Source organism: Rutidosis leptorrhynchoides, chromosome 11, assembly GCF_046630445.1.
Source record: "Rutidosis leptorrhynchoides isolate AG116_Rl617_1_P2 chromosome 11, CSIRO_AGI_Rlap_v1, whole genome shotgun sequence".
Taxonomy (NCBI): domain Eukaryota; kingdom Viridiplantae; phylum Streptophyta; class Magnoliopsida; order Asterales; family Asteraceae; genus Rutidosis; species Rutidosis leptorrhynchoides.
In genome coordinates this window covers 366,376,261-366,448,349 of record NC_092343.1, presented here as the reverse complement: position 1 = coordinate 366,448,349, position 72,089 = coordinate 366,376,261, and the positions used below count along the sequence as shown (strand labels likewise).

The 72,089-nt window shown below is 32.9% G+C and overlaps 1 protein-coding gene and 1 long non-coding RNA gene across 2 annotated transcripts; one reads left to right on the top strand and one right to left on the bottom strand.

Moving 5' to 3' along the window:
* Positions 1-15,905: 15,905 nt before the first annotated feature.
* Positions 15,906-17,155, top strand: LOC139877083 (uncharacterized). Its single transcript, XR_011768459.1, has 3 exons — positions 15,906-16,026; positions 16,481-16,605; positions 16,685-17,155. It is a non-coding gene; the product is annotated as an uncharacterized lncRNA (long non-coding RNA).
* A 3,855-nt stretch (positions 17,156-21,010) lies between these two features.
* On the bottom strand, positions 21,011-26,785 carry LOC139877759 (digalactosyldiacylglycerol synthase 1, chloroplastic). Its single transcript, XM_071865183.1, has 7 exons — positions 25,997-26,785; positions 25,571-25,603; positions 25,367-25,454; positions 24,126-24,610; positions 23,434-23,700; positions 22,724-23,073; positions 21,011-21,803 (listed from the first exon to the last, which is right to left on the bottom strand). Exons 1-7 carry the CDS (start codon positions 26,648-26,650, stop codon positions 21,281-21,283), a joined length of 2,400 nt encoding a protein of 799 aa, XP_071721284.1. The 5' UTR covers positions 26,651-26,785; the 3' UTR covers positions 21,011-21,280.
* Between the last annotated feature and the right edge of the window lie 45,304 nt (positions 26,786-72,089).

The following is a 72,089-nucleotide window of genomic DNA, read 5'->3' as shown; positions in this document are numbered from 1 at the left end:
ATAAATATTGTAAAACAGTTATTAAAACAGTGCTCGAGACTAATATGCAAAAGTCAACAAAAGTAAATTTGACTCAAAATAATTTCCAAAAATCTATACATGATTAATATATAGTTTAAATATCGCCGTTTTATATTTTTAAATATTTTTAAAAGATTTATTAGAGTAATAATATAATTTATTTATTTATTAATAAATAAAATTTTATATTAAATTTATGTAATAAAATATACTTTTATATATATTAAGTAATAAAATTTATAGGGTTCATTTAATATCATAAAGATAATATGATAGGTATTATTAAAGTAAGTTATTACACGTAGTAAAATATGTTTGTATCACATATTTATTTGATAAAATAATATCTATAATGATAGTAAGTAAAAGTTGTATTATTTTGTAATAATAATTATTATTATAAAAATATCAATATTTATAATTACTAAGATGACATTATGATAAAACGATAATTCTAATTATGATAACTTTAATATTTACGATAATTTTTAATATTATCTTTAAAATAATAATTCTATTTAAAATAATAATAATAATAATAATAATAATGATATTTTATAGTAACAATGACATTTCTATTAAAATGATAATTTTGGTTAAAATGATAGTTTTAATACTAACGATACTTTTAATAATAATAGTAATGATAAAAATAATAAGAACGATAATTTTATCTAAATCAATATCTTATAATATTTTAATTTCATCATCATACTCTTACTCATTATTTCCTAATCGTTTCGTTTAATAGCTTTTAATCGTCTTTTATATCGTGTTGATAATAATGATAATAATAGTAATCAAAATAATTAGGTGTTACAAATATTTGTTTTAATTACACTAATATTAATAATGATAGTTACTATAACATTATTAACGATAATACTAATAATTATCTTAATGATAATATAGTAATAATAATAATAATAATAATAATAACAATAACAATAACCATTTTTAAATAATGATATATATATTAATAATGATAATAATAATAATAATAATAATACTAATAATAATAATAATAATAATAATAATAATAATAATAATAATAATAATAATAATAATAATAATTGGATAATAATAATAATACTAATTATAACTTTAACGATAATAACGATAGTAATAATAATAAAAAATAATAATTTTTAATGATAAATCCCTTTTATTGATAAAGATAATAATAATGATAATAAGAAGATAAAACTAGAACGACGATAAAAACGACGATAATAATAATCATTTTTAATAAAAATATCGAAAATTCAATTGATTATAACTTCTAATCCGTTCATCGAAACCATTCGATATCTAAAGGAAAAGTTCTTAATTTTTCGCTAGCTTTCCAAGGACATGCATATTTTATACCTTATCTCAACCGCAAGTGTAACTAATTCAATATTCAACCTAACCTGTCTAAGGGCAATATCAAAAGTACAAGCATGCGTAATCCTAAATACTCGAGCACTAGTCGGGGATACACTATTAGTATGTAAAAGTTAAATTATGAGTACTCACGTATCAATATTAGATTCAATATTGCAGGAAAGGTATGTAGACGCAACGAAAATGATAAACACTATATTGACCTCACGAGCATACCCATGAACCATACTCAATCACCTCCATAGCTATAACCTATAATTTCCTTAATCCTATCCTACTTGAAAAACAATTTCGAAATCACTCGGACAGCACTCCGTCGTAATATTTTATGTATACTAATAATATCTTGAAATAATACGGAGTAAATATATATATGTAAATCGATTGAGAGAGTTTAGAGAAAAATATTTTCAAGTTTCTATGAAATAATGAAACCTATTGAATTCTATTTATAATAGATTTTTGAATTATTAAAGTGAATTATTAAAGTATGAATTATTAAAGTGAATTATTAAAGTATGAATTATTAAAGTAAATTATTAAAGTATGAATTATTAAAGTGAATTATTAAAGTATGAATTATTAAAGTGAATTATTAAAGTATGAATTATTAAAGTTAAAGTAAAGTAAAAATAAAGTAAAGGTAAAGTTTAAGTATAGTAAAAGTATAAAACTATGTACGTATAATACGCGTATAAATATATATAATATTAATTTAAATCGTTATATATATTTAATAAAATTAAATATAAATATCGTTATCTTTATCATACTTGTTAAGTAATGAGTTGTCAAAAGTGGTTCTAGATATTTATAAAAGTTATATACGTTTTAATAATAAAGTTCTTTTTAAACTGAAAACGTTTTTGTACGTTTGAAACTAAATAGATCAATCGAGTCTTTATGAGATTCAATCTTCTACTATCCTTTGTCTAGTTCTCAATGATTGACAATTTGTTCTTATTTATAAATCACTTTACCATTTTCCGAATATTGTTAAAATGGAAAGATTTCTCAAATCAACGTGGGCCTTTCAACAGAGACTTGTAATCATAATTTAATATATCTGATAATTCAATCATTTGATCTTATCTTCTAATTTCATTGATAAACATTTTGAAACAGATACAATCATATAAAGTATTTAATCTAATATTTTGTTTACGTTTCAAGTTATAATATATATACATATATATATATATATATATATATATATATATATATATATATATATATATATATATATATATATATATATATATATATATATATATATATATATATATATATATATATATATATATATAATCATATTCGTTTAATGGTTCGTGAATCGTTGGAACTTGGTCGAGGTTGAATGAATGTATGAACATAGTTTAAAATTCTTGCAATTTAACTTAACAAATATTGCTTATCGTGTCAGAAACATATAAAGATTAAAGTTTAAATTTGGTTGGAAATTTCCGGGTTGTCACACATTCGTTTTTAAAAGACAACTTTCTTTACATCGAAAATTGACAGGCATGCATACCATTTCATAATATCCACTATCCAACTATAAATTGACTTAATAATAATCTTTGATGAACTCAATGACTCGAATGCAACGTTCTTCGAAATATGCCATGAAAGACTCCAAGTAATATCTTTAAAAATGAGCAAATGCACAGCGGAATATTTCTTTAATACCTGAGAATAAACATGCTTTAAAGTGTCAAGCAAAAGGTTGGTGAGTTCATTAGTTTATCATAATCGATCATTTTCATCATTTTAATAGACCACAAGAATTTCATTTCCAATTCTCATAAATATACGTCTCATGCATAGAGACAAAAATCATTCATATGGTGAACACCTGGTAACCGACATTAACAAGATGCATATAAGAATATCCCCTATCATTCCGGGAAATCCTTCGGACATGATAAAACAACATCGAAGTACTAAAGCATCTGGTACTTTGGATGGGGTTCGTTAGGCCCAATAGATCTATCTTTAGAATTCGCGTCAATTAGTAGATCAGTTTACTAATTCTTAGGTTACCAAGCAAAAAGGGCATATTCGGCTTCGATCATTCACCCATATAATGTAGTTTCAATTACTTGTGTCTATTTCGTAAAAACATTTATAAAAATTGCGCATGTATTCTCAGCCCAAAAATATAAAGGGTAAAAAGGCAAATGAAACTCACCATACTGTATTTTGTAGTAAAAATACATAGGACGACATCGAACAAGTATAGGGTTGGCTTCGAATTCACGAACCTAAATTAAGTATATATATTTATATGTTGGTCAATATTTGTCTAACAAATTAGGTTATGTCATAGTGTACCACAATCCTAATGCTCGAGACTAATATACAAAAGGTCAACAAAAGTCAATTAGACTCAAAATAATTTCTAAAATCTATACATGATTAATATATAGTTTAAATATCGTCATTTTATATTTTTAAATATTTTTAAAAGATTTATTAAAGTAAATTATATAAATCATTTATTAATAAATAAAATTTTATATTAAAATTTATATAATAAAATATACTTTTATATATATTAAGTAATAAAATTTATAGAGTTCATTTAATATCATAAAGATAATATGATAGGTATTATTAAAGTAATTTTATTACACGTAGTAAAATATATTTGTATCACATATTTATTTGATAAAATAATATCTATGATAATAGTAAGTAAAAGTTGTATTATTTTGTAATAGTAATAATTATTATTTTATTAATAAAAATATCAATATTTATAATTACTAAGATGACATTATGATAAAATGATAATTCTAATTAGGAAAACTTTAATATTTACAACACTTTTTAATATTATCTTTAAAATAATAATTCTATTTAAAATGATAATAATTGTGATATTTTATAATAATAATGACATTTCTATTAAAATAATAATTTTTGTTAAAATGATAGTTTTAATACTAACGATATTTTTAATAATAATAGTAAAATAATAAGAACGATAATTTTATCAAAATCATTATCTTATAATATTTTAATTTCATCAAGATACTCTTATTCATTATTTCCTAATTGATTCATTTGATAGCTTTTAATTGTCTTTTATATCGCGTTCATTTTAATAATAGTAATCATAATAAGTAAGTGTTACTAATATTAGTTTTAATTATAATAATACTAATAATAATAAATATTATGATAATATTAATACTAATAACTATTTTAATGATAATAATAATAATATTAATTATAACTTTAACGATAATAACGGTAGTAATAATAATAAAATAACAATTTTTAATGATAATACTTTCTATGGATAATGATAATAATAATGATCATAATAATAATGATATTAGTAATAATAATAATAATAATAATAATAATAATAATAATAATAATAATAATAATAATAATAATAATAATAATAATAATAATAATAATAATCATAGTTAGATAAAAACTATAACGACGATAATAACGATGATAATAATAATCATTTTTAATAATAATACAAAAATTCAATTGATTATAACTTCTAATCCGTTCATCGAAATCATTCAATATCCAAATGAAAAGTTCTTAATTTTTCGCTAGCTTTCCAACGACATGCATATCTTATACCTTATCTCAATCGCATGTGTAACTAATTCAGGATTCAACATAACCTATCTAATGGCAATATCAAAAGTACAAGCATGCATAATCCTATATACTCGAGCACTAGTCAGGGATACACTATTAGTAAAAAAAATTAAGTTATGAGTGCTCACGTATCAATATTGAGATTCAATATTGCAGGAAAGTACGTAGACGCAGCAGAGATGATAAACACTAGGTTTGACTCACGAGCATACCCCCGATCCATACCCATAACCTCCTTAGCTATAACTCATAATTTTCTTAGCTCTATTCCGCTCATAAAGCTCGTTTTGAAAACACTCAAGCAGAACCTCGTCGTAGTATTTTATGTATATTTAATAATAATACTAATACTAATAATAATAATAATAATAATAATAATAATAATAATAATAATAATAATAATAATAATAATAATAATAATAATAATAATAATAAGATTAGTAATAATAATAATAATCTTAATAATAATAATAATAATAATAATAATAATAATAATAATAATAATAATAATAATAATAATAATAATAATAATAAATAAATAAATAAATAAATAAGTATGTATATGTATATCAGAGAGGGTGAGATCGAGAGTTGTGATGAATGAAAATAGCTCGACCAAAAAAACGCGTTTTAAAGGAATTGGAGCTCACCAACCACCCCATGCGATCGCATGGGGTTTCTACAATGTTTTCATGCGATCGAATGAATGATAATTCTAGCTCATAATTCACTTTGTGCACTGCCGACACTTCATAAGATTATATAATATATATTTTTAATAAATAATATATTAAATCTATAGAATTAATTAAATATTATATTATATTCTCGTGCATAGTTGATTTGAAATTTTTACACTGACGTGTTGTACGTTGACCCTCGACTCATGTACCACTTTCAGTTTTTCGAGCGCACTTTCGTACGTTTAGAAAACTAGCCTTTTACGTTACGCGACATGTACCTTTATTAATAATTTTGACTTACTCACCAATAAATTACCTTATTAAAAATATAACTTATAAAATTGAGCGTTGTGGTCATTTGCTTCTATAAATCAGTGACTCGTTGTTTATTAAAATATATTATTTTAAATCAAGACGTTTTATGACTAAGTTAATATATATATATATATATATATATATATATTTATTTATTTATTTATTTAGAATTGTAAATTTGTACAATATATATATATATGTTTGAAATATTTATCTAATGATATAATATTTAGTCTTTCAAAACCAATTATATTTCAAAGTTCGTTTTATATAATTTAACTCTTTTTAAATATTAGTAGTTATTCTACCAAACAATGTTTTTAATATGAAAAACTAAATGGTTGATTTATCAAAAGACACTAGCTAATCAAAGTAAAGTACACTTTTGAAATTTAAACGGAAATGATTACTAACTTTTGACTAACTCTCGTTAATGACACTTTTGTAAATCACTTTTACCAAATATTCCGGATACCGTTAAAAAGAAAAGGTTTTCTAATTCAAAGTGGACCTCTTAACAGAGACTCGTAATCGTAATTCAATGTATCTAATAATTCAATCATTTAATATTATCTTTTAATTCCGTCGATAATTATTTTAAATATATTTTAAAACAACAACATTCATGTAAAGTATTATACGTCTAATACTTGTTAATGTTTTTAAGTTATAATATATACACATATACATATATAATCAGATTTGTTCGTATAATGGTTCGTGAATCATTGAAACTTGGTCGAGGTTTAAATGAATGTATGAACACAATTTTTTTAAAAAAAAATAAATCTTTGAGATTCAACTTACAACTTTGCTTATCGTGTCAGGAATATATAAAGATTAAAGTTTAAATTTGGTCAGAAATTTCCGGGTTGTCACAGTTTTAGCTCGTGTTGTTGAAGTCGCGTATCGTTTAGAATTACCCGAAGAGCTTGCGGGGATCCATAATACATTCCATGTTTTCCATCTCCGTAAGTGTCTTGCGGATGATTCATCATGGGTACCATTAGACGAGATTGAGCTAAACAATAAGCTAGAGTATATTGAGGAGCCGATTGCTATACTCGATGAGAAGGTCAAAAGATTGAGAAATAAAGAGATGAGAACTTTTAAAGTTCAATGGCGTCGTAGTAAAGGTTCCGAGTTTACTTGGGAGCCCGAAGAGTTTGTGTTAGTTTATCTTCCCTCTTGTCATGCGGCTTGGATCGCGAGGACGCACTCCGATTCTAGTGGGGGAGAGTTGTAAGACCCTAATATTTATTGTACAGAGCTGTAAATAGAGTACATGAAGTGTGGGTGACGTTGTGTAATTAAACTGAGGTCAGAAGCTGAACTGGGCAAGGTGCGCTCAGCGCACACTTAATGGTGCGCGTGGTGCACTGTTCACTGTAGTCGGGTTCTGCTTGTTTTAATCAGATATTTTGATGGGATTTTTGGTAATTTCACTTGGGGACGAGTTAAAGGCTACCAGATCAGTTTGGGGAGAGTCATAACTCCATTATCAACAACCTTATCCTTTTCCACTTCAATTTTAGAGAGAGAGTGAGATTCTTGAGTGAGAAAGTTCAAGCAAGGGAAGAAGGAGCTAGTTTTGGGTCTTAGCTCAGGTTATAAAGTTGTTCATCTCCTCTCTAGCTACTTTTTGGTTGTAGTGGTATGTTCTAACTTTGATTTCCTTACTTTGATTTTGTGTGAGGGTTAGGGTTTGGGTAAATGAAGAACACAAAACCCATATTTGTTGATCTTGGGTGTTCTTGGGTAAGATTGAGTCATGAGGATTCAAGAATGACTAACCTAGGGTTTCAAAGTGTTAATTGGTGTTCATGAGCCTTAATTGGTTAGTTAATTACTAGCACACCTAGTTAATTGGTAAACGGGTGTTAGTTGGGTTAGAGGATGACCCGAAATGGGTGTGTTGACTTTAAATTAGTCAAAGGGTTAATGATTGACCTAGTTGGGAAATATGGGTATGAAATACCCTAATTGTGTAATAGTTTGTGTGTTGATCGAGTACTTATTGCATTAGGTACTTGACTTTGAAGCTTGCGAAAGGATAAAACCGTCACCAAAGCGTTAAGGTGAGTGGAATGATTATATGCGTATGTATATAATGTATTTATTTGTATGCTATGGTATGAACCAAAGAGCTGGTAGTGCCATAGTATGTGCGATTGTGCTATGATGTGAACCAAAGAGCCGGTAGCGTCATAGTACATGTGTTGTAGTGTGAACCAAAGAGCCGGTAGCACTAAGGCACGAGTTGTTAGAGTGTGAACCAAAGAGCCGGTAGCACTTTAACGCGAGTATGATTCGGGTTGTGATGTGAACCAAAGAGCCGGTAGCATCATAACCGATGCGTATGGTCTGAACCAAAGAGCCGGTAGCACCATGACGCGAGGATGGTTAACCATGGTTGTGTACTATTTTGTAGCATATTGTATTATGTCGATTATATGTTATTGATTACGCTAGTTGCGATTTGTTGGAGATTATTAGCTTTGTACATGAGATGGTATGCTAATTGTATTGCTAGCGTGTATGCGGTATATGTGTAAGTGATTACAAGTAGGTATATTATATATATATGGGTATAATTATTGCATTCACTAAGCTTTGCTTACCCTCTCGTTGTTTATCTTTTTATAGGCTCCGGCGGAGACAAGGGTAAGGGCGTTCGTTTGGACTAGAGATCCCGCTTTGTTTGATAGGGGACGCTTTTGGGATGATAGCTTTTGGAGTTTGACCGAGAATTGGGTAGTTTAACCCCCAAACACCATGCTCATGTTGTCGTTTGGAATTTAAACTAATGTGGTCGAAACTCATATTTTGTATGAAACTCGTAAAACGGCTGATGTGGGTCCCGTTTTTTAAAACTCGGTTAATGATTGAATCGTATGAGTTTTTCATATTAGAACATGCTGTGAAAAGCGTTTCGTCTAAAAATATTGGGAAGTGGGTGATCTTTTTATGGAAAATGGAAAAAGTGGACAGCGGGCTGCCAGGCCCTGTGCGCGCCGCGTACAGGTGGGGCTGCGCGCCGCGCACCCCATCTGGACAACCCTGTTCAAAATAATTTTTTTTATTTCGCATTTTTGGTTGGTTAACAGGTTGGGTTGTTACATTTCACTAGTGACCAAGTCTTGTTCTTCTCAAGTGACCCCATCTCTTCTTTCATAGCAAGCTCCCATTGTATGGATTCTTTGGACTTTCTTGCTTCAAAGTAACTTTCGGGTTCACCATTCTCGGTATAAAGCAAGTAGTTTGTTGATGGAGAATACCTAGGATTAGGTTTGGGCACTCTAGTCGAGCATCTAAGTATAGGAGCAACCGGTATGGTTGGACTGGTTTCATTAGCCTCCTCATTACTAGAACTCGCACTATGTTCGGAATTATCACCGCTATCCGAACCATCCCCATCATTGTCAAGATCTGACCCATCACCATTAATCGGAAATTCATTGTTCCCCGAACTCCCACTAGAACCCGCAAGATCATGAAGAGAAATATCATCAAGAATAACATGATCCGGTTTTTGACTCCCCGTTTCCGGTTTGCCATAGACCGAATCTTCATCAAAGGTAACATCACGCGATCGAATAACCTTTCTAGCTTCATTATCCTAACAACGATAGCCCATCTCATCCGAACCGTAACCAATGAACGTACACTTCTTTGACTTAGCTTCAAGTTTATCTTTATCAATATCTTTTGTCTTCACATAAACATTACACCCAAAGATTCTAAGATGATCATAACTAACCTTTTTACCTAGCCATTCTTCTTCGAGAATTTGGAAACCCAATGGTGTTGAGGGTCCCCTATTAATCAAATAAGCCACCGTATTAACTGCATCCGCCCAAAACATCTTAGGCAAACCGGCATGTAGTCTCATACTCCTAGCCCTTTCATTCAACGTACGATTCATACGTTCTGCGACCCCATTGTGTTGCGGTGTTTCCGGTACCGTTTTCAACATTCTAATACTGGACTTTGTACAATGGTATTTAAACTCAAGACTACCATATTCTCCTCCATTGTCCGACCTTAAGCACTTGACCTTTAAATTGGTCTCATTCTCAACCATAGCTTTCCACTTCACAAAAGTACTAAAAACTTCGGATTTAGCTCTAAGAAAATAAACCCATACCTTTCGAGTGGCGTCGTCAATGAAGGTGACATAATAACGAGAACCTCTATGTGATTCTACATTTGTTGGCCCAAAAACGTCCGTATGAACTAGCTCCAATTTCTTCAACTTTGGTGAATTCCCCGATTTAACAAAAGGTACCTTCTTTTGCTTCCCATAAGTACATGGTTCGCAAAACCTGAGCTTTATCTTTTTCAAATCCTGGGATTCTCCCACTCGAACTAAGAACCTTCATACCCTTTTCACCCATATGCCCGAGTCTTCGGTGCCATAGAGTAGAACTAGCCCCAACGTCAACCGTAGCAATCACCGTGTCTTCTTTAAACACCTCAACCATATAAAGAGTTCCCTTTTTATGTCCACGAACTGCGATATTACTACCCTTAATCACCTCCCATTGGCGATTCTTGAAAGTAACCTCATTACCTTCTTCATCTAATTGACCAACCGAGATTAACTTCCTCTTTAACTTAGGAATAAACCTCACATTCTTCAAAGTCCAATTAGAACCAAGAGTAGTCTTCAATACAGCATCTCCTATACCTTTAATCTCGATACTTTTGTTGTTTGCCAATCTAAATTTACCTTAATACGCCCGAAAATTCCTCATTACACTCTTAGTGGGTGTAGCGTGAAACGAAGCTCCCGAATCCAAGACCCAAGACTCCACCGAACTTTCAATACTACATAGTAGTGCATCCTCCGTATCTTCCGCGGTCAAGTTAACATCTTTAACCGGAGCATTCTTACAATATCTTTGATAATGCCCCTTTTGATTGCAACCCCAACAAATAACGTCACTTCGGTCTTTCGATGGATACCTCTTCTTGAACTTCCCTTTACTCTTCTTCACACCGCGATCAACTTTCCTACCACGGTTGTCGGTACTTAACAAAGAACCGGATAACAATTCCCCCGAACTTCTCCTACGAGTGTCTTCACCGAGAGTTAAATCCCTAATTCCTTCATATGCAAGCTTAGTAGTACCAGTCGAGCTACTAACCGCGGTAACCGTACCCGACCAACTTTCTGGTAATGATGAAAGCAAGATTAGTGCTTTTAGTTCATCATCAAATTTGATTTCAACTGACTCTAATCTTGAAACAAGATTGTTGAATTCGTTGATATGATCTGTTGCACTCATACCTTCCTTCATCTTCGTGTTGAACAATTGTCACATGAGAAAAACCTTATTCGCCGCCGTAGGTTTCTCATACATGTTGGAGAGTGCCTTCAAACAATTAAACGTTGTCTTTTCGTTCATAATATTACCAACAACGTTCTTGGTGAGTGCAAGACGAACCACACCCAAAGCTTGACGATCCAAGAGCATCCAATCGGCATCATTCACGCCTTCGGGTTTGGTCTCCAACAAAGGTTGGTGAAGTTTCTTTTGATACAAGTAGTCTTCTATTTGCATCTTCCAAAAGGCGAAGTCTTTACCATCAAACTGCTCGATCTTTAATTTACCGTCTTCCGCCATCATTCCCAACTCGAACCTTGAGCTCTAGATACCAATTGTAAGGATTATAGGACCCAAAAAATAGAGTAATTCCAGAGAATTACCCTTCCACAATCGACAAACGAAAGAACAATAATTAAAAGAATTAAAAACGCGAGATTTAATGTGGTTATATGTAATCGAATGTCGATTACTTTAATCCACGGACCAACTAGAGAGATTTTATTGATAAAATTTGTAGATACAACTGAGGGTTACATTAGGATGCTTATATAGGACAAAAACACCTTGGAGAACAAGAAAAACATAAATTTGAAAACTTCTCGTCAAACGAAGCCGCGCCGCGCCATGTGAGGCCTCGCCGCGCCTCCAAGGCTAAACTCCAGACAGTCGTTTTCCAAAACTGATGCTCTGTTTCAAGTGCTAGGCCGCGTCGCGCCTTCCAAGGCCGCGGCGCTCCTCCCCTGTTCGTCCGAATCCTTTTGTTTTGATAACCTTCACATCCAACAACTTTTGGTCAGGTTTGTAGGTCGTAAGCGTGCTCATTAGTTTATTTTTCGATGTCTTTAATTTATTCGATTCGATTTGTTCTATTTTTATAATTTTTAAGATAAAACCAAACACCTAATCAAATTCAAAAACGAAACCAAATCGAAAATTCAATTAGAATTCGATTCAAATTTTAAAATTTTAATTTTAAAATTTTCGATTAAAATCAAAAATTTTAAAAAATTGCCGTACGTATAATTTTACCGAGGTAATCATAACAGATGAATTTTAAATTCGACTTAAAAAACAAGTTTTCGTCTATAATATATTGAAAATTTAATATATTCTTTGTTAAACTAGTTTTAGAATTTGGCTTTTCTTCAAAAAAGTAAAATCCAAAAACCAAATTTAAGTTTAAAAATCGAACCGAAACTAAACTGAATTTAAAGTCGATTTAGTTTTTCCAGATTTTTATTCGATACAATTTTGGGGTTAATCATTTGAACACCCTTAATATTGAGTATGATAAATCTAATATCAGGTGCTCCTATTTTATTTAATTTTTTAAAATATTATAGTTAAATTCCTCATTGTTATTGGAATGTGATTTTAAAAAAAAAAAACATACAATAACATTAAAATTGATCTAAAAATCAACAACTACATCTGATACAGAAAAATCCAAAACGAACTCTAGCCAAACTATAAAAACCTAAATACATGACCTCGCCAACAAGGTGTAAGCACGTTTAATCTAAAAAAAACAAAGTAACGCTAAAAACTATAACAAAAGAAAACAACATTGCTGGATACACTAAACGATTACAACATACAAATATGAACACACATAACAAACAGCGATGGTGAACGGGAGAACGTCTATCATCACCGCAACTAAACAACATCCCGGACGTTGCAATCTTCAAAGTCGCACAAAAATAGAAACCAAACGCAAAAAACCGACCCGCCCAAGCATGAAAACCAAATCTCTAACATGAAGATCGTCGCCCGGTCCAAATCCTGAAGGCAAAACCGAAACAAGGAAGGTCCCAACAAGACAACCAGCGACAACAAAATCCGACCCAAGTCAAACAAACAATAAAACTACCACCTCCACCGCCCACAAACCATGGTGATCCACACTAACAGGGTGGTGGTCCACCACAGCGCCACCACAAACAACTAAAAACCCGGTGGTCACCACCACTGAGGTGGTGAACCACCAGAGGAGCCTGTAAACAAGTGAGGAAAGTAGAAGAAAGAGGTAGACCACCAAAGGACAATAGCTACATGTGGCCTCTACCAGTAGGGTGGAGAGCCACCAGCCATCGTTGTCCATGGTGGTTCCAGTAAGCTCGTTTGAACACCAGGCTTAGACAGATCCAGCCGGAAAAAAATCCAGGCCACCACAGCCAAGACATCACGAGAACGGTGGTGGCGAGTCTATGATGTCTAGATTCGCCCTAAAAACTGAAGAAAAATAAGAAAACCACAGCGGCCAGAGTAAATCTACTGGTAACCGAAAAACGTGGAACACACCAACGAAGAGAGGATCCAAGCGCCCAAAACTACTCACACCACTAGAATGGTGGTGGGGAGTAGCCATGTTCACCAAAGAACCCATATAACTGCCGGAATGTTACAACCACAAGGTAATCGGAAGAAAAAAGGCAGTCGCCAAGGAAACCACCCAACACCCCCAATTTCATCGCGAGAACGGCGGCAAATAAAGGGTGGTTAGAGGAAAACTCACCACCTAATCGGAAAATATGAAAAAAGGAAACTCAAGCCACTAGCGAGATGTCGATGGTCGAAAAAGAGAAATGAAATGGAGACTTACAAACTTACATGAAGATCAGGAGGAGATGAGGAAGTGAAACTGAAAAATGATGGTGGCAGCGACCAATGTAAAGCAGGGTTACACCTGAAAAAAGAACGATGGAAAAATGGAGTGAGATGAATATGAGCGTAATTGAAATATAAGTATTTCACATTGGAATGTAAAATATATTGCATTATTGACATTCCTTAATATCAAATGATAGTACCATCCCAAATATATAGATACAAGCATGGAAACTTAAAATAACATAATACGAGTACAATAAATAGGCTACAAGAGCATACCTAGTAAAGCTAGGCTTGAGACAGATTATCAGTCAACATCACTCCGCAGTTGGAACGAGAACATTGTGGATAACTCGTCAAATAATGCAGTCGGAAGACCTTTAGTGAAGATATCTGCGTACTGATATTGAGACGGAAGATGAAGAGCGTGAACCTGTCCTTTAGTAATCAAATCCCGAACAAAGTGAATGTCAATCTCTATGTGTTTGGTTCGTTGAAGTTGAATGGGTTTGCATGAGAGATAAGAGTTCACTCACGTTGTCACAATAGACAAGCGTAGCCGAGAAGAGATGGTAGTGAAGCTCTTTAAGTAATTTATGTATCTAACAAGCATCTGCAATGGCATTTGCAATGCCACAATACTCTACTTCGGTACTGAAACGATAAGGAATAAGCTTGCGCTTAGAAGACCATGACAAGAGTTTATTGCCTAGATATACACAATAAACTAACATGGATATTCGAGTAGTGGGTAAGTCTGCCCAATCATCATCAGAGTATGCAAACAAAGTCGTAATGGTGGAGACAAAAAACTGTAGTCCAAGATCGATAGTACCTTGTACATACCTAAGAATTTGTGAGAGAGCCGATAAGTGATACTCCAACAGATCATGCATAATAGACAAACCTACTGCACAACATGAGAATTATATGGAAGTGTAAAGGTGACATACTGAAGGGAACCATCCAAACTGCAATACATAGTGGGGTTCGAAAAGGTAGGTTCATTAGCAGTTAGCTTGGTGCCAGTGCCAACAGGGTTTCGGCAAGGGTTACACTTAACCATAGGAGAATGCTCTCAAGTATCTCAGTGTCGTACTTCTTTTGAGAAAGAAACATTTGTGAAGGTGTACGAGTGGCAGAAATGCCAAGTAAGTAGTTCAACGGGTGAAGGTTAGTCATTGAGAACTCCTTATGAAGAGATGCAAGCCGTTGAAGAAAATTAGTGGATGAAACTATCAGAGTGATATCATCCACATATAATAACAGATCATCGAACCTGATATATGCGATCTTATTAATATTCCCTTATTACAAATTGTCGTACCATCACAATATATAGATACAAGCATTGAAACCTAGAATTACCAAATACAATAAATGCGCTACACAAGCATAGTCAATAGAGTTGGGCTTGAGACAAATAATCGCCTAATAATTATTTCTACTTTATGTTTTATATCATGAGCACCCATCATTTAACGGGTAGGTAGACATCGGGTGTTCAATATTTGGTTTCAAACCGATTAACCCTAAAATTGAATTGAAAGAAAACAGAAAAAAATTAAATCGAATTTGCATTCGATTTTCAATTTGAAATTGATATTGTATTTGGTTCAGTTTTCGGTTAACAAGGTGTGATTCACATCGAAGAAGACAAAAAGAAAATAAATGGTAAAATTATAAAAATGGTCATGATGAACACTAACTTCCAAACTAAAACACTAGGTGACGACTATGTATCTTCTGTATTATCTGTATTACTAATCCGGTAACTTAAATCCGCGTGGCGCATCCAGATTCATCCTCAACAAATCCTTTTTTCTCCTAATTTTGAATTAAAAAATTCACTAATTATGTGAGTCTGACACCTGTCCTATTAATCCCTTAAATTGATCTATGTTCTCCCAAACTGATCCGTCCCTTTTCTAATCTTTCATGTACACCCAATTTTTCTCTCTCTTCAAAAAAAAAAAAAAAAAAACCCTAAACACTCTATGATCTATTGATACATATCTTATCAGGAGATTTTAGTCACAGCGGTATATGTTTAAACAAATTTATGTTAACAATTATTTATCTTTTTATTTGTTATTTCGGATTCTATTAATTTTCGTTTTCGTTCTGATAATCCTGTGATAGTTTTTCAAGTTCTCCAATTTTTTATAGAATTTTTTTATTTGAAAAAATAGCAGGAAATTGGGAGGGAATTGATCAGTATGAGGCATAATTAAATTATGTCATAATTAAATTCTCACTATCATATAATTTCATCCTAATTTTATGATGCTACTCATGACATTCAGGCAATGAAATCGTGAATAAGTTTTGAAATTATGTATCAGCTTCGATTTTAGGTTAATGTGGAAATATTTGTAATTTCGTTCTAATTTCTAGGGTTTTATTAAATGTTAGCTTTAGTTATTTCTGTCAGAATTAAATTCTCACTATCGTATTATTTTACCCTAATTTTATGATGCTACTCATGATTATCAGGCAATAAGCCGTGAATAAGTTTTGCCGTGTATTCCTTGTCGTGTGGTGCCGTAGATTATTGAACTGAAGTACTTAAGGCACATCAAGTAATTTCCAACGGGTAGCTAATATAGTTCTAATTTCAGGTTATATCTATAATCTATCGCAATCAAAATTTTCTACGAGTTTATGATTTGTGATAAGTCTTTGTGATGATGGAATCAGATTGCTATTAGTTGTAGTGGATTCAATGACTCGGGTTTTTTCGAAGTTAAAATAACAAGAGGCGGTCATTATTCTGGGATCATAATATATTATATTCAAAGGGAGAGCGGTTTGCTGGTTCCAGGATCTTGATTTCATCTACGGCTAATCATAGGCAACTTTGTGGTTATGATGGTCAACGCTCTTTAATTTATGGTGATTTCAGGTTTCAGTATTATCTACATGGTCTGTGAAGACATTACAAATGCATTTGCCAATGATATTCTTTCATCTAAAGTTTCATATCTGAATTTGAAGGTATGCAATTTAATCTTTATGATATAAGATGTTTTGAATTTAGATATCTTTACTTTAAACGGTGGCACAATTGCATAAGAGTGTTCTTGACTCTCTCTCGGAATATTAAATTTGAAACGCTCTATAATTTCTTACCGATAGTATTTGACGAGTTACTAGACAGAGTTCATGAGAGATAGGGAAAAAAAAAAAAAAAGAGTCTTTTTTTAGCCGGAGGTCCTCACGGAAGCAATCTCTCTACCCTGGAGTAGAGAGGGGGATGAATTTCCTTTACCGTGGGTGGAGAATTCTCTCGACTCGTGGTAACAGAAACGACTTCTCTTCTAGTTTAGGGTAGAGGAAGGATTGTCTACACCTTACCTCCCCCATACCTCGCAGGCGCGGGATTGGGTATTGTTGTTGTTGTTGTTGTTGTTGTTGCAGCGATTGTTTACACTTCTTTGACTACTTCTAGGTTACTCTTGATGTATGTTACATATTTTTTTTTCTTTCAAAAATTAATGTTTTTACTTTTGCCAATAATTTGTGAATGTCCCCCCTATATTAATATCTATACTTTGGCTTTAGGATTACCTCATAAAAAAAAATTAATCCACTTTTGATCCATGTTATTATTATGTTATGGTAATTTGTTTTTTAGTAATTGCATTGTTGTTCTATCAATTATTTGATATCCTTTCATTTTGATGCTACTGTCTATGTTTCTACATGTGAATGGTAGAAATTTGTTTTCACAGTTAAATATTTAGTACCCAAAACACCAATTGCTATTTCATTTACATTTTTGCAGTTGGAACTTGCTTTGACCATTTAAGGTATAACATATAATGGTATGGTTTTTTGTTATGTACAATTTAGCTGAACAAATTTCATTGACTGAACAAAGGTCAGTACCTGACGTTTAAAAGCAGATAGTCACCTTATGGTGCCATTTACCCCAAAATGGTTAAAACTATATGCATTACAGTTGTGGTGAGATTTAGGCAGTCTGAAAAGTTAAGTCAATTATATCGGTTTGTATATACTCTAAGGTTAGTAATTCACCTCTTCACTTTTGTTTCATGCCACAAAGTGATTATTACTATTGTACAAAAGGTTGTTAACACCTTGGTAAACTGATTAGAGGCTTAGGTATTATTTAGCTATGCATTCTCTTCAATTTGTGTTGTTTTAGTATGAAACACATTTGTTAACATAAGTTATAAAGATGTTACAATTTTGTTGGGTTGTCGTGCATAAAATATAAATTTTTATTAAAATATACTTATTTTTATTCGTATCGCATTATCTATGAGCACTCATATAAAAAGTGTTTCTTAGTGAAGTATATGATGCTTTTAGCAAGTTATTAACCCAATCCCGAACTCAGAGAAAAGAGGGTGTGTTTTCTTAGTGGAGTATTTTCATTCGAGTTGAGCACGTCATGATGGAGATGTGAGTGAGAAGTATACACTTGCTCGTGTTATCCAAAATAAGGTATGACGTTTTCCACTTCTATTATTTTCTCAACATTTGGAATGATAAATTTCATATTGTTATTGTAGTGATTTTCTATCGTTGGACCACCTCAACCAGTTTCTATTTAGCTATTTTTATTTTTACTTTTATTGCATCACATGTTGGAGATGACATACAACTTAAATGAGTCAAATTTACCACTTATACCATATTCGTATTTTTTAGAAATGGTCTTATAGAAGTGTAACACCACTCCCATTCTTCGTACGGGTTAGTGATCATTGTAAAATTAATTTTTGTCATAAATAAATTTAAATTCTTAAAGTGAAACTGTACATGGGCTTTATTTGGAAAAATCGAGTCAGAGTTTGTGTACATAGGCTCACGAATTACTATTATATGCTTAAATATATGTCTTGATTGAAGTTGATTGATAAGGATCACCCCGTTATACACTGTTATATACTACTTTCGACTTTTAAGGTTGCAGGTGCACTTCATATATTTGGAGACGACGTGAACAATCATGTTCAAGTGAAGGACATATTTGTAGAAATGGGCATATATTTTCACCAGCAAGGTATGTGATCATCAGTTGCAACTACTAATAGTTAATCTTATCTTATATGCATTATTTACATTTTACAAGTTGCAACTACTAATAGTTAATCTTATCTTATATGCATTATTTACATTTTACAATAACCCTTTAGACTATCTAAAGTGTTTTTTATTCAACTTTCTACATCGTTTTGATAATACATGTCCGACTGTTTACGAATTTTTACAACTATCTTTTGAAAGTGTTATTTTGTAAGCCTTTGATGTTATTGTGGGATGATGTAAATCTCTGTGCAATGGTTTCTGGTGATTTGGTTTTAATTGATGCAATACATTTGTGTATAATTGTCGATTGGAGGCAAGGAAGTTTAACATATTTAACTAAATTAGCCACTCACAATGATAAAAGGTAGTTGGTGTCATACTTCCCAACGGATACTCGCTATCAAGGATACATTTGCTCTCGGGCCTACTTCCCAACGGATACACGCTATCAAGTTTGCAAGCTTTTCAGCAGGAAGGATCACTTTATGTTCATGTGACGACTTTTTTTTTTCTTTTGTTGATTTTTGATTTTACATAAGAGGTAAGCTTTTACATATTTTATATTTTACTTGAACGGTCAATTAATAGGTTGAAATTATATTGTTGCAACGCACAGGCTCATTTGATATAAAGATATACATTAATAAGGTTATTAATGAGATTTCAAATGATCCATTTGGAAGACATATACGCATAACATAGGTTGTAGCAAGCAGTGGCGGTACCAGGATTCCAAGTCACTGGGGGCAAAAAAAAAAATTAAAACCGTGGCAATTTTTTGGGCAAAATATGGAGATTTTGGGGCAAAATTTTAACATTTGTGGATAAAATTTGAAGGTTTTGGGCAAAATTTGGAGATTTTTGGGCAAGATTTAAAGGTTTTGGGGCAAAAAAAAATCCACCGGGGCAAAGTCGAAAAATTCAAAAAATTTACACTGAAAATTGTAAATCCACTTTGGGCGGCTGCCACGCCTATCCCCATTAAAAACCGCCCCTGGTAGTAAGATATATTGGCAAATGTTACAACCTAATGTATATATACAAGGATGAGTAACGTTAAAGCCATTAATATTTGATACAACGATACTTGTGAGACTGTCATAATCATAACTTCAAATGATACAACATTTTAGTTTTCGATTTAGTTAGATTATAAGTCTCCCGTGCAACGCACGGGCTCTTAAATCTAGTTACTAGTATATTGTGTATTTAAGTTGTCCACTAATCAACTCAAATACTACGTAAATGATTAACAAAAGTAATGTGGTTTTACGGATCGATGGCTTAAATGAGAACTTACGTGACTATTTATAACTTATGTTATTAAATCAATTTAATGAACAAAAGCTAAAAACCAAAAAAATAACCAAAAGCCAAAGGCTCTGATCGTCACTCTCTTTTTATTAATTATCAAAACAAAAGTCTGACTACAAAAAGATAACAAGAGTTGTTAAATACTAAAAACAAATAATACGGATAAATATCAAACATAAATTCAAATTAAGATAAACTTTAAAGCTAACTAACAATTTGGATAAACACATCCTTCTTGACTGACACATGCTACTCGTGCCATCATCCAACTCCAACAGTTGGGCTCTTTGGCCCAAAAACAAGTCCAAAGTAAACATCCTTTCCAAGTCCAAAATCATTAAACCTAAAATATTTACAAGCCCAACAAGATGTTTCATTGAATATGCATCAAAAAGTTCCTAAGTTATTCACCAGACCCAATCAAAAATATTTATCTAGGAATCCTAACATAATTAGCAAAAAGAGTTCACTACAAAAATACCATATCTATATCTGTGTGTAAACAAAAGTCTCGATTTTTTCAATCCTTGCAATGCAATTAAGTACCTAAAATTAGATGCAACAGAGTAACAAACACTACAAGTGTTCAATATGTACAACTGATTTCATTCAAGATTTTAATAATCAGAACATTATATATTACTCCGTAAATATTCAAATATATTTTATTATATATAAAATATAATGGCATAGGTTATATCATCATTCTTTGCCAAAAAATAAGCCCATTAGATAAGATTCATCCATTTACAGAGCAGAACACCAAGAATACCTATACCCCACAGGTTTCAATACATTTGATATCTATATATCAGTTACACTAACTAGCAACAAATACTTGCATTCAGACATTAAACATCTAAAAGATAAAATACCAAGCTTTTTTTTTTTTTTTTTTTTTTGACTTTTACATCTATCTTATTACCAACCATATACCGGGTTTTCTACGTGTGCAGGTAACAAATGAAGATCTTTACAATGCTGTTTACTATAATCTCGTGTTCCAGGGACCGCACCCGTACATTGTCTCAAGAATTCGTTACCCGTCAAACAATAATGTGCAAAAGCTAAGCCACCATCAACCATTGACGTTAAATTCGGGACCGATTTTGACTTTCTGACCATCTCGTTGACTTTATTTGACTCTGGGTAGGTGTTTAAAATTTTATCGAGATCAGAATATTCCATGAACCGTTGTGTAGCTGCTTCCCATGAAAGATTGTATCGTTGTTCGGGTGTAAGAGGGTGCGGTTCACTTGACATGGCTTCGTTTATTTTGTTTACGAATTCTTCGGGTGTTTTGTAAGTTAAGCAATTTGGAAACGATCGGAAAAAGTCGTTTGATGGGTGATCGGCGCAGACTACGAATTTTCCCATTGCGAGAGCTTCAGCTGTTGCGGTACACAGTACGTCGCTTACACTAGGGTTTACAAATACTTTGTAACTGCAAGATCACGAAATTAGGTATTGTTAAAGCGGATTGTAAAAAAGGAAGAACGAAAGGGTACAAGGAGCAATATGAGCGGGTCAGAAGGATAGGGTTGGTCGAAACAGATCACTATCATCATATATGTTAAAACGGATCGGATTAGGTTGAACTGAAAACACTTTTTGTGCAACTTATAATAAGGAAATTGTACATTAGAAATAAACACTTTTTGACCGATATCACACGACACATTTCGACCCACACTCGTTCAGGTATCGACCCAACCCCACCCGTTTGCCAGGCATACTTCTGCCCCTTTTAACAGTCTAAATATGTATTTTACTTTTACCCATTGTCCTGGATCTGTTGATAGTGGAATATAGTTCAAACTGACTCATTCACATCGAATGGGTTAAAAAGTGCCACCTTTGAAAGAGTTATGGTAACCAAATACTCAAGCAATCAATTGCATGTAATTCGCCATAAAAACTTCAAAACAAATGGTGATAACATACCATGGTTGTTTTTAAAAAATTTAATTTTTTTTTACATAAAGATGGTAATTTTGACCGATGTACCTAGAATTGGGTTAATTTGGGTTCATATTTTATAGTATCTAAAAGTGAAACCGACAATTTTGAAAAATTAGTACAACTGAAACAGGTCATATACCTAAAAGAGCCAAACTGACCAAAAGTGTATTTTAAATACTTTTATGTCTTGAAGATCTTCAAAGTATTTGACTAATAACTTATTATACTTGATGCATTAGCTATATTGAGATTATAAGTAAAAAGGAACAAAATAAGGTTGACCAACCGATAGGATCCCCGTTTCGACCGAACCTAATTCAACCCCCCCCCCCCCCCCCTCTTTTTCAATTTTATAGGTATGTATCCAGCAGTCATAGTAGAAAATTGGCTGAAGAACTTTACCCATGAAGCGAATCATCAGCATGGTCTCTACCCTTCATAAAATTAACATTTATGTCCAATTTTTTTGCTGCACTCTGTACTTCATGAGCATCCTCTCCATTGCCATAAACATCCAATTTAAATCCATTAAGATCTTTCTTTTGCTTGGCCATCAAATCGATTAACTCACGATATCCCTTGGCCCAAACCATTTTGCCCAAGAAATACGCCCCTTTTGAGAACTTTTGTTCCCCGTCTTCGTTTTCGGCAGCCATTCGCTCCCCGATTTCCAAAAACTTGGGATTCACACCATGAACGTTGCATATCACGGACTTAGGTAAATCTTGGGTTGCAGCAGAAAGGCGAAGTACCTAAACAAGTAACACGTAAATTAGGTAATCATAGATGGAATATTTAGAGAATCAAGAACAATGGAATTTCAAGAGAATCGGAAACAATCTACAGAACAAAAAAAAACTTAAGGATTGTATAAACCATGACTAGAGCTAGCAAAATGTGTTAGATTGGTGATGGGTCAGCAGACGTTTTGGTCAAAATGGGTACTTTTTGGTATGGATAAGATTGTATTGTCCCAAAAGACTTGTTTGTTTGAAACAACTAAACTTTTATAGGTGCTGATAGTTTCTATTCACCTGTTAGAGATGAATAAAGCCCAATTGACCCATTCGTCAATAAGTCATAGCCAATACACTAAACAAAAGATTGTATACCTTATCACAATAGGCTCTTGCCACCCAATTGTTTATGTGTTTCACAAAAAAAGCTTGCAGAGCTCCATTCTTCTCTCTCTTAATATACTCTAAGTAATTCGTGTGAACAACACCAACAACGTGATTAAATTTATCAGTCCAACGTTTACCATGATGGTACCAGCTTAAGTGTTCGGGTTCTTCAAGGATGGCTATATCAGCATCCTTTGATGAAATAAATTGGGATGTATCTCCAGCTGGTATTATACTGCGCCTTTCTTTTTGAAACTGAACACAAAAGAATATGCATGTTTTAGTCCATTTTACATGCAACACAAGCTTATGTGATAACCAATAGTAGCAACTTAAATAGATAGGGCAGATCGAGTAGCAAGTCATACGAGCAATTATTGGTGGGTTGCTACAGTGAAGTCCGGTTAGGTTGACCCATTAACATCTTTTGCATATTCCTTTAAAAAATTGATGTAATGTATTCAAAACTTTATTATAGGGAATATACTATCAAAACTATCAAACTTGTTTACATAATCAACTATAGGAGGGCTGAAAGTATATGAATAACATTTCGAGTAACTTTAAACCCGCTTGATGTGTTTCAATTTATATATTGCATATGTTAACGATAAAAACTAACCCAAATGCGTTAAAGTTGTGACAATTTTTTTTTTTTTTTTTTTTTTTTTGAGAAGTACCTTTCCGGGATAGAAGGAGATTTTAAAATCGGCATTAAAACCCACCCTTTCCTTGAGCCAGTTACGTATATACACTTCTTGTTCTTCTGGTGAGCTGAACGTAATATTATTCGGATAAACTAATTCTTGGTCTGTTCTCGTAAGCCAGGGAAGTAACAGTGTTACGCTCTGTTGTTGAGACTTTGCCAGATACGCTGCTCGAAACAACGGATTTACAGCTGTCCCAGTCATCCAAGGTAGACTAGCAGTAGTGACAATGGCTACATGCCTTTTTCTGTCAGACATGTCTCGTTTTGTAAGATCATCCCATAGTCCACCTTCGTAATGATGACCTGTGCTTTGAAGCACACTTGCTATTCTCAAATCCAATTCATCATTTATGTTATCACCTTCAAGAATAGATGGTTCTCCTGTGGGAAAGGACCTTAACAAAAGTTGATCTTTCTTTCTGCTGCATAAGCTTTCCACAATCTTGTCAGAGATATCTGCCACATACATGTTGCAAACAATCATTAGATGTTGGCCTAAATTGCATGTGTAAACTTTGCTTGTTAGTTAAAGGAACTATTGTAAAAGTCGACTGAGTCGGCCGACACATCTATTTGGGGACTAACCCGTCCCGTTTTGCCCAAAAACGCCTAAAATGTCGGTCAACGCTAAAAAATCAGGTCAAAGTCAGGCAGGCTGAGTCGAGTATGAGTTTGTCAAAGTCAATGTTGGTCAAAATTTTGAAACTTTATATTATAGAAGTAGATTTTGAGTCCAATATCTATGTTCAAAATATTTATGTTTTATGTTTGATATATTTATGTGTAATATACATGTTTAATATACTCCATTTGTTAATAAAAGTCGACGTTGGTCAACGGCCAACTCATCCCCGACACATCTATTAATAAAAGTCAATATATTTATGTTTTATGTTTGATATATTTATGTGTAATATACATGTTTAATATACTCCATTTATTAACAAAAGTCAATGTTGGTCAACGGACAACTCGCCCCCGACTCGTGCCTCCAAGGTCCCGACCGACTAGTCTCTGACCCACGACTTTTACAAGCTTGGTTAAAGGTACCAATGGTTAGATAAAACTGATAAAACTGATTTTTAGCTGCTGAAATCAACAAGGCGTACAAGGAAGATGGTTCAGTTAATATCAGCACGATATATCTTATGAAAAATATATACACGGATGTACAAAAATAATAAAGACAACATAATATAACATAATGGTTACCTCTTTTAACACCAAGGTGATCTAAAAATGGGCCAGATTGCCTAACCAGACATGCGAGAAGTTCTTGAAAATCTAAGGGCGGAACTTCCTGAACCATTAACGCAAAACAAAACAACACATTATTATTAAGATGTCTCACTCTACGAAAATAATCATGTAATATGTATGTCGTTATCGTAGAAAAGGTACAGACAGATTCCATACCTTTGAGTAAGCTGGTTCCCCACAAATTGCTTTCTGCAAGATACACAAAAACAACAAATAAGAAAAATAGTATTATTATTACTTCATGATTAAAATTTATAACTCAATGTATATGTGTAATATTATTATTATTATTACTTCATGATTAATAGTTCAACTATAATTGATTTTGATCTATTAAGTAATTTTCAATTTCTGATACATATGATTGTTGAGCTCACAATTATTTTGTTTTAGTAAAAACAACCATATGCTACTCTGTGCTTAACCAAGTATCTTACATATTATCTTTCAACAGATATAGCAAGACTTTGCTACTATGTGCTTTCATGAACTACATTAGTAAATTTACAATTGTAGTATAATTAACAATCGTATCGTATTATATGTATAGCTTCTACATAATTAAGTTCATGAAATACTTACCAAACTAGATTTCACTTTTTCAACAAGTTCACTGTTCTTAAGCCCCTCAATAATCTCAGAAGACGAACTCTTCTGCTCCAATTCCTTTAACCGCATTTTAAGCGCTCGAATCGGCTCCCAATTCTTAGCAACCTGCCTATCTTCTTTCCACTCCAAACTAAAATCCCTAACCCTAGTCCTTGCACCAATCCAATACCTATCTCTATCATCAACATCATCCACTTCAGACACAATCGCATTCTTAATCGCCGATAAATCAATCCTAATCTTCGCTCTAGGGCTCCATTTCTCCAGTACTCTCTTACTAAAATCCGGCGAAGAGTACGCTCGCCGGAACTCCGATAACTTCGGTTGCAATTTCTTCACGAAATCAATCTCCGCCGGTGACGGAGACGATGAACTCGTAATTGCAGTCACCGGTAACGTCGATCTGGACGCTGACGTAAGAAAATTCTCAAACTCACGATCGAATGATGACGCTAGGTTTTTGAATGAATTCGCTCTGTCTTTCATTAATTGAAGATCTGCTTCCGTTGAATCCTTCACTTCTCTCCATCCTTTTGATATAAACGAAAACGCTTTCTCCGCCGTAACGGCGGAGCTCATCGCCGGAGACGACGTTGCGCGAGTTTCCGACGGCCTAAAATTTATCATATTAACTTCGTTATCGATAACGCCGTTAAGAATCCAGTGACGGAATTAGGGTTTCGGCAGTTAATAAGAACTGCGCGTTTTTTTTTTTTAGGTGGGTGAAGAAGGTTGGCTGAGAAATTAACGGTTGAGGAGTGTTTGTTTGATTTCGGTATCTTGTTCTTGTTGCGTATTTACCTAAACTTTATTAAAATGCCAGGTGGCAACTCACGTGATTACAGGGATTTTCTTGTTGACGTGGCAGTAGGTTATAGGTGGTATTGTGGGGCCTAGGGATTAAGGTGATGATTACGTGGAAATATTGGTGGTTTTTTAATATTCTTCAAATCGTTTTCTGGTTTTCTTGTCATCGCCGGAAGATTCTGGGGCATATACTCTTTAGTTGAGGTTAAAAACGATAACATTGTGTTTCTGTTTTATAATCATCTTTTACTTTGACTTTTTATATATTTATTGATTGATTGAAAGTAAATTTAAAACTTAGATTATTCACATAATTTTTTATCAAATATTCTATAACATGTAAGAACACACGGTGTCATGTTATGTTTCCAACGGTTGTGCTCAAGCGAGGGAAAAAATTGACGACACCATCTCACCGTTGGGGACTCGTGTCGCCTGGTGTCAATAAATGACGCTAGGTTTTGTAATCTTCGATACTGTTTTGTAAATACAACGTTGTTTTAATCATTTAGGCTTGCTTGAGTGGTTACCGAGTTGCCCAATGAAGTACACCACCCGGGTTCAATCTTTGGCTACGCCAAATTTTTCAAAAAGGGAGTGTAATTAAAAATGAATAAAATAATTAAAATGAACAATGAACGACACATCATGTTTCTCTCTCCCCATTCAATTTCAGTGTCTTCAAAGGACACTAGAAATGAATACCGAACAACACCTTCTACTGTAACATGTTACTTGATTTTTTTTTCCCATATCTTGATAGTGTACTTTGTAAAAAGTCTCTTTCAAGTTTGATTATTTTTTATAAATACTTGATAAAAAATACTTGTAAAACTCAATTTATTTATATATTTTTCATCAAAAATCAAAAATATTATATAATACAAATTAAAAATATCTAAGGACAAAGTTGAAAAAAAAAATTAAAGTCAAAACATAACACTTATTACATCGCTAGTTAATTATATATTATATAGTACATTATAAAAAGTGTTTTAAACTATCGTACTACAATACTCGTATACAATAGTGCAAAACATTTCTATGTCTATAGCCATAATATTAACATGCATAAAACGCATACATGAACCTAAAAACTTATAAACAATAATAACAAATGATCAATGTACCACCAATTGATGTATCTAATAACATATTAACGACATTCTGTTAAAATTATAGGAGTAGTTAACAACACTTTCACAATTAACAACAATGATAATTGAAATCAATGAGTAAAAGCAAAATTTAGTTTATAATAGACACTGGCTCTAGAAAGAGTGATGAGAGAGAGGGGCATAGAGAGAGAGAGAATGAGTAGGGCAAGTTATGGCTACCAGAGGAGCACGGCGGCGGAGCACGGAGGATACAACGGTGACTACAACAGATCGACGACCAGAGTTAACGGTAAACGAGTGACTTCTTTTTTGTTTTTCAATTACCCTTCGTCTTGGATGGTGGCAGATTTATGGCGGTTCTTCAAGAAACATGGGACGGTTAATGACATCTATATGGCAAGAGGTAACCTGAGAAACGGCCAGCGATTTAGGTTTGTCAGATTTGAGGGCATCGATGATCCAGAAACATTTGCATCTAACCTTAGCATGGTTAGGGTTGAGAACAGTTTCCTAAGGGTTTACAAAGCAAGAAGTGAAAAACCCGGTCGAACAGAAGATGAAAGGCTAGGCAGATTTTCATACCGCCAGAATGAGTTCCCTGCGGTCAATGAAAATCGTTACTTCAAATCACCCCACACAGATGCATTCAACGATGGCAGAAGATTCAATGATGTTGTGTCCAATTTTGCTAGAAAAAATTATCAATCTTATCCTACCTACAATTGTCAAAACCATTCCAACCAACCCTTTCCCAACCCCCCAAATTCAAACATCAGATACAACCCAAGACAACCCACGCATGAAAGAAATTGATAACTCCTAATTTATACAGTTTTTTGATAACATTTTGAGGAGTTATCTTAGTATTTTAGAGTCATTTTTATCCCAAAACACACTAAAATGGGTAAAATGGGGAAAAAGGTATTTCTAATTATTTTATCGAATTATGTATCAAACAGGATCAAAAACAGAGAAAATTACAGAAAGGCTAAGGAAGCCGCCGGCATGGATTCCCTGAAGCCGCCGGCTTGGAGCTGAATATGCCAGAATGTTCCAAAATCTCTGTAAAATTGAAAGAACTTGTTGATCAAGTAAAAATCAAAGGAAGCAGCCTGCTTCATCCTGAAGTCGTCGGCCTAATGAACACGGTTTCTCAACTTGTCGACCAAGTTCAAGTAAAAATGGAAACAAAATCAAGAAGATTTGGCGGATCTTTGAAGCCGCCGACCTTCCCTGAAGCCGCCGGCCTTCCCTGAAGCCGCCGGCTTAATTATGATGGTTAAAGATTTGAGCTTACGGATTAAGTTAAACTTGCAAAAGGAGTCACCGACATAAGGCAAGCCGTCGGCTTCCCACTGAAGCCGCCGACTTGGCCACCATCCCTGAACATTATAAATAAAGGCCTCTGCTCTCAGTTTTCATATGTAGTTTTCAGAATTCAACAACTCTAGTTAGGTCGTTTTTCTTTTTAGGGTTTTCTCTAAACCCTTAGGTTAGATTTATTCATTGTAATCAAGATTCATCTAAGTTTTTAATTCAAGTTTCTTACATCTACCTTTTTAAGGTATGATTCTATCCTTACTTTATTGTTCTATTTATTTTATTTACTGTAGTTGTTTCTGTTCGTCTTCTGCTATGAACTAAACGTTCATAGTAGTTACGTGGACGAAAACTGAACTTCATCTGGGAATCAGATGAAGCCGCCGGCCTCACCATCCAAGCCGCCGGCTTGGTTGGTAGGAAGTCGCCGGCTTCGTGTGCTTTATCCGTACAGTTCCTGGCTCTTTTCCAGATCTGTATGGTCGAGTTTCTGTAATGATGTTTGAATTGTTTCGAATCTGTTTTGCTTAAATACACTTGTTTATCATGCTTAATGATTAAATAACATGATTTTAGGATTGATTAGTACTTGATCCGATGATCTATTATTCGATCCATGCTACTTGTTTAGATCTAGTCCATCAAACTTGTTAAATTGGATTGCATGCAACTAAATTAAAAAGCTTAATAGTGATAAACTTATTTGATTTGAATTACGCTTATATAATAGAATTTGATATTGCTAGGCTTAATCAAAGAACCTTTGTTTGGATTTGTTTAATTAAGGATTGCATGAGAACTTAGTAGTAATTGACTTTCAGCTAGTAACTTGAGTTGATCTACTTGGTGTTTAATAGCTTATATGATTTGTCAGTCTATTTGCATATTGATCCTCATCACAAGATTAATGTGTATCATGTAATTGAATTAAACATGAAGAATTAAGATGTTAGTTATGCACATCACATATCTAGCATATGCTTTAAGTCCTACCTATTGAATGATATGCAACATTTAGCTTAACCTATTAAGGGATAATAATTGGTCTATGATTGTTATTCTGCTTTGTGTTAATATAAGTTATGAAACTTGCCTAATATGATTCTCGTATGAGTTGGTTGTTCATGTAACTACTTTTACTTTTATTGTTTATTTTGAATCTTTAATTCCTTGCTTTACGTTATTGTTTTGTTTATCTTTAAAGCATCTCTTTTCTAAGAGATAAGAATCTATCCTATAAAAAGACATAAAAATATATTTTTAATTCTTTAATAAGGATTAAATATTAAAACAACTCTTATCCGCATCTACGCTCTCTTGGGACGATAACCTAAAATACTACATCTGATCGGGTTTTGTTGCTCGTTAGGGTGTTAAAGTGTATTAATAAAAGGTTTTATAAATTTAAAAGTTGAAGAATAAGTTAAGCACTACCGCACACACTTTCAACACATCAGATTCAACCCATAAACCCACCTCACAATGACCAAACCACAACAACCCTACCATGTCACAACCCTAAACCTGAGACGTCTCACAAACTCCCAAACGAAAAGGAAAGACTTGTCAATGTCGTGGAAAGCAAGGAACAAATAGAATCCATGAAGAAGGCATTAATCGGTGAAGTGGCTAATGTGGAAATCCTAGAACAAATCCAATCTTTATGTGATGAAGGGTTAAACAACTTTATGCTTAAATATACTGGAGGATTAGAAGTTGTGATTATGCTTGAATCTGAGGCGGCGGTTGATAATATCATAACAACAGAAAATCACTATCTTAAGAGATGGATCCTAAATCTCAGAAGATGGGAAAAAAAGGTTTATATCTCTAGGGCGATAGGCATGGATTAGCATATACGGTGTCCCAATTGGATGCTGGGAAGAGTCCAACTTTAGGAAAATAGCTGAATGGTGGGGACAAATAATTGACACAAGCAACTGCTCCATCAACGGGAAGCATCAAAATCTAATCGCTGGAAAAGTGTTAGTCAAGATAAGAAGCCCAAATCCCATACAGGAAACCATAGGAATTAAATTCGACACAAAAATTGTCTACATTAAAGCGTCAGAAGAGGTTCGAGATGTCGTGGAGTTAGATGTTACGGACGATGAAGATTGCACAGATTGGGACTCCGATGATGTATCCATATACGACGATAATACAGAGGTCGAATCGGTGCCAGAAACATTAAGTTCGGCAAATTCAAAAGATGATAATGTAGAAGATCAAACGTCCAAATGCATGGGAACTAGTGGATGTTTTGGAAAAGGTAACTTCAATGATGGCGATGGGTCAATTCGCAGGAAGACTATTGTGAGTCCCAAGGAAAAAGCAAACGTTTGTCCAGAAAAGAACCAAGATATTGATAACGGTGGGTCTCACTCCTCCCATCATTAGGTATGTCACAACCCTAGCTCTACCCGATCCACAAATCTAACCCTAAATACCCTAGCCCAACATCTTGTTCTCAGATATCCAATACTCCTAACCCAAAGATCCATAAACCAGTCTTCACAAGCCCAATTAACCTTGAGCCCAATTCGGATATTAATTCCAGGCCCTCTTGTGAACGGCTCACTAACCATAACATGCCAACACAGAATCTTGAAGCTAAAATTCCCCAACCAAATTACCATAACCATTACCAAAGCCCATCTAACTTTAAATCTACACACTCCTTCAGCCCAATCAACCCCTCTGACCACGAAAACAACTATAATGAAAATCCCAACACCAGATACCCTGTTAGCCCTGTTCGTGTAACCAAACTCTTCCATACCTCTAGTCTACCAAACAGCCTAAACAATTCACAAGTCATCGATGAAAATAACCTACCCCTCACCAACCTACTGATCAACCTGGTAAACATGTAAAACCTCCTAAACACCGACACCATTCCCAACCTTTAAATTCCAAAACTCATCTCGATAACCAACCTTCACCAAACCCACACAAACATCCTGTAACTCAATCCGGTAGAATTTCCTCCATCCCAATCAAAGACAAGGTAGGTAAACATGACGGGGGAAAACATAAATCATCTAAGACATACTCATGGAGTACGGTCAGAAGATGGAATGCCTCTTCTCGAATTCTTCACTTCAAAAATCTGGCGAGGAAAACCCCCAGGAAAACTGTTCAAAAATCCACCTCAACATCTTTCAAAGATAAATAAAAAATGCCAAGAAAATCAGATACTTCATCTGGTAGTATCGGTTTAAAAGAATTTGGGGCAAAGTTGGGTGTTCACTGGGAAGAAGCATCTCAGTAAACCCATATACAGTTGATCGTTATTTGTAGGTTGTTATCAAGATTCTTTATTTAAATATCTAAAGTTTCACGAGTGATAGTAAGGGGGAAAGTAAAGTTGGTTGGTTTAGACGTATGCGCATCAATGAAGCACCTGATATTGTTATGATTCAGGAAACAAAATGCAATTCAGTTGACAACAATTGGATAGAAATGATTTGGGGATCACCGAACTTCAACTACATGCAAAAACCTAAAGTGGGAAATCGGGGGGTATGCTTACGAATTGGGACCGAAATGTTTTCTTGGTAAGTGAGGCGGTAGAAAAACAACAGTTCCTAGCGATCAAAGGAAAATGGGTAGGAAAGGAAATTGAATTGGTGGTGATAAATGTGTATGGTCCTCATAAGGACGCAGAAAAAAAGAAAATGTAGGAATGTTTGGAAAACGTGATGTGTTATCCGAATGTGGAATGGGTGCTAGGAGGGGACTTCAATCAAGTTAGATGCCAAGACGAGAGGCAAAACAGTCAATTCAAGGAAGGTTGGGCTAAACTCTTCAATAAATTTATAGAGAATACAAAGTTGATCGAGGTTCCTTTACTTAGCAAAAGATTCACTCGCATTAGTGACAATGGAAAAAAATTCAGCAAACTTGACCGATTTTTAGTATGCGATCAATTCCTTCAGTCATGGGGCAACATCTCGGTAATTGCTTTAGATATGAACACTTCTGACCATTGCCCGATCCTGTTAAGTGATAAAAATATAGACTTCGGGCCCAAGCCTTTCAAATTGTTCGATTTATGGTTAGAATCAAAGGATGTCTAGAAGATAATTACAGAGGCTTGGAGTAAAGATGTTGTCGGGTCCAAGGATGATTGTAAATTCAGAGATAAACTGGAGAACATAAAGGAGGCATTAAGAGGTTGGAGTAAAAATAAATATGGGGTACTTGACTTTGAATTTGAATCGTGGAAAAAGAAAGTAATGGAGCTCGAAGCAAAAGCAGACGATGGTAGTATCACTGATTCCGAGAGAGATATATGACTTAATACTATATTGTGTTGGTTAAACAAAGAAAAAGAAAAGTCCATGATGCTCAAACAGAAAGCAAGATACAAATAGGATTCCGAGGGCGATGACAATACGGCTTTCTTCAAAGCTGCAATTCGTAGGAGACATAATAGTTCCAGCATCCGTGGGCTGCATATCGATGGTATATGGGATGAAAGGTCTGTGCAAATTAAAAAGGAGGTGTTTGAGTTCTTCAGAAAAGTTTTCGGAGCAAAACAGGATTCAACACCTGACTTTAATTCGCTGAATTCGATGCCACTTAACTCAATTAATTTGGACGAGGCTCAAATGCTAGAATCACCATTCCAAGAAGCTGAGATTTGGGAAGCAATCAAAGAATGCGACGCTTTAAGAGCCCCGGGTCCGGATGGGTTTAATCTAGGTTTTTTCAAAAAATTCTTTTGGCTCATTAAAGATGATCTTAAGAAGGCAGTTGATTGGTTTTGGTCCAAGGAATCGATTTCTAAGGGATGCAATGCAAGCTTCATGACCTTGATCCCGAAAAGAAACTTCCAATGAATCTAGGCGATTACCGGCCTATTGGCCTTATAGGAAGCTACTACAAAATAATTGCAAAGATGCTTTCAAAAAGGCTTCAAAAAGTGATCCACAAAATCATAAATGTCGAGCAAAGTGCTTTCTTGAAAGGAAGATTCATCTTGGACGGTATACTTGTGGCCAATGAATTGGTAGATGAGGTAAGGAGACAGAAGAATAAATGTTTGATCTTCAAGGTCGATTTCGAAAAGGCCTTCGATAGTATTAATTGGGATTTCTTGCTTAAAATACTCGAGATCATGGGTTTTGGTTTGAAGTAGAGATCATGGATTAAAGCTTGTAACACATCGGCTACGGTTTCAGTCCTAGTCAATGGCTCGCCAACAAAAGAGTTCTCATTTCTTAGAGGAATACGATAAGGAGATCCACTCTCCCCGTATCTTTTCATCATAGTGGCCGAAGGTTTAAACGCTTTCATCAAACGAGCATTAGAAGGAAACTTTTTAAAGGAATGGAGATCGGGAAAGATGGAGTGTCAATCTCTCACCTACAATACGCCGACGGATATCGGCTAAAAAGTCACATTTTTACCCCCAATATTAAACCCTAAAACAATAAAGATTCAAACGTTGTCAGCAAAATTATTGCTTTTTCAGTTGATATTTTAGATTAAGTACTTACGAAGGCGATGCAAAAAGAATCAAGTAAAACGGAGCTAAAACGAAGATTCTAGAGCGAAAACGGTGAAAGACAAGAAATCAATTTACGATCCAGTGAATTTTAGCTGACCAGGCAGCCAAACGGCCTGCCAAATGGCTTTCCTGGCTCACAAACGGCCTGCCACACGCCCAAGATAAACGGCCATGCAAACGGCTTGGTCTGGCAAACGGCCCCTACAAACGGCCTGCCAAACGGCTTGCCAAACGGCCTGCCAGCCGTTTGCAGGTAAAATTCAAGTCTATTTAAAGGGCTCTCTCCATCCATTTCAACACACACTCAATTTGTAATTCACTTTATATTTTCAAGCTTTTAGTTATTTTTTAGTAGTAGTTAGCTTAGCTTTTATTTTTCGGAGGATATCCCGGCGAGTCCCTGCGATCTCTGGCAGATTTCTTCAGCCTTTTCAGGTTTTTATCCGAAACGCTTGTCTTTTGTGTTAAACATGTGTTCTTACTTTTTATGTTTAATAATGCGTTCTGATATTACCATGATAGCTTAATTAATCTGTATGTTGCCATGATAGAAGTTTGGGTTAGTGTAATTATGTTAATTTAGTACGATTACTGTCGTAATACTGAACTAGGAAGTCTGATAGATTTGTATGCTAGCATCTTAAGAATTGACCAACCTAGGTTGTGATTATGACTTGTCCACCTATGTGAACGTAGCTACTTCATAGGATTAAGACCCCTGGTTATACTGTATCTGAAGATTCATTGAACTCGGTATGGCGGAGTTCCCGAGAGGCATTTAATGCGCTTTTAGGACACGGAACTTAGGAATTGAGACATGAATGACCTAGTATGCCTATTGACTGTTCCAAAGAGGCTTCTTAGGAGCTGTTAAGATCTAGTTATTGCCTTCACTGTGTGATCCAAACCTATTGCATGTTCTTGTTTGATTGTTGCCTTAGGATTAAGTCATATCAACTGTTTAGGTACTTATTAGGTTTCTATCCTCTTTACTTTCAGTATAACAACTGTAATGCTGTATAACACTTGAACTGATATGATCTCATTAGTGTGATGAAATGGTTGTTAGTTTTCATTTAAGGTTTTGCTAACTTAAACTGACGGACTCCTTCCGTTTGTGATCAGTGTTCAATCAACACGGCACGTTGTTATTCAGTTAACCAAACTGATAACGAGGGTTAAGATTAGAGCTCAACTCACTAATAAACTTAGTACTTTACTGAGGATAACCTCCAAGGTATAGCTACCTTTCAATTATACAACTAAATGACATACTTCTCACTACTCAAAGAGAACTCCGAGAGTTCAGAGACAAGTAGGTCTGTGTAATTGGCTCATTCAACTAGATCTACATCATTCCAAGCATAGCCTTAACATAAGCATAATTACCTTTCCCTAACCCAATACTAATATCTTGGTCAACATTTCCCTGATCTGCATACTCCGGGTATCCTTCCACTTATTTACTTTTCCGCACTTAGGACTTTTAGCTTAAACCAACTACTATCCTTTATCTAGGCAATTTAAATAAAAGACAATTATCCACTTGATTTTCAATTCGTTAATCTATTCAAAAATACGACACTAGGTTAACTTATGTGATGACCCAGAAATTTCCGATCAAATTTAAACTTTAATCTTTATATGTTTTCGACACAATAAGCAAAAATCTGTAATGTTGAGTCTCGAAGGTTTTGAAATCTATATTCATGTAATCAATTACCCTTTTGCTGTGCTCGACGATTCACGAACAATGGTTTGTAAACAACTAAATATATAGATATTAATATATATATATATAATTACAAATGTAAGTATTAGATATTATAAAAAGTTATTAACTCAAAACTTAAAATGTAAAATACTATACAAAATATAGTTGTTATAATAATATTGTTATTACTTTCAATATTAATATCAAGACTAGTGTTATTTAAATATATAATCTATATATACGAACTTTATATATATAATTTGATATAATATTATTATTATTAATATTATGGTTATTATTAGTAATATTAGTAATATTATAATCAATATATTTGTTATTAATAATATTATTGTTATATAATAATTAGTATCATTATCATTAGTAATATTATTATTATCATTATTATATTATTATTGATAGGATTAATTATAATCTATAAATATAAATATATAAATAAAAGGGATATATAAATAAGGATATAAATACAGTTAGATATATACAGGTATATATTAAGAATCAGTAATAATATCAACACTAGTATTATTATTAATATTGTTATTATAAAAATATAATATATAGATATGAAATTAGATATATATATTATTATTATTACTAATATTATTATTAATCTTAATATAATTAGTATTATTATTATAATTATCATTAATGATATTATTATTATAAGCTTCACTAAAATTAATATTATTTGTGACTTAATATTATTGTTACTCTTATTATTATTATTAATTATTGATTATTATTAATAATATTATTATTAGTAATTTTAATGGTATAAATATATATACACTTGTATTTTCTAAAAATTTGAATTTCATACAAGTATATATATAAACAGTTATAAAAAAATATATAAAACAAGTTATATAAATATATATATATATATATATATATATATATATATATATAGATAATTATATATATACAGATATTTATATAAATACAATTATATGAACAAAAATTATATAAAATGGGTAATCACGTACGAATGAGGGCCTGAATTTGTTTCACGTAACCATCATACTATAGATTACTTTGTTTCTTGTCCTTAAAATCGAATCAGATTACAGTAACAAAACAAAATCAGTTGCATATCACCATATCACGATCAAACTTTATATATTTCCTTATTATATTTTTTTTTTCTTTTCCTCTGATCGTACGATTCTGACTCAATATTGTTAGACGTCCAAATCAAATTACAATAAAGACAATCAAAATTACTGAAATCAAATATTCGATTTCCATCTATATATGATTCTTTCTTCACAATGTAATTCGAATAAAAACAGAAAGATACAGAAATAACCTACCACCCTCTTGAAGTTTTACTTGATCACCACCATTACAAATCTTTGTTCGACTATACATTTATCTATTTCTCTGATTGACATGAACCACCATCTCATTCATCGTTAAACAAACCACTCTAGGCTACCAACTGTTGCTAATCGTCTGTTTCCACTTCTATCTTCGATCAAACATTAGAACCATACACTTTAACCATCAACTATCAACAACCACTTTCTTTATTAACCTTCCCTTGTGAATTCATCACCACCTCAATCATTCTATCTTCGTGAACAATCAACTCACAACACACAATAACTATTTCATGTTCATACTCGACAAACCTCGAACCACCACTTATATTTTCTGTTTCAAAACAAAGACAACTTGAACCCAATTAAACCCAAATAAATTCGCCACCTTCAATCCGCCACCACCTTCAATATTTGTTTCTATTTCTACTGCTACGCTTACTGTTTCTATTTCTAATACATAAACCGAAGCCAAGCATACCCAAAAACCTGCAACTACTCGCTACAAGACTTCTAATTTTTTTCTGTTTCTTCATAGCTGCAGACCATCGAAGATTACCGCTATTTTTTTTTTCCTTTTTGTTTTGTCGAAGCACCCTCACCAAATGCTTCTTCTACCGGTCGCCTATCTCTGTTTACAACCACAATTAGATATGCTATGGTTATTTAAAACATGATGATGGGTTCTAGTTTAGAGCTTTGTCAATATTAGATGTATTGAATATTAGCATACTTTATATTATTAATCTCCAAAACATGTGGGACAATCATAAATATTATGGCAGACAAAAGAAATTGGGTACCGAATTGTGTTATATCAGTGGAAAATATTGATGAAAGTTGTTGATGTATACCCCACGATTTCAACCAAAAGTTTCGGACATCTTCACTTGCAACATAAGCTAATTTTAACTTGGGCCACGGTTGTTGTTTGTAATGAAATTCATTTCCTCTCAGTTGGTCCGATTAATACAATTGGGCCGAGATTGAGTTTATGTTTTGGTTGGATTGAATATAATGAATATGTTACAAAGAAGTTGATATAGATATAGAATGGGTTAAATAAAATTAAGTAACGTTATAAATTAGAAAAACAGTAAGTAGAGGAATGGCTGGGTGTTGTGTTGAGTTAGCGAGAGGTCGCGGGTTCGAGCCCTGTCCGGGGTATCTTTTTAGGAAAAGCTTTTTGAGGTAGTATTCTCTTGTTATTATTATTATTATTGTTATGATTACAAATAAAATTTATATATAAAAACACATTTACCATTATATTAATATTTCTAAATGCTATATTTTGTTACCAACTAAACTATATTAAAATTTGATATGATAAATATTAGTTATATACAATGTAAGAATTAAATATAAAAAGTTTACCTATATAATATAATATAACAAGTATACTATTAATAATAATACCATATAAATTCGTTTGATTACAAGTACAAGTTTTAATAAATATACAAATGATATAGGTTCGTGAATCCGAGGCCAACCCTGCATTGTTCAGTTGTTCAATGTCATTATATGTATTTTTACTACAAAATACAGTATGGTGAGTTCATTTGCTCCCTTTTTACTTATTACATTTTTGGGCTGAGAATACATGCAATGTTTAAATAACTGTTTTTACAATATTTATATGCGTGAGTTTCATTACTCCCTTTTTAAATGCTTTTGCAATATATATTTTTGGGACTGAGAATACATGCGCTGCTTTTATAAATGTTTTATGAAATAGACACAAGTAAACGAAACTACATTATATGGTTGAATTATCGAAATCGAATATGCCCCTTTTTATTAAGTCTGGTAATCTAAGAATTAGGGAACAGACACCCTAATTGACGCGAACTCTAAAGATAGATCTATCGGGCCCAACGAGCCCCATCCAAGGTACCGGATGCTTTAGTACTTCGAAATTTATATCACGTCCGAAGGAGGATCCCATAATGATGGGGATATTCTTGTATGCATATTGTGAATGTCGGTTACCAGGTGTTCAATGCATATGAATGATATTTTTGTCTCTATGCATGGGATGTATGTTTATGAAAAATGGAAATATGAAATCTTGTGGTCTATTAAAATTATGAAATGATTATTTATATTAAACTAATGAACTCACCAACCTTTTAGTTGACACTTGAAAGCATGTTTATTCTCAGGTACGAAAGAAATCTTCCGCTGTGCATTTGCTCATTCTAGAAATATTACTTCGAGTCATTCATGACATATTTCAAAAGACGTTGCATTCGAGTCGTTGAGTTCATCAAGATTATTATTAAGTCAATTATAGTTGGATATATTATGAAATGATATGCCTGTCGTCAACTTTCGTTGTAATGAAATTTTGTCTTTTCAAAAACGAATGCAATGTTTGTAAAATGTATCATATAGAGGTCAAGTACCTCGCGATGTAATCAACTATTGCGAATCGTTTATAATCGATATGGACTTCGTCCGAATGGATTAGGACGGGTCTTTACAGTTGGTATCAGAGCAGTGGTCTTAGCGAACTAGGTCTGCATTAGTGTGTCTGACTGAAAAGTCGTTAGGATGCATTAGTGAGTCTGGACTTCGACCGTGTTTGCATGTCAAAAGTTTTGCTTATCATTTCGTGTCGAAAATTACCTGCTTATCATTCTTAGAGAATCACTTACTTATCATTCTTAGTCTAGACACGTTTTACTGCATTGACTGCATGAATAGTGTATAGACAAAATTCATATCTTAGCGTATCTGCTACTTCATATCTTAGCATATCTGTTACTGTAACTTTGCCTGACAACTTCCGTAGATTCCTCCGTAACTTATGGGATTTTAGTATTATATATGCATATGTAAATTATGTATCGCAGGGTACTAATCTACATCCTATAATCTATTTCTTATCGAAAATCCTTCATCTGATCGTACGAGATGAATCCTGCTACAAGCTCGAGTCCCTCAGATTCCGATAGCTATTCCGATAGTTATTCCGACATCTATTCCGACATAGATGTTCACCTAAGCTCCAAAAACAGCGTCATCGGCATGAATCAACCAATCAGCCATTATCAATTCATCTGATGGGTTCGTAGTTGACTTAATTAATGGAAACACACAGAAGGCAATCCCTTCCACCAACTGAATTCACCTCTTGACAATGAACCTGAAGCGTTTACCGACGAACCTGTTCGAGACACCATTTTCAGTCCCATTTTCAGGGTAACTCGACAAGATCATATTCTATCCACAATTCTGAATCTTATTCATCCGCTCGTTCCGACCGACAATCATCCTGGAGTAATAAGTCAACGAACTTCGCGCTCGAATAATCAATTCGGAGAATATGGTGCAAAATGTACCAGCTTCAGCAAATCACCGGCACCAACAGTACCACCAACACCAATACTAGTACCATCAACAATCCATGCCTCAACATCTCATTTTGTACTTCGAGTATAATCATCATTCTGCGAATTGTTCTACATCATTTATCTCCGTTCTACATGGCGATTATGTAATCTCTAAAGTTTTAGAGATTATACATTCTAGTTTCAACCGAAAATCAAATGAGATTAATATCATATTAACTCATTAGATCCATAATTTCATCTGAAGAAAATATATATGTATATATGTTTTCATAAAGATTGTAATTAAAAATTCTTTTGTACAAACTGTTAATGGTGAAAATATTTTAACGGTAGGTAATACCCGAGGAATATTTAGATTTCACATTAATAAGTTACACTGTACATTCTTCGAACCTGATTCAACGGTCACTTACAATCCTACATACAACCACACATATACGTATCCATTTACCAAAGAACAACTATTTTCATTCAAGTTCAAGTTCATATTCGGATTTTGACCGATCAGAATCCAAGTCAAGATTTGACAAGTGGCATAATGAAGAAAATAATAAACAAAATAAAATTTATTAGTAACCAATTAATTAACTACGTAAAACTTTAAAACTATATTAATCAAATCCTAGCTAACTGTTCCTAGTTAACTATTCCTATATGACTATTTCCTTAAAATATACTAGTTTTGGTGGAACTATTGAACTATTGACTATTGAACTACTATCATAGACAATTAAAAAGTATTAAAAGAGTAGGAAATATTAAATACGACACATTTCAACTTAAAAGATCGTAAATAAATTACATCTACTACAGTTAAATATTTCCTCAAGTTTGCCACTTGAATTCATCTTAAACCTCATTTGTATCTTGACGATTATAATCTGCGTTCAAACCTTTCATAATTCTTGAAAACACCTAAATCGAGAGGATGAACCAACCGCATTCCATCTACGGAAGGAAAGATTTATGCATATAGTTATGAACCTGAAAAACTCTAAAACTCCCAGAAACCGAGTAAACATTTAACACATAGCTGTGTTAATCCCTTTAGTGTTATTATTACCCAACATAACTTTGCAATCCCTTTCCAAATTAGCCAATTTTGTCACAGCTCCAACAAGTCAACTTCGACTTTTCACTCGGATTAGCTTATTATAACCCTGATATATAAGTTGCCTTTCGTCATCGATACCGGAAAACCGTTTATATCTCACTACATTAGCAGTAAACTTACCAGCAACATCATTGATCTTTGACTTTATGAAAAGTTATTATATTCATTGAAATCCTATCATCTACTCATCTGCATCTGATAACGAGAATTGCCGTACCAAACACTGAGAATCAGCAATCAATATTTTGAAATCTCGCAGCATGTCTACATCAACAGTTATATGTAAACATATAACATTTATCTCTTAGAATTATGATATTCAATTCAAAAATTTTGAAAAGCACCCAGTCTACAAATCAATACATTGAACTTTGAAAAAGCTGAATGAAGCAGCAGAAACTGTAGGCAACCGTAAATGACCTTAATCGTCGAAATTTTGATGATAAAGAATGGAGTATTGGAAACATTCAATAGAAAATTTAGTATCGAAAAGCGGATTATGCGAAACTATGAAGGAAGCCGTGGATAAATCACAAAGAATAAGTTTGACTTCAAAGAATCCAAATGATTCAATGCCTGCTAAAGTCTTTAACGAATATCTTGCTCTTTACTCTAAACCCTTGCGGACAATAGTTTCTATCATCCTCTGATCTTAGATATTCCGAGATAATATCGTATCTTTCATTATAGATATCCTCGATATTTCTGAATATATTTTCATAAATAATCTTATCTGAAATCATTAATCTCTTCGTGCTATTAGTATTACATCATATAGAAACTGTTAGTTTCTATATTCTGTAAACTTTCGAGCTTAAAATATGAATGTTATTGAAGAAATGTTGGGAACTGATGCATGAATTAGTATAATATAATGACACTTGATCAACGTGATTATATTACAGTAAGTCATGCTGAGTTTCTAATGGAACGTGATGATTCACAGATCATAACGTCATCATGTGCCATGTTACATAACTCTTTCATTCTGCTTAACTTCTGAACATATCAAGAACATATTATTTGATAGTTCAATCTTTTCTCTTGAACTCTAGTAATTTAACCAATTAAGATCGTGCTATTACAATTTCTCTCTTAGAACATTAGTCATGTTCACTTCAAACTTCATACCAATGAATTCTGGACCATTATTCGTTTGATTTAAATTCGGGAAGAGAAAACAAGAACATGAAGCTCCGATATATAAGGGAAAATATAAAGCCCAACAACAACACCGAAATTACAAACTGTGGATATCAGTGCGTATAGCAATATAAAGACACGGGAGGATTATAAATACAATAATCCCTAGAGCATAGTAGAAATAAACAGATTCTTCCGGTGGGAGTTGAAAAAGAAGAACGATCATTGCGATAGTCAGAATTAGAACAAGGATTAGAACCGGATTAAGCGTTATTATAATCTCTTGGATATATGAACTGAGAAAGAAGGTATAGAAGTGGTGGAAACTAATGGAACGAAAAAGGTAAATTTATAATGGAAATATCAGACAGAGTAATCGAGGCAGATCACCATATTTAATTATAGAGATCTTAATTTCCTTATTCACCGAAGAATCAAATCTTATAGATTACGAAGATTTTCTCTAAATCCTTGAATTCCAGAATTCAACCCTCCACGTCAAAAGTTAAGACGCACCTTATTTTCTAAATTCAACCATGACTACGTCAAAAGTTATGACGAAACTTATTTTCCTCATTTCACTATTTTGTGATAGCTTCAATCGTATTCTTGGAATAATCGAATTGTCTTATCCATATTACTCCATGATGATAAAACCCTATTTATCAACTCATATTCGTCATGAAAACATTTTTATAGTTAGCCATGACGACCTCGATCAAATTTCGGGACGAAATTTCTTTAACGGGTAGGTACTGTGATGACCCGAAAATTTCTGATCAAATTTAAACTTTAATCTTTATATGTTTCCGACACAATAAGCAAAAATCTGTAATGTTGAGTCTCGAAGGTTTTGAAATCTATATTCATGTAATCAATTACCCTTTTGCTGTGCTCGACGATTCACGAACAATGGTTTGTAAACAACTAAATATATAGATATTAATATATATATATATATATATATATATATATATATATATATATAATTATAAATGTAAGTATTAGATATTATAAAAAGTTATTAACTCAAAACTTAAAATGTAAAATACTATACAAAATATAGTTGTTATAATAATATTGTTATTACTTTCAATATTAATATCAAGACTAGTGTTATTTAAATATATAATCTATATATACGAACTTGATATATATAATTTGATATAATATTATTATTATTAATATTATGGTTATTATTAGTAATATTAGTAATATTATAATCAATATATTTGTTATTAATAATATTATTGTTATATAATAATTAGTATCATTATCATTAGTAATATTATTATTATCATTATTATATTATTATTGATAGGATTAATTATAATCTATAAATATAAATATATAAATAAAAGGGATATATAAATAAGGATATAAATACAGTTAGATATATACAGGTATATATTAAGAATCAGTAATAATATCAACACTAGTATTATTATTAATATTGTTATTATAAAAATATAATATATAGATATGAAATTAGATATATATATTATTATTATTACTAATATTATTATTAATCTTAATATAATTAGTAATATTATTATAATTATCATTAATGATATTATTATTATAAGCTTCACTAAAATTAATATTATTTGTGACTTAATATTATTGTTACTCTTATTATTATTATTATTGATTATTATTAATAATATTATTATTAGTAATATTAATGGTATAAATATATATACACTTGTATTTTCTAAAAATTTGAATTTCATACAAGTATATATATAAACAGTTATAAAAAAATATATAAAACAAGTTATATAAATATATATATATATATATATATATATATATATATATATATATATATATATATATATATATATATATATATATATATATATATATATATATATATACATATATTTATATAAATACAATTATATGAACAAAAATTATATAAAATGGGTAATCACGTACGAATGAGGGCCTGAATTTGTTTCACGTAACCATCATACTATAGATTACTTTGTTTCTTGTCCTTAAAATCGAATCAGATTACAGTAACAAAACAAAATCAGTTGCATATCACGATCAAACTTTATATATTTCCTTATTATATTTTTTTTTCTTTTCCTCTGATCGTACGATTCTGACTCAATATTGTTAGACGTCCAAATCAAATTACAATAAAGACAATCAAAATTACTGAAATCAAATATTCGATTTCCATCTATATATGATTCTTTCTTCACAATGTAATTCGAATAAAAACAGAAAGATACAGAAATAACCTACCACCCTCTTGAAGTTTTACTTGATCACCACCATTACAAATCTTTGTTCGACTATACATTTATCTGTTTCTCTGATTGACATGAACCACCATCTCATTCATCGTTAAACAAACCACTCTAGGCTACCAACTGTTGCTAATCGTCTGTTTCCACTTCTATCTTCGATCAAACATTAGAACCATACACTTTAACCATCGACTATCATCAACCACTTTCTTTATTAACCTTCCCTTGTGAATTCATCACCGCCTCAATCATTCTCTCTTCGTGAACAATCAACTCACAACACACAATAACTATTTCATGTTCATACTCGACAAACCTCGAACCACCACTTATATTTTCTGTTTCAAAACAAAGACAACTCGAACCCAATTAAACCCACATAAATTTACCACCTTCAATCCGCCACCACCTTCAATATTTGTTTCTATTTCTACTTCTACGCTTATTGTTTCTGTTTCTAATACATAAACCGAAGCCAAGCATACCCAAAAACCTGCAACTACTCGCTACAAGACTTCTATTTTTTTTCTGTTTCTTCATAGCTGCAGACCATCGAAGATTACCGCTATTTTTTTTCCTTTTTGTTTTGTCAAAGCACCCTCACCAAATGCTTCTTCTACCGGTCGCCTATCTCTGTTTACAACCACAATTAGATATGCTATGGTTATTTAAAACATGATGATGGGTTCTAGTTTAGAGCTTTGTCAATATTAGATGTATTGAATATTAGCATACTTTATATTATTAATCTCCAAAACATGTGGGACAATCATAAATATTATGGCAGACAAAAGAAATTGGGTACCGAATTGTGTTATATCAGTGGAAAATATTGATGAAAGTTGTTGATGTATACCCCACGATTTCAACCAAAAGTTTCGGACATCTTCACTTGCAACATAAGCTAATTTTAACTTAGGCCACGGTTGTTGTTTGGAATGAAATTCATTTCCTCTCAGTTGGTCCGATTAATGCAATTGGGCCGAGATTGAGTTTATGTTTTGGTTGGATTGAATATAATGAATATGCTACGAAGAAGTTGATATAGATATAGAATGGGTTAAATAAAATTAAGCAACGTTATAAATTAGAAAAACAGTAAGCAGAGGAATGGCTGGGTGTTGTGTTGAGTTAGAGAGAGGTCGCGGGTTCGAGCCCTGTCCGGGGTATCTTTTTAGGAAAAGCTTTTTGAGGTAGTATTCTCTTGTTATTATTATTATTATTATTATTGTTATGATTACAAATAAAATTTATATATAAAAACACATTTACCATTATATTAATATTTCTAAATGCTATATTTTGTTACCAACTAAACTATATTAAAATTTGATATGATAAATATTAGTTATATACAATGTAAGAATTAAATATAAAAAGTTTACCTATATAATATAATATAACAAGTATACTATTAATAATAATACCATATAAATTCGTTTGATTACAAGTACAAGTTTTAATAAATATACAAATGATATAGGTTCGTGAATCCGAGGCCAACCCTGCATTGTTCAGTTGTTCAATGTCATTATATGTATTTTTACTACAAAATACAGTATGGTGAGTTCATTTGCTCCCTTTTTACTTATTACATTTTTGGGCTGAGAATACATGCAATGTTTAAATAACTGTTTTTGCAATATTTATATGCGTGAGTTTCATTACTCCCTTTTTAAATGCTTTTGCAATATATATTTTTGGGACTGAGAATACATGCGCTGCTTTTATAAATGTTTTATGAAATAGACACAAGTAAACGAAACTACATTATATGGTTGAATTATCGAAATCGAATATGCCCCTTTTTATTAAGTCTGGTAATCTAAGAATTAGGGAACAGACACCCTAATTGACGCGAACTCTAAAGATAGATCTATCGGGCCCAACGAGCCCCATCCAAGGTACCGGATGCTTTAGTACTTCGAAATTTATATCACGTCCGAAGGAGGATCCCGGAATGATGGGGATATTCTTGTATGCATATTGTGAATGTCGGTTACCAGGTGTTCAATCCATATGAATGATATTTTTGTCTCTATGCATGGGATGTATGTTTATGAAAAATGGAAATATGAAATCTTGTGGTCTATTAAAATTATGAAATGATTATTTATATTAAACTAATGAACTCACCAACCTTTTGGTTGACACTTGAAAGCATGTTTATTCTCAGGTACGAAAGAAATCTTCCGCTGTGCATTTGCTCATTCTAGAAATATTACTTCGAGTCATTCATGACATATTTCAAAAGACGTTGCATTCGAGTCGTTGAGTTCATCAAGATTATTATTAAGTCAATTATAGTTGGATATATTATGAAATGATATGCCTGTCGTCAACTTTCGTTGTAATGAAATTTTGTCTTTTCAAAAACGAATGCAATGTTTGTAAAATGTATCATATAGAGGTCAAGTACCTCGCGATGTAATCAACTGTTGCGAATCGTTTATAATCGATATGGACTTCGTCCGAATGGATTAGGACGGGTCTTCACAACTTACACCTTCTACACCTTAGAAAGTAAAAGTAAATTTCAGCCCCGCATAATATAAATAAACAAAATCACTGCGTGCTACCATGATTAACTGAATCTGACGTCCTGCAGCCTAACGACACCGTACGAATAAAACCGTCCATTTTAGCCGTATCGCAAGTAGCATATCAAAGTTTTCTAGCGCCGCTGCCGGGGATTGAATATTTTGATTGAGAAAGATTTTAAACAGAAAAAAGTAATGTTTGGTGGTGTCTAAGAAAGACAATTATACACGGACTTGGTTGTTGGATTTTCCGAACAGTCTCCAATTATATTGGAACCAAAAGGATCCTGCCTCTCCGTAGTCGGCCTGGCCACCTACATACAAGTAATCTGTAAGATATCCTATCAGTTAAGATATCCGATAAGGTTAGCGACCGAATTTCAAGAATAATTGTTTTATTAAATTATCGATCATTTTAGTCAATTAATATTTTCTAAAAGTTACTTTTAAGTCTTTTTAAACAGAAAAATCTAAAAAATGGAACAACAAAATATCCTTGCTTCTATGCATAAGTCGTGCTTAGAGGGAAGAGGAGGACCAATCACCTTAGGAACCGAAGGAACTCCTGAAATCAGTTCACACATGATTAAACTAGTCAGTATGATCTGTAAATTTCAAGGATTACGACTGAAGATCCAAACTTTCACTTAAACAAATTTATCAGTCTGGTTGACTCTTTTAAGAAGGAAGAAAGCGAGAAAAACATTTTGAAACTTCATCTTTTTTAATATTCACTTTCTACACACGCTTTGGTATGGTTTGACGAACTTAACCCGAATTTAATACATTCATGGGAGGAACTAGCCACTAAATTTCTAAACAAATTTTATCCACCCTCCCTACAAACCCGTTTAAGAAATGACATGAAACAACCCAACCCGTATTAAAACCGGCCCAATAAAATTTTTCCTTTTAATAAGCTTTAAATAATACTTTAGTTAATTGTCCAAACGGACATACACGACCTGACTAGTTTAGTTTCCAACCAAAACCGAGCATGGTGATTTGGGACTACGCTACCCAAATCCTAATCGAGTACAAAAGCAAGATCTTCTAAAGCAACCTAGCCAAGATCTCTAATCTCCAAGCTCACCCGAGCCGCCAAGCATGCAAACCTATAAAAATATCAACAACGAGAGGGTAAGCTAACGCTTAGTGAGTGGAAATATACTACATACATATATATGCATAAAATGGACACGCCACAAAATATCAAATACTGCATACCGGAGCATCCAAGCATAAAGGCAAGCTAATACTAAGCATACCGTACGATCACTAAGCAACGAGCTAAAGATACATCAACAAAATATAAGTTCACTAACGACGATATGAACAACGCTAATAAGCTACACCCGAAGGTTTAGCTACACCACAACAATACATTAATATATATATACAACAATATGACAAACATCGATGTTCACAACATCCATAGTACTCAAGATCTCATGGCTAGCCCAACGAATGGTATCGTCAACATCGAACTTAAATCCCATTCGCCTACATTAATATGGTATCGTCAACACCAAACTTTAAACCCACATATGAGGTATCGTCAACAACGAACTTTAAACCCTCATCAACGTCACTATAATAATCGTATGGCATCGTCAACGTCGAACTTTAAGTCCATACGTATGAGGTATCGTCAACAACGAACTTTAAACCCTCATCCACAACATAATATACTCTAGGGTATGGTATCGTCAACATCGAACTTTAACCCATACCCTGAAATGTCCCGTTCTTATTGATTAAAAACGTTCCATATTAATTGATTTCGTTGCGAGGTTTTGACCTCTATATGAGACGTTTTTCAAAGACTGCATTCATTTTTAAAACAAACCATAACCTTTATTTCATAAATAAAGGTTTAAAAAGCTTTACGTAGATTATCAAATAATGATAATCTAAAATATCCTGTTTACACACGACCATTACATAATGGTTTACAATACAAATATGTTACATCGAATTCAGTTTCTTGAATGCAGTTTTTACACAATATCATACAAACATGGACTCCAAATCTTGTCCTTATTTTAGTATGAAACAGCGGAAGCTCTTAATATTCACCTGAGAATAAACATGCTTTAAACGTCAACAAAAATGTTGGTGAGTTATAGGTTTAACCTATATATATCAAATCGTAACAATAGACCACAAGATTTCATATTTCAATACACATCCCATACATAGAGATAAAAATCATTCATATGGTGAACACCTGGTAACCGACAATAACAAGATGCATATATAAGAATATCCCCATCATTCCGGGACACCCTTCGGATATGATATAAATTTCGAAGTACTAAAGCATCCGGTACTTTGGATGGGGTTTGTTAGGCCCAATAGATCTATCTTTAGGATTCGCGTCAATTAGGGTGTCTGTTCCCTAATTCTTAGATTACCAGACTTAATAAAAAGGGGCATATTCGATTTCGATAATTCAACCATAGAATGTAGTTTCACGTACTTGTGTCTATTTTGTAAATCATTTATAAAACCTGCATGTATTCTCATCCCAAAAATATTAGATTTTAAAAGTGGGACTATAACTCACTTTCACAGATTTTTACTTCGTCGGGAAGTAAGACTTTGCCACTGGTTGATTCACGAACCTATAACAATATATACATATATATCAAAGTATGTTCAAAATATATTTACAACACTTTTAATATATTTTGATGTTTTAAGTTTATTAAGTCAGCTGTCCTCGTTAGTAACCTATAACTAGTTGTCCACAGTTAGATATACAGAAATAAATCGATAAATATTATCTTGAATCAATCCACGACCCAGTGTATACGTATCTCAGTATTGATCACAACTCAAACTATACATATTTTGGAATCAACCTCAACCCTGTATAGCTAACTCCAACATTCACATATAGAGTGTCTATGGTTGTTCCGAAATATATATAGATGTGTCGACATGATAGGTCGAAACATTGTATACGTGTCTATGGTATCTCAAGATTACATAATATACAATACAAGTTGATTAAGTTATGGTTGGAATATATTTGTTACCAATTTTCACGTAGCTAAAATGAGAAAAATTATCCAATCTTGTTTTACCCATAACTTCTTCATTTTAAATCCGTTTTGAGTGAATCAAATTGCTATGGTTTCATATTGAACTCTATTTTATGAATCTAAACAGAAAAAGTATAGGTTTATGGTCGGAAAAATAAGTTACAAGTCGTTTTTGTAAAGGTAGTCATTTCAGTCGAAAGAACGACGTCTAGATGACCATTTTAGAAAACATACTTCCACTTTGAGTTTAACCATAATTTTTGGATATAGTTTCATGTTCATAATAAAAATCATTTTCTCAGAATAACAACTTTTAAATCAAAGTTTATCATAGTTTTTAATTAACTAACCCAAAACAGCCCGCGGTGTTACTACGACGGCGTAAATCCGGTTTTACGGTGTTTTTCGTGTTTCCAGGTTTTAAATCATTAAGTTAGCATATCATATAGATATAGAACATGTGTTTAGTTGATTTTAAAAGTCAAGTTAGAAGGATTAACTTTTGTTTGCGAACAAGTTTAGAATTAACTAAACTATGTTCTAGTGATTACAAGTTTAAACCTTCGAATAAGATAGCTTTATATGTATGAATCGAATGATGTTATGAACATCATTACTACCTTAAGTTCCTTGGATAAACCTACTGGAAAAGAGAAAAATGGATCTAGCTTCAATGGATCCTTGGATGGCTCGAAGTTCTTGAAGCAGAATCATGACACGAAAACAAGTTCAAGTAAGATCATCACTTGAAATAAGATTGTTATAGTTATAGAAATTGAACCAAAGTTTGAATATGATTATTACCTTGTATTAGAATGATAACCTACTGTAAGAAACAAAGATTTCTTGAGGTTGGATGATCACCTTACAAGATTGGAAGTGAGCTAGCAAACTTGAAAGTATTCTTGATTTTATGAAACTAGAACTTTTGGAATTTATGAAGAACACTTAGAACTTGAAGATAGAACTTGAGAGAGATCAATTAGATGAAGAAAATTGAAGAATGAAAGTGTTTGTAGGTGTTTTTGGTCGTTGGTGTATGGATTAGATATAAAGGATATGTAATTTTGTTTTCATGTAAATAAGTCATGAATGATTACTCATATTTTTGTAATTTTATGAGATATTTCATGCTAGTTGCCAAATGATGGTTCCCACATGTGTTAGGTGACTCACATGGGCTGCTAAGAGCTGATCATTGGAGTGTATATACCAATAGTACATACATCTAAAAGCTGTGTATTGTACGAGTACGAATACGGGTGCATACGAGTAGAATTGTTGATGAAACTGAACGAGGATGTAATTGTAAGCATTTTTGTTAAGTAGAAGTATTTTGATAAGTGTATTGAAGTCTTTCAAAAGTGTATAAATACATATTAAAACACTACATGTATATACATTTTAACTGAGTCGTTAAGTCATCGTTAGTCGTTACATGTAAGTGTTGTTTTGAAACCTTTAGGTTAACGATCTTGTTAAATGTTGTTAACCCAATGTTTATAATATCAAATGAGATTTTAAATTATTATATTATCATGATATTATCATGTATGAATATCTCTTAATATGATATATACATTAAATGTCTTTACAACGATAATCGTTACATATATGTCTCGTTTAAAAATCATTAAGTTAGTAGTCTTGTTTTTACATATGTAGTTCATTGTTAATATACTTTATGATATGTTTTCTTATCATAGTATCATGTTAACTATATATATATATCCATATATATGTCATCATATAGTTTTTACAAGTTTTAACGTTCGTGAATCACCGATCAACTTGGGTGGTCAATTGTCTATATGAAACATATTTCAATTAATCAAGTCTTAACAAGTTTGATTACTTAACATGTTGGAAACATTTAATCATGTAAATATCAATCTCAATTAATATATATAAACATGGAAAAGTTCGGGTCACTACAGTACCTACCCGTTAAATAAATTTCGTCCCGAAATTTTAAGCTGTTGAAGGTGTTGATGAATCTTCTGGAAATAGATGCAGGTATTTCTTCTTCATCTGATCTTCACGCTCCCAGGTGAACTCGGGTCCTCTATGAGCATTCCATCGAACCTTAACAATTGGTATCTTGTTTTGCTTAAGTCTTTTAACCTCACGATCCATTATTTCGACGGGTTCTTCGATGAATTGAAGTTTTTCGTTGATTTGGATTTCATCTAACGGAATAGTGAGATCTTCTTTAGCAAAACATTTCTTTAAATTCGAGACGTGGAAAGTGTTATGTACAGCCGCGAGTTGTTGAGGTAACTCAAGTCGGTAAGCTACTGGTCCGACACGATCAATAATCTTGAATGGTCCAATATACCTTGGATTTAATTTCCCTCGTTTACCAAATCGAACAACGCCTTTCCAAGGTGCAACTTTAAGCATGACCATCTCTCCAATTTCAAATTCTATATCTTTTCTTTTAATGTCAGCGTAGCTCTTTTGTCGACTTTGGGCGGTTTTCAACCGTTGTTGAATTTGGATGATCTTCTCGGTAGTTTCTTGTATAATCTCCGGACCCGTAATCTGTCTATCCCCCACTTCACTCCAACAAATCGGAGACCTGCACTTTCTACCATAAAGTGCTTCAAACGGTGCCATCTCAATGCTTGAATGGTAGCTGTTGTTGTAGGAAAATTCTGCTAATGGTAGATGTCGATCCCAACTGTTTCCGAAATCAATAACACATGCTCGTAGCATGTCTTCAAGCGTTTGTATCGTCCTTTCACTCTGCCCATCAGTTTGTGGATGATAGGCAGTACTCATGTCTAGACGAGTTCCTAATGCTTGCTGTAATGTCTGCCAGAATCTTGAAATAAATCTGCCATCCCTATCAGAGATAATAGAGATTGGTATTCCATGTCTGGAGACGACTTCCTTCAAATACAGTCGTGCTAACTTCTCCATCTTGTCATCTTCTCTTATTGGTAGGAAGTGTGCTGATTTGGTGAGACGATCAACTATTACCCAAATAGTATCAAAACCACTTGCAGTCCTTGGCAATTTAGTGATGAAATCCATGGTAATGTTTTCCCATTTCCATTCCGGGATTTCGGGTTGTTGAAGTAGACCTGATGGTTTCTGATGCTCAGCTTTGACCTTAGAACACGTCAAACATTCTCCTACGTATTTAGCAACATCGGCTTTCATACCCGGCCACCAAAAATGTTTCTTGAGATCCTTGTACATCTTCCCCGTTCCAGGATGTATTGAGTATCTGGTTTTATGAGCTTCTCTAAGTACCATTTCTCTCATATCTCCAAATTTTGGTACCCAAATCCTTTCAGCCCTATACCGGGTTCCGTCTTCCCGAATATTAAGATGCTTCTCCGATCCTTTGGGTATTTCATCCTTTAAATTTCCCTCTTTTAAAACTCCTTGTTGCGCCTCCTTTATTTGAGTAGTAATGTTATTATGAATCATTATATTCATAGATTTTACTCGAATGGGTTCTCTGTCCTTCCTGCTCAAGGCATCGGCTACCACATTTGCCTTCCCCGGGTGGTAACGAATCTCAAAGTCGTAATCATTCAATAATTCAATCCACCTACGCTGCCTCATATTCAGTTGTTTCTGATTAAATATGTGTTGAAGACTTTTGTGGTCGGTATATATAATACTTTTGACCCCATATAAGTAGTGCCTCCAAGTCTTTAATGCAAAAACAACCGCGCCTAATTCCAAATCATGCGTCGTATAATTTTGTTCGTGAATCTTCAATTGTCTAGACGCATAAGCAATCACCTTCGTTCGTTGCATTAATACACAACCGAGACCTTGCTTTGATGCATCACAATAAATCACAAAATCATCATTCCCTTCAGGTAATGACAATATAGGTGCCGTAGTTAGCTTTTTCTTCAATAACTGAAACGCTTTCTCTTGTTCATCATTCCATTCAAATTTCTTCCCTTTATGCGTTAATGCAGTCAAGGGTTTTGCTATTCTGGAAAAGTCTTGGATGAACCTTCTGTAGTAACCAGCTAGTCCTAAAAACTGGCGTATGTGTTTCGGAGTTTTCGGGGTTTCCCACTTTTCAACAGTTTCTATCTTTGCCGGATCCACCTTAATACCTTCTTTGTTCACTATGTGACCGAGGAATTGAACTTCTTCCAACCAAAATGCACACTTTGAAAACTTAGCGTACAATTCTTCCTTCCTCAATACTTCTAACACCTTTCTCAAATGTTCACCGTGTTCTTGGTCATTCTTTGAGTAAATAAGTATGTCATCAATGAAAACAATGACAAACTTGTCAAGGTATGGTCCACACACTCGGTTCATAAGGTCCATGAACACAGCTGGTGCATTAGTTAAACCAAACGGCATGACCATAAACTCGTAATGACCGTAACGTGTTCTGAAAGCAGTCTTTGGAATATCATCTTCTTTCACCCGCATTTGATGATACCCGGAACGTAAGTCAATCTTTGAATAAAAAGACGAGCCTTGTAGTTGATCAAATAAGTCGTCGATTCTCGGTAGTGGGTAGCGGTTCTTGATGGTAAGTTTGTTCAACTCTCGGTAGTCGATACACAACCTGAATGTACCATCTTTCTTCTTGACAAACAAAACAGGAGCTCCCCACGGTGATGTGCTTGGTCGAATGAAACCACGCTCTAAAAGTTCTTGTAATTGGCTTTGCAGTTCTTTCATCTCGCTGGGTGCGAGTCTGTAAGGAGCACGAGCTATTGGTGCAGCTCCTGGTACAAGATCTATTTGAAATTCAACGGATCGACGTGGGGGTAATCCCGGTAATTCTTTCGGAAATACATCGGGAAATTCTTTTGCAATGGGAACATCATTGATGCTCTTTTCTTCAGTTTGTACTTTCTCGACGTGTGCTAGAACAGCATAGCAACCTTTTCTTATTAGTTTTTGTGCCTTCAAATTACTAATAAGATATAGCTTCGTGTTGCCCTTTTCTCCGTACACCATTAAGGGTTTTCCTTTTTCTCGTATAATGCGAATTGCATTTTTGTAACAAACGATCTCCGCTTTCACTTCTTTCAACCAGTCCATACCGATTATCACATCAAAACTCCCTAACTCTACTGGTATCAAATCAATCTTAAATGTTTCGCTAACCAGTTTAATTTCTCGATTCCGACATATATTATCTGCTGAAATTAATTTACCATTTGCTAATTCGAGTAAAAATTTACTATCCAAAGGCGTCAATGGACAACTTAATTTAGCACAAAAATCTCTACTCATATAGCTTCTATCCGCACCCGAATCAAATAAAACGTAAGCAGATTTATTGTCAATAAGAAACGTACCCGTAACAAGCTCCGGGTCTTCCTGTGCCTCTACCGCATTAATATTGAAAACTCTTCCACGGCCTTGTCCATTCGTGTTCTCCTGGTTCGGGCAATTTCTAATAATGTGGCCTGGTTTTCCACATTTATAACAAACTACATTGGCATAACTTGCTCCGACACTACTTGCTCCGCCATTACTCGTTCCGACACCATTTGTTCCTTTCGTTCTATTAACCCCTGGTCCGTAGACCTCACACTTCGCCGCGCTATGACCATTTCTTTTACACTTGTTGCAAAATTTGGTGCAGAACCCCGAGTGATTCTTTTCACACCTTTGGCATAGCTGCTTCTGATTGTTGTTGTTGTTGCGGTTATTATTGTTGTTGGGATGATTGTTGTAGTTGCTGTTGTTGTTGTTGTTGTTGTTGGGCCGTTTGTTGTAGTTGCGATTGATGTTGCGATTGTTGGGATAATTGTTGCGATTATTGTTGTAATTGCTGTTGTTGTTGTATTGGTGATTCTTATCACCGTTTTCCTCCCACTTTCTTTTGACTTGCTTCACATTGGCCTATTCAGCAGTCTGTTCTTTAATTCTTTCTTCAATCTGGTTCACTAGTTTGTGAGCCATTCTACATGCCTGTTGTATGGAGGCGGGCTCGTGTGAACTTATATCTTCTTGGATTCTTTCCGGTAATCCTTTCACAAACGCGTCGATCTTCTCTTCCTCATCTTCGAATGCTCCCGGACACAATAGGCACAATTCTGTGAATCGTCTTTCGTACGTGGTAATATCAAATCCTTGGGTTCGTAACCCTCTAAGTTCTGTCTTGAGCTTATTGACCTCGGTTCTGGGACGGTACTTCTCGTTCATCAAGTGCTTGAATGCTGACCACGGTAGTGCGTACGCATCATCTTGTTCCACTTGCTCTAGATAGGTATTCCACCATGTTAACGCAGAACCTGTGAAGGTATGCGTAGCGTACTTCACTTTGTCCTCTTCAGTACACTTACTTATGGCAAACACCGATTCAACCTTCTCGGTCCACCGTTTCAATCCGATCGGTCCTTCGGTTCCATCAAATTCCAAAGGTTTGCAGGCAGTGAATTCTTTGTAGGTGCATCCTACACGATTTCCTGTACTGCTAGATCCAAGGTTATTGTTGGTATGTAGCGCAGCCTGTACTGCGGCTATGTTTGAAGCTAGAAAAGTACGGAATTCCTCTTCATTCATATTCACGGTGTGTCGAGTAGTCGGTGCCATTTCCTTCAAAATAGTTAAATGGAACAAGTTAATCATACAGAATATTAAGAGTAGTTAATAGTATTTCGTAGCATAATATGAACTCATTTATAAAAGCTTTTTCTTCATATTAGCGTTTTATAAGTTTAAATTCGGGTAGTACCTACCCGTTAAGTTCATACTTAGTAGCTAATATACAATTCAACTACTACAATTCTATATGAAAAACTGATTGTAATAATATTTCGCGTTCAAACTTTTATACAATATTTTACAAACTTACAATACCGCTTATTTTACATAAAGCATGAAATATAGCACACAATAACTTTGATACAAGATAGTTGTGAAGACAATTCTAGCTAGTACATAAGTCGTTCAGCAAAGACAATAAAGACACGTAATTCATACGTCCAGAAACAAGTCATGCATTCTGGTTTTACTAGGACTACTTCCCATCCTTGGTCTTGTGCAACATAACCGTTATGGCCGTTGATAAGACAGCGTGTTGTAACGTCATCAAAGGGACGAGGATTACGTAATGTCCAACAGTCCCGTAATAATCTAAAAACCTCATTTCTTACCCCAATTACCGACTCCGTCACTTGTGGAAACATTTTGTTTAATAGTTGTAGCCCGATGTTCTTGTTCTCACTTTGGTGAGAAGCGAACATTACTAATCCGTAAGCATAACATGCTTCTTTATGTTGCATGTTAGCCGCTTTTTCTAAATCACGAAGTCCAATATTCGGATATATTGAGTCAAAATAATTTCTTAACCCGTTGCGTAAAATAGCATTTGGGTTCCCCGCAATATATGAGTCAAAGTAAACACATCGTAACTTATGGGTTTCCCAATGTGATATCCCCCATCTTTCAAACGAAAGTCTCTTATAAACCAAGACATTCTTGGAACGTTCTTTGAATGTCTTACAAACTGATCTCGCCTTAAATAGTTGTGCCGAAGAATTCTGGCCGACTCTAGACAAGATTTCATCAATCATGTCTCCGGGTAGGTCTCTTAAAATATTGGGTTGTCTATCCATTTTGTGTTTTTAAACTGTAAAATAGACAAGAGTTAGATTCATAAAAAAAATACTTATTAATACAAGCAATTTTTACATATGTCATAAAGCATAAGCACACTATATTACATATATTACACCACACGAATACAACTATCTTATTCCGACTCGCTCGTTTCTTCTTCTTCGGTTTTGGTTCGTTTTGCCAAGTTTCTAGGGATATATGATGTTCCCCTAATACGAGCCGTAATTTTCCACATTGGTTTAGAAAAACCTGGTGGTTTAGAGGTTCCCGGGTCATTGTTACAACTTAAGGACTTCGGGGGTTGACGATACATATAAAGTTCATCGGGGTTGGAATTAGATTTCTCTATTTTTATGCCCTTTCCCTTATTATTTTCTTTTGCCTTTTTAAATTCAGTTGGGGTAATTTCTATAACATCATCGGAATTCTCGTCGGAATCCGATTCATCGGAGAATTGGTAATCCTCCCAATATTTTGCTTCCTTGGCGGAAACACCATTGACCATAATTAACCTTGGTCGGTTGGTTGAGGATTTTCTTTTACTTAACCGTTTTATTATTTCCCCCACCGGTTCTATTTCTTCATCCGGTTCCGATTCTTCTTCCGGTTCCGATTCTTCTTCCGGTTCCGACTCTTCTTCCGGTTCCGACTCTTCTTCCGGTTCCTCTTCGGGAACTTGTGAATCAGTCCACGAATCATTCCAATTTACATTTGACTCTTCATTATTATTAGGTGAGTCAATGGGACTTGTTCTAGAGGTAGACATCTATCACATAATATCAAACGCGTTAAGAGATTAATATATCACATAATATTCATATGTTAAAAATATATAGTTTCCAACAAAAATGTTAAGCAATCATTTTTAAAGAAAACACGGTCGAAGTCCAGACTCACTAATGCATCCTAACAAACTCGATAAGACACACTAATGCAAATTTTCTGGTTCTCTAAGACCAACGCTCGGATACCAACTGAAATGTCCCGTTCTTATTGATTAAAAACGTTCCATATTAATTGATTTCGTTGCGAGGTTTTGACCTCTATATGAGACGTTTTTCAAAGACTGCATTCATTTTTAAAACAAACCATAACCTTTATTTCATAAATAAAGGTTTAAAAAGCTTTACGTAGATTATCAAATAATGATAATCTAAAATATCCTGTTTACACACGACCATTACATAATGGTTTACAATACAAATATGTTACATCGAATTCAGTTTCTTGAATGCAGTTTTTACACAATATCATACAAACATGGACTCCAAATCTTGTCCTTATTTTAGTATGAAACAGCGGAAGCTCTTAATATTCACCTGAGAATAAACATGCTTTAAACGTCAACAAAAATGTTGGTGAGTTATAGGTTTAACCTATATATATCAAATCGTAACAATAGACCACAAGATTTCATATTTCAATACACATCCCATACATAGAGATAAAAATCATTCATATGGTGAACACCTGGTAACCGACAATAACAAGATGCATATATAAGAATATCCCCATCATTCCGGGACACCCTTCGGATATGATATAAATTTCGAAGTACTAAAGCATCCGGTACTTTGGATGGGGTTTGTTAGGCCCAATAGATCTATCTTTAGGATTCGCGTCAATTAGGGTGTCTGTTCCCTAATTCTTAGATTACCAGACTTAATAAAAAGGGGCATATTCGATTTCGATAATTCAACCATAGAATGTAGTTTCACGTACTTGTGTCTATTTTATAAATCATTTATAAAACCTGCATGTATTCTCATCCCAAAAATATTAGATTTTAAAAGTGGGACTATAACTCACTTTCACAGATTTTTACTTCGTCGGGAAGTAAGACTTGGCCACTGGTTGATTCACGAACCTATAACAATATATACATATATATCAAAGTATGTTCAAAATATATTTACAACACTTTTAATATATTTTGATGTTTTAAGTTTATTAAGTCAGCTGTCCTCGTTAGTAACCTATAACTAGTTGTCCATAGTTAGATATACAGAAATAAATCGATAAATATTATCTTGAATCAATCCACGACCCAGTGTATACGTATCTCAGTATTGATCACAACTCAAACTATACATATTTTGGAATCAACCTCAACCCTGTATAGCTAACTCCAACATTCACATATAGAGTGTCTATGGTTGTTCCGAAATATATATAGATGTGTCGACATGATAGGTCGAAACATTGTATACGTGTCTATGGTATCTCAAGATTACATAATATACAATACAAGTTGATTAAGTTATGGTTGGAATATATTTGTTACCAATTTTCACGTAGCTAAAATGAGAAAAATTATCCAATCTTGTTTTACCCATAACTTCTTCATTTTAAATCCGTTTTGAGTGAATCAAATTGCTATGGTTTCATATTGAACTCTATTTTATGAATATAAACATAATAAGTATAGGTTTATGGTCGGAAAAATAAGTTACAAGTCGTTTTTGTAAAGGTAGTCATTTCAGTCGAAAGAACGACGTCTAGATGACCATTTTAGAAAACATACTTCCACTTTGAGTTTAACCATAATTTTTGGATATAGTTTCATGTTCATAATAAAAATCATTTTCTCAGAATAGCAACTTTTAAATCAAAGTTTATCATAGTTTTTAATTAACTAACCCAAAACAGCCCGCGGTGTTACTACGACGGCGTAAATCCGGTTTTACGGTGTTTTTCGTGTTTCCAGGTTTTAAATCATTAAGTTAGCATATCATATAGATATAGAACATGTGTTTAGTTGATTTTAAAAGTCAAGTTAGAAGGATTAACTTTTGTTTGCGAACAAGTTTAGAATTAACTAAACTATGTTCTAGTGATTACAAGTTTAAACCTTCGAATAAGATAGCTTTATATGTATGAATTGAATGATGTTATGAACATCATTACTACCTTAAGTTCCTTGGATAAACCTACTGGAAAAGAGAAAAATGGATCTAGCTTCAATGGATCCTTGGATGGCTCGAAGTTCTTGAAGCAGAATCATGACACGAAAACAAGTTCAAGTAAGATCATCACTTGAAATAAGATTGTTATAGTTATAGAAATTGAACCAAAGTTTGAATATGATTATTACCTTGTATTAGAATGATAACCTACTGTAAGAAACAAAGATTTCTTGAGGTTGGATGATCACCTTACAAGATTGGAAGTGAGCTAGCAAACTTGAAAGTATTCTTGATTTTATGAAACTAGAACTTTTGGAATTTATGAAGAACACTTAGAACTTGAAGATAGAACTTGAGAGAGATCAATTAGATGAAGAAAATTGAAGAATGAAAGTGTTTGTAGGTGTTTTTGGTCGTTGGTGTATGGATTAGATATAAAGGATATGTAATTTTGTTTTCATGTAAATAAGTCATGAATGATTACTCATATTTTTGTAATTTTATGAGATATTTCATGCTAGTTGCCAAATGATGGTTCCCACATGTGTTAGGTGACTCACATGGGCTGCTAAGAGCTGATCATTGGAGTGTATATACCAATAGTACATACATCTAAAAGCTGTGTATTGTACGAGTACGAATACGGGTGCATACGAGTAGAATTGTTGATGAAACTGAACGAGGATGTAATTGTAAGCATTTTTGTTAAGTAGAAGTATTTTGATAAGTGTATTGAAGTCTTTCAAAAGTGTATAAATACATATTAAAACACTACATGTATATACATTTTAACTGAGTCGTTAAGTCATCGTTAGTCGTTACATGTAAGTGTTGTTTTGAAACCTTTAGGTTAACGATCTTGTTAAATGTTGTTAACCCAATGTTTATAATATCAAATGAGATTTTAAATTATTATATTATCATGATATTATCATGTATGAATATCTCTTAATATGATATATACATTAAATGTCTTTACAACGATAATCTTTACATATATGTCTCGTTTAAAAATCATTAAGTTAGTAGTCTTGTTTTTACATATGTAGTTCATTGTTAATATACTTTATGATATGTTTTCTTATCATAGTATCATGTTAACTATATATATATATATATCCATATATATGTCATCATATAGTTTTTACAAGTTTTAACGTTCGTGAATCACCGATCAACTTGGGTGGTCAATTGTCTATATGAAACATATTTCAATTAATCAAGTCTTAACAAGTTTGATTACTTAACATGTTGGAAACATTTAATCATGTAAATATCAATCTCAATTAATATATATAAACATGGAAAAGTTCGGGTCACTACATACCCCACAAATAAATAACTCATATACATACATATATAATTATTCCACTCACAAGCCCATGTGATAATGTACACACGAAGTGTGCACCTCACCAAAGGTGGTCAACCAAAACGCATATCCGTACCAATTGGACATGTACACAAGTCCATCAATTCCACCTATATGTGAAGTGAGCTCTATAAACGAGAACCACTTCACCCGACCCGCATTCATCCTACACATACATATGCATATAGGATATTAACACTCACCTTGTCACCTTGAAGAATGCTTCCAAGTAATCCGCAACTCGTCAATGGAAAGTACCTATTCCATTATCACAATACAAGCAACACAATTAGGGTGGACTTACAAATCAACCCAAATTGACAACTAGTGCAATTTCGACCCAACTGCACTTCCATGCACAAACTAACCAATAATCACTAACACGAGTGACAATGGTCCTAATATGCCAATGAAACCCGAACACAAGTGTTAAACACTTATCGTTCTCAAAATCGCCCATAACCCTAATTTTGACCCACTAAGTCAAAATCTCACCATTTACAAGTTTTAACACCAAAACATATTTAACTCGGTTTCATACCTCAACTTAATCCATCTTAAGTTTATAAACCTCAACGAATCGACATTCGGGTCATAACCATCAACAAACCCTAATTTTGACTCTAGTCAAAATTAGTCAACCACAAGAACCCTAGAAGTCTCCAAAACATCAATAATCACTAATACTAGTGATTATACACCATTCTCAAGTCTTAAACATGGTTAAATCATTAACCAACCCAAAACCCGCCCTTAACACATATAAACCCGAATCTTGGTGTTAATCTTCAATTAACAACTAAATGGGTTCCATCTATGAATCATACAATCAAAAGCCCCAAATTTGAATGATGAACACAAAAACGAAATTCAAAGTTACAGCTTACCACTAGTATCACCGTGTAGCTAAGAACGAGGAGAATAAACTTGTCAACTACGCCAAAGATCAAATCTCGCTTCTTCCTTTCCAAAAATCCCTTTGAATTCAATTGGGTGTTTGAGTTTTGAGAGAAAAATGAAAAGAAAAGGAAAAGGAAATTAGGAAAATGAAATGAGTGGATGAGGTTAAAACCTGAAATCTGGCTCAAATGCGAAATGACCAAATTGCCCTTGAACCTTATTTAAAATTACAAGAATCTGGTACCAGTTTGCCCGTATCGCCGCGCCGCGGCCTTAAGTGTCGCGCCGCGACATTTGCCTAGGTCTGGAATCATTTTTAATCGGACTTCTGATCTGGATTCCAGTTAATTGCCGCGCCGCGGCCTCCTTCGTCGCGCCGCGACGTTCAACGTGGTCTGACACCTTTCCTTGCATATAAGACCTCAACACCCAAACATGTCCCGAACCCTTCATACGCCTATCGTACATACACAATACACCTATAAATCATATACGGGGAAAACGGGGTGTTACAACTCTCCCCCACTTAGACTCGATCACGTCCTCGTGATCCTCGTCACTTAACCAAACGGACCACACTTCACGGTTGTAGTGACCCGTCCTAATCCATCCGGATGAAGTCCGTATCGATTATAAACAATTCACAATAGTTGATTTCATTGCGAGGTACTTGACCTATATTTGATACATTTTACAAACATTTGCATTCGTTTTTGAAAAGACAATATTTCATTACATCGAAAGTTGACGGCATGCATACCATTTCATAATATATCTAACTATAATTTACTTAATATTAATCTTGATGAACTCAACGACTCGAATGCAACGTCTTTTGAAATATGTCATAAATGACTCCAAGTAATATCCCTAAAATGGGCAAATGCACAGCGGAAGATTTCTTTCGTACCTGAGAATAAACATGCTTTAAAGTGTCAACCAAAAGGTTGGTGAGTTCATTAGTTTAACATACATAACCATTATCATCATTTTTAATAAACCACAAGATTTCCATATTCAGTTCTCATAAATATATACTTCCCATGCATAGAGACAAAATATCATTCATATGGATTGAACACCTGGTAACCGACATTCACAATATATATATAAGAATATCCCCATCATTCCGGGATCCTCCTTCGGACATGATATAAATTTCGAAGTACTAAAGCATCCGGTACTTTGGATGGGGCTTGTTGGGCCCGATAGATCTATCTTTAGAGTTCGCGTCAATTAGGGTGTCTGTTCCCTAATTCTTAGATTACCAGACTATAAAGGGCATATTCGATTTCGATCATTCAACCATATAATGTAGTTTCAATTACTTGTGTCTATTTCGTAAAACAGTTATAAAAACAGCGCATGTATTCTCAGTCCCAAAAATATATATTGCAAAAGCTTTTAAAAAGGGATTAATGAAACTCACGCATATAGATATTGTAAAACAGTTAATAAAGCATTTGCATGTATTCTCAGCCCAAAAATGTAATGAGTAAAAAGGGAGTAAATGAACTCACCTAATGTATTTTGTAGTAAAATACATAGAACGACATTGAACAAGTATAGGGTTGGCCTCGGATTCACGAACCTATATCATTTGTGTATATATTAATACATATCCTTGTAATCGAACATATATATATATATATATATATATTATTATTAGTGATAAAATTTTTATATTAATAATTTATATATCTCAGTATTACTATATAGAAATATACTTTTGTTATGTTATATATCAAATATTTTATATGTATCTATTTCATTAGTTTGTTAAAATAGTAATTATATTAATACTAAAATAATATTAGCAGTGATTAAGATAATGATAATGATAATACTAGTGTTAATAATAATGATAATAATATTAATGATTTTATTAAAAATGATAGTTTTAATGATAATTCTTTTAATAATGATAATATTAGTAGTTTTTAATAAATTAAGTAATTTAATAATAATGATAATGAAAATTATACTTTTTGATATTAGTACTTAGTACTTAGTAATACTAATTGTAACGATTTTATTACTTATGGTAATCTTTAAAAGTAATACTTTTATAAAAATAAAATTTTAAAATGATACTAATATTACTACTAATAAAGATGATAGTAACTTTTATTATTTTCATTAATAATGATCCTCATATTATTTAATGACATTACTTAATAACAAAATGTTAATATTATTAATCATAGTATTTCTGTTTACATAATAATCATGATAATTGATAATTAATACATATTAGTAATAATAATAATAATATCTGTAATATTTAGTACTAAATACAATAATTAATAATAACCTTAACAATAATAATAACACTTGTACCAATATTATTAATAATAATACTAATAGTACTTAGTGATATTAGTTAGTAATAACAAAAATGATAATAATATTAATCCTAATATTTGTATTAACCTAATCAATCAACAATCACTAATACTAATAACAATCACAACAACAACAACAACAATAATAATAATAATAATAATAATAATAATAATAATAATAATAATAATAATAATAATAATAATAATAATAATAATAATAATAATAATAATAATAATAATAATAATAATAATAATAAAATTTGGAGACTACCTCATCAAAAATGGATTCCAAAAACAAAGCAGCCCCCTGGACTCGAACCCGTGACCACACGCTCCCCCGAAAACACCCTAAACCATACGTCCACACTTACCTTTCTGATATGAAACCCACTCAAATTTTTATTTAACTATTTTCTGTTTCATCTTTTTCTTCTTCTTCCTTTTTGAGAATCAAAGTAACCAGGGATCGATTGAACCATTAAAACAATTTAAGTGATGTGTTTAAAACATTAAACCGACAAGAAATCATTTATAAATTGAAACAGAAACGTACTGCTATAATTTATTTGTTTAATAGAAACGAAAAATAAAAAAAAATTGATCATAACAGACCCGCTAAACCCGTTTTGAACTTGAAATCAATCTTGAGTTTTTAGATCGTTTTAGATTATACTTTCAACACGAAATACGTTCTAAATTGTTCCTAGAAACTATTTGAATAACTAATTTAACTTGAAACAAAACATAAACTTCGAATTTTCCAATAATCCAAATATTTGACTTTTGAATTATAAATTTTGACCTTAAAATTAACACTCGATAGAGGGAATTGGGACATGAAATTTCACAGGAAGTTTGAGTAACATAATCCTAACCAAACTACATTTTTAGTTTTTGAAAATCATTACGAATTCGTGATTTTTATAAAATGAAGTAGAAACAGAGAAGTTGACGGGTACAGCTTTCTGTTTCGATTTTTATTCAGTAAATTGGATTGATTAATCTTGATAGTTGAGAATGATAGTGAAAATAATCAGATGACTTATAAAGAGTCGATTGTTATATAACATTGGTGTATATGTGTTGCCTTTTTCCTCTGAGTCAAGAACCGGAATAAAAGAAAATAATTAAAAAAAATTAACAGACTACGATGGCTAACGATTTTTAACTCCATCTGATTGGATTTAATTGGTACGTACAGAATTGGATTGGGACTGGTAGTAAACTTGGAGACAAAATAAAAAGAATCAAATAAAGTTTGATATGATTTCAAACAGATTCGTATTATATTTATATTTTCTTTTTATTTATATATAACAATTATATAATGTATCTGTTTATCACTATGTATATATAACTGTTTTTTATACATGTGTACATATCTGTATATGTATATATTTTTATATATATTTGTTTAGGTTTACTTATATATTTATCAATTACTTATATATCTGCTATATATATTAGATTTTGTAATATCAATTAATAATATAGATTTATTTATAAAATCTGCTTTCAATAAGAATACTAGTAATAATAACAATACAACTTATAATTATAATAATATTAATAATAACTTTATCAAAATTATATTAATACTAATAAGAATAAAAGTAATGATAATATTATTATTAATGATACCCATATTAATTTGTATTATAAAGTTGATAACTAAAATAATAATGATGATGATAATAATATTTATTAGTGATACTAATAATAATAATAATATTAGTAATAATAGCATTATAATTTATATTTATATTCATTATAATATGTTAATAATACCAATATATATGTTAATAATAAAAATAATATTAATATTACTTATAACAATTATAGTTTAACTTATAATTAAATTTATTATATTATATATTAACATTACATGTTATTAATTGTATGATGTATATAATAATAATAACAATAATAATAACTCTAATGACAATACTTAATAATAATAATTCTTAATTTAATTGATTAAATTTCATTATTTCCCATTTATTAGAATTATTTATATTTATATATGTATATACATATTTATTTACAAGTAACTGTTCGTGAATCGTCGAGCATAGCCGAAGGGTAATTGATGACATGAATATAGATTTCAAAACTTTCGAGACTCAATATTACAGATTTTTGCTTATCGTGTCGGAAACATATAAAGATTAAAGTTTAAATTTGATCAGAAATTTTCGGGTCATCACAGTACCTACCCGCTAAAGAAATTTCGTCCCGAAATTTGATCGTGGTCGTCATGGCTGACTATAAAAATGTTTTCATGACGAATATGAGTTGATAAATTGAGTTTTATCATCATTGAGTAATATGGATAAAACCATTTGATTTTTGTGAAGAGTACAAGTGAAGCTATCACCAAAGAGTGAAATGAGTAGGTATAGATTCGTCATATCTTTTGACGTAGATAGGATTGATTTCCCAAATTCAAGAGATTTGGAGAAAATTTTCGTAATGGGATTTGATTCTTCGGTAATCAAGGGAATTAGGATCCGCTTCAAATGCGATCATCTGTTTTGATCTCTCTGCAAGATATTTTACTATATATCCACCCCCGTCGTTTCCTTAAAACTCACACCTTCTATTCTTTCTCCTTCAACTCATACTTTAAAACATTCATAAATATGCTTCATCCCGTTCTGATCCTTGATATACTCTTAACTTTCATATCTGTCATTCTTCTCTCTCATCTACCACCGGAGGATTTTATTTACTTCTACTATTATCTTGGGGTTATAGTGTTATTAATTTTCCCGTGTCTTTACGTTGCAACACGTATTGATATACACGGTTTGTAATTTATGTGTTGTTGTTGAGCTTTATATTCTCCATTATGTTTCGTATCTTCGTGCTTTCGTTTTTCTCTTCCCGACTTCGAGTCAAGCGAATAATAGTACAGAATTTGTAGATATGGATTTTGAAATGAACATAGTTAATGTTCTAAGAAGGAAATCGTAACGGCACGATCTTGATTTGGTAAATTACTAGAATATCCGGAAAGATAGACTATCAAGAATATATATTCTTAATAGGTTTGGAGATTGAGTAGAATGCAAGAGTCGTGTAAATGGCACATGATGACGGTATGTTCTGTGAATCATCACGTTTCATTAGAAACTCAGCATGAATTACTGTAATATAATCACGTTGATCAAGTGTTATTATATTATACTAACTCATGCATCAGTTCCTAACATTACTTCAATAACATTCATATTTTAAGCTCGAAAGTTTACAGAATATAGAAACTAACAGTTTTTATATGATGTAACACTGATAGCACGAAGAGATTAATGATTTCAGATAGAATAGTTATGAAAATATCTTCAGAAATATGGAGGATATTTATAACGAAAGATACGATGATATCTTAGATTTTCTAATATCGAAGGATGGTGAAGAAAATTTGTCCGCAAGAGTTTGGAGTCAGAAGCAAGGTATTCGCTAAAGATTTCAGCAGGCATTGAATCATTTGGATTCTTTGAAGTCAAACTTATTCTTTGTGATTTGTCCACGGCTTCCTTCATAGTTTTGCATAATCCGCTTTTCGGTACTAAATTTTCTATTGAATGTTTCCAATATAATGATACACAGGAAGCACGAAGAGGTATATAATTTTGGACGAGAATATTTATGAAAATATCCTCAGAAATATCGAAGATATTGATGATGATATTTTAGAATTTCTAAGTTTGATGGTTGATGAGGAAGATTTTCCGCAAGATTTTAACATAAGTACGGAGCAAGATATTCGTTGAAGGTTTCATCGGATCCAGAATTACCTGGATTCTTTGAATATATGGTATGGTCCTTGTATTTGTCCTTGGTCTCCTTCGTGGTTAGCTCAATCCGTTTTCCAGTTCCAACTTTTCTGAGCTTTTCCAACATACTATTCTTTATCATCAAACTTTCGATGATTAAGGTTGTTTACGGTTGTCTATGGTTTCTGCTGCTTCATTCAGCTTTTTCAACATTCAGAGTATTGATTTGTGACTGAGTGCTTTTCAGAATTTCAGAATGAGAGATCATAATTCTAAGAGATGAATGTTATACATATAACTGTTGATGTAGATATGCTGTGAGTTTTCAAAGTACTGATTGTTGATTCCCGGTAATTGGTATGGCAATTCTTGTTACAAGATGCAGATGAGTACACGATGAGACTTCAATAGATAAATGTAGTGATTTATCGAAGAGATTTAAACCAAGTAGTAACGAGGTTGCTGGTACGTCTGCTGGTAATATGGTGGAATATAAAATAATTCTCCGGTATCAAAAGGGTAATCGTATATATCAGGATTATAGTAAGGCTACTTCGAATGAAAAGTCGAAGTTGCCTTGCTGGAGCTGTGACAAAATTGGCTACTTTGAAAAGGGATCACAAAGTTATTTTTTGCTAATAAATGCCAAAGGATCTAACGCGGCTACGTGTTAAACTTTTACTCAGTTGCCGAGAGTTTCTCAGGTGCAATACTATATAGATAATTCTTTCCTTCCGTAAATAAAGTGCGGTTGGTTTATCCTCTTGACTGAGGTGTTTTCAAGAATCATGAAAGGTTTGAACGCAGACTGTAATCGTCAAGATACAAATGAGGTTTAAGATGAAATCAAGTGACAAACTTGAAGAATTCTTTAGTTTCATATGTTATAATTAATATTTTAATTCATTTTAATTGTCCAATGTTGATAGTCCTTAGTTGATAGTCCACAATTAACAGTTCAATAATTCATATATAGTTTAATTTATTATATTCGAATTAATTAGTACGTGTCGTGACTCGTGTACATGTCTCAGACTCGATCACAACTCATATTATATATATTATTGTAGAATTAGCCTCAACCCTGTATAGAGAACTCGTTCATTACTGCATATAGAGTGTCTATGGTTATTCCAAATAATATATATAAATGCGTCGATATGATATGTCAAAACCTTGTATACGTGTCCCGATATTTAAAGTGCGTACAATAAATAACAGAAATTAAATAATGATAACTAAAGAGCGTAAAGTAAATAAAAGAAATTTAATAACGATAAATAAAATTGCGATAATTAAATTGTGATAAATAAACTGCGATAAATAAAACGTAATCAGTTAGCTAGGAACAATTAGCTAGGAACAGTTAGCGTGGATTCTTAACAAAATTCCTCATAGTTAATTTGTTTGTTTCTAACAAATTTTATTTTGTCCCAATGTTTTCTTCATTATGCCACTTGTTGGATTCTGATAGGTCAAAATCCAAATATGAAATTGAATGAAAATGGTTATTCTGTGGTGAACAAATACGTATGTCTGTGGATGTAAGTAGGATAGTAAATGATTGTTGAATCAGATTCGAAGAATATACAATGTAACTTATTAACGTGAAATCTAAATATTCCTCGGGTATTACCTACCCGTTAAAATATTTTCACTATTAACAGTTTGTACGAAAGAATTTTTAATTACAATCTTTATGAAAATATATATATACATATATATTTTCTTCAGATATAATCACGGATTTAATGAGTTAATGTGATATTAAACTCATTTGATTTATTATTAGAACGAGAATATATAATCTCTAAAATATTAGAGATTACATAATCGCCATACTGAACGAAGATAATTGATGTAGAATGATATGTAGAACGATGATTAAGTTCGAGGTATAGA

Bases quoted from the DNA above. Each gene is read 5' to 3' on its own strand.
- LOC139877759 (XM_071865183.1), bottom strand. From the start codon at position 26,650: ATGATAAATTTTAGGCCGTCGGAAACTCGCGCAACGTCGTCTCCGGCG. The intron at 25,604-25,996 runs GTAAGTATTTCA...TGTATCTTGCAG, and splicing joins AAAAAGTGAAATCTAGTTTG to AAAGCAATTTGTGGGGAACC. The intron at 24,611-25,366 runs GTAACCATTATG...TGTATGTGGCAG, and splicing joins TCACCTTGGTGTTAAAAGAG to ATATCTCTGACAAGATTGTG.